This window comes from Chenopodium quinoa, unplaced genomic scaffold (genome assembly GCF_001683475.1).
Source record: "Chenopodium quinoa cultivar QQ74 unplaced genomic scaffold, ASM168347v1, whole genome shotgun sequence".
Taxonomy (NCBI): Eukaryota; Viridiplantae; Streptophyta; class Magnoliopsida; order Caryophyllales; family Amaranthaceae; genus Chenopodium; species Chenopodium quinoa.
Genome location: NW_018743510.1, coordinates 2,455,790 through 2,527,878, shown reverse-complemented (window position 1 = coordinate 2,527,878; position 72,089 = coordinate 2,455,790). Strand labels below are relative to the sequence as shown.

At 35.2% G+C, this 72,089-nt stretch overlaps 2 protein-coding genes and 2 long non-coding RNA genes across 4 annotated transcripts; 2 read left to right on the top strand and 2 right to left on the bottom strand.

The window, feature by feature from the left end:
• Positions 1-17,101: 17,101 nt before the first annotated feature.
• On the bottom strand, positions 17,102-17,560 carry LOC110739802. Its single transcript, XM_021920284.1, has one exon. The coding sequence runs from the start codon at positions 17,558-17,560 to the stop codon at positions 17,102-17,104; it is 459 nt and encodes a 152-aa protein (XP_021775976.1).
• A 24,308-nt stretch (positions 17,561-41,868) lies between these two features.
• On the top strand, positions 41,869-45,441 carry LOC110739600. The gene is made up of 3 exons (XR_002514855.1): positions 41,869-42,181; positions 43,760-43,975; positions 45,107-45,441. It is a non-coding gene; the product is annotated as an uncharacterized LOC110739600 (long non-coding RNA).
• A 7,847-nt stretch (positions 45,442-53,288) lies between these two features.
• On the top strand, positions 53,289-54,570 carry LOC110739599. Its single transcript, XR_002514854.1, has 3 exons — positions 53,289-53,305; positions 54,379-54,464; positions 54,540-54,570. It is a non-coding gene; the product is annotated as an uncharacterized LOC110739599 (long non-coding RNA).
• Positions 54,571-59,673: 5,103 nt separating this feature from the next.
• LOC110739717 (stress-associated endoplasmic reticulum protein 2-like) lies at positions 59,674-65,614 on the bottom strand. Its single transcript, XM_021920185.1, has 3 exons — positions 65,458-65,614; positions 62,401-62,557; positions 59,674-59,992 (listed from the first exon to the last, which is right to left on the bottom strand). Exons 1-3 carry the CDS (start codon positions 65,458-65,460, stop codon positions 59,946-59,948), a joined length of 207 nt encoding a protein of 68 aa, XP_021775877.1. The 5' UTR covers positions 65,461-65,614; the 3' UTR covers positions 59,674-59,945.
• Positions 65,615-72,089: the final 6,475 nt, after the last annotated feature.

Sequence of the window (72,089 nt, the reverse complement as noted above, 5' to 3'; positions counted from 1 at the left end):
AATTTGACCATTACAACTAAACATTTGCGTACAACGCGCGCATAGGTTCCCCTACTATAATGTAAGATTAGGGAATGTAATTTTTTTTTTTTTTTTTTTTTTTTTAAGGAATAGTGAATGTAATTTATATTGTGAGAAAAGGGCTGAGAACATGATAGTGCAAAAAAGTAGGTACACCATGACAGGTGAAGATCGTAAAGTAAAAACATTTTAATAATAGTGGCATTTGGCATTCAAGTTCATTTGTTTGAGCACATAAGGGCAGCCTTAAGGGTGAACAAAAAAAATAGTTCACAATGAGTGAACAAGTGAATGGGTGGCTTAATGGTGATCTCTATAATTGTTCATAGTGAATGGTTGTGGGATCGATTGCTGCTGCAAGCATTTGGACGAATTTATGGATTGTGGGCCCCACCCATTTTTATTTTTTTTTCAGGAAAAAAATAGAAAGCAGCGGCTGGGAGCGCGTCACTTGGCCCAGCCGCTGCTTGACACGTGTCACTGTTTTAAATAAATCTGTTGTAATTTTGCAACGGATATATTTTACAAAACACAAATAAAAAAAATAAAAAAAAATTTACCAACGGCTCTATTTTTTTTCCCCTCTATAAATAGACACCCATATTGCTATACTTTCTTCAACTTTGAAAATCCATTTCTTTCTACTATATTTTTCTCTTCAAAAATCCCCTCTATAATTACCAATATTATTATTAATATTATTATTATTATTATTATTATTATTATTATTATTATTATTATTATTATTATCATCGTTATTATTATCATTTTTATTATTATTATCGTTATTATTATTATTTCCTTTATTATTATTATCGTTATTATTATTATTTTTATTATTATTGTCGTTATTATTATTATTATTAAATTTTTATTTTTTCCAAATATAAATTATAATTATGGATGCTAATACCAACCCCAAAACAAATAGAAAGAAGAAAAAAAATTTGGGTCAAAATATGATCCTTCAAGCTCGTTTTGCCATTATTAAAAAGCCGTCTTTGGCGTGGGATACCGACATACTCCACAATATCATGCTCGCCTGCATCATAATACATAATATGATCGTTGAAGATGAACGAGAGACGTATCAAAATAACGTTAATACCAATGAGTTTATGAATGCTGGAGGCAACGCTAATGAGGACACTACCGAGTACCGTACTGATCGTATTGTGGATATCGGCTTATACTTGTCTCATAGAACAGAGATTGAGGATCAACAGACTCATTTGCAGCTAAAAAACGACTTGGTCAAACATATATGGAATAAATTTGGTAACAACGAAAACTTAGGCAACTAGGTTTACAACAAATAGTTATCCCTAAGGACATCTTACAAAACGATGTGTAGTTGTTTTTTTTTAAAATAAAATGTACTAGATTATAGTTGTAGAACTGTAATCACGATTTGTACCTCTTTTTTTTTTTGTTAATTAAAATTAGCTGCGTTGTTGTTTAAAAAATATTAATCACAAGAATTAGTTTTTTAAAAAGCTGATAAAAAAATGCGATAATTTCTTAATTAGTAATCACGATTAAAATATTAAATACGTCAATTAATTACATTGACATCGGGTTAATAAATTATAATTATGAAACAAAAAAGATTATATTTACAAAAATAAAATAAGGTGGGGTAGGGAGTATTAATGATGAACCATTGTTTAGTGTTCATTGTTAAGAGTGAATATTGTAAATGGTTTGTTGGGTTGATGTGGATGAGAGAGAAATGGTGATAGTGACCCATGAACCATTTATTTGGGTTCACCAATAAAGATGCTCTAATATGGAACAAAGCTTCTCTTTGTTCACTTTTGGGGTTGCGTGTCTTTTGCCGTGAAAGTAAATGGGAAACAAAAGTATTTGGTTGGCTCACATGTGAATAATAGGGTAATAAGGCTCCGTTTATTTTGAAGGAAAACAATTGTCATAAAAAATCACTTTGAAGAAAAACAATTTTCAATGGAAAACATGATTTTAAAGAAAGTTTTTTCTTTGTTTGTTTGATTAGAGGAAAACTTAAGGAGAAGGAAAAATGAAGTAAAAGAAAAGGAAAGATGGGCGGAGAGTATAAGGAGAAGTAATGAGTGAAGAGGAAAATGTGATATACCTTCTTTTTCCAAGGAACAATTTTCCTTGTCTAAAGGGCAATTTTCCACCTTTAGAAAAATTGTTTTTCATCTCTTATCAAAACGAATAGAGAAAAATGGAAAGATGAAGGAAAATCATTTTCTAGGAAAATGTTTTCCGCCAAAACAAACAAAAGAGGAAACAAATTTAATGAGCGGAAGAGAGAAACACAAAGGGTTTTCAAAGAGCAGTCATTTCACATTTTACAAGGAGCAGCTTCAGAAATCACCTCTGTTCAAGGCTCGTCTGTGGTCTGATTTAGCTCAATTTTTTAAGAGCTTGTCTGGGACATATTCAACCGTGTGATTTTCCTTTATTGCTACATATTGTGAGTTATTATTGCTGGAAAGAACTCTATTTTGGTGATATTTTCTCAATTTAGGCCTTCATAGTTTACCTCTTATGATTTTTGTTGTTGGTAAATTGAGTACTCACTTTTGAGACTTGGATTGTATTTGTGTAAAATTGTTTACACTTCTCTTTAAAGGGGTTTCCACGTAAACATCATGTGTTCTTTGCTTGGTTGTTTGTGTTCATTCATTGCTATATGTTGGTGCGTTTTATGTGTTTATTTTGCTGGTGTATTGTTGATCTTGGAGAATTATATTGATTGTGTTGGTGGTGACATTGAACAAACTAGTAGCGGAAACTTGCTTGTGCTATATTTTTTCACTTGATTATTCCGTAAGAGGTGGGTTTATCTCAACAATAAATCACAAGAATGACAATGTATTTGTATGTAATTTTGCAAGGAAATAAATCATATGGTAATTGCCATGTCAAACACGTGCTATTTTCATAAATTTTAACTATCATACAATTAAACCACCATTAAAATGGTAATGGATGGCACTCCGTAATAGAAATTTATCAACAAAATAAGGTATTTGGAAAGGAATTCGTATTACCATGAGCATTGGCATGAAACCTTGCATAATGTTCCTTTGTCATGTTTTTGCCATGTTAAATCAATCTACTATCTCCGATTCATGTAGTATTTGAAATGATTAACTAAAAGGATTTATTGCCGAAGATGAGGTGGTTTATGGGTTCACTGTGGATCTAAATGACTGGAGAAGAAGAAATGAGGGGAAAAGAGATTTTGAAAATTAAAATATAGAGTATTTGAAATTAATTTTTCTAGTTTCTACTTCTTTTTTCTTAATTTTTGTATTCCCTTTATGTTCCTCTCTCTGTTTTTTTCTTTTAAGTTTCTGTTTTGTTTTTAATCCCTTGTTATACAATAATTATGTTCTAGTGTGTTAAACAATACTGTATTTTTGTTTTAGGACAACTTCGTTATCATAATTGGAATCTAATAATAAAACTCGTAATAATCTGCTTGTAGGATCACACAAACGCAGTAAGTTAACTCTCAAACCATCAAAGTGGCAACTTCATTTCAATTTCATTGTGTCCACTTTTGCACCAACTCTTTCATTTAAAATCGAATTTTTGCTCACTAAAGAAAGGATTCCGTTTGCGGGGATTTTTTTATCACTAATGATCATGAAGATATGATAGTGTGATTACATAGTTGTTAACTTGTTATCATAGCCTGAAAACACAGGCATTTATATGATTATATTTGTTGATTTATCTGCAATTTGTCTAAGTCACTGACTGAATGAAAAAGTATCGAAAACAACCCTGTTCTTTCTAATTTGTCTAACTCAATCAATTAGCATTAGAACATGCATAATCAAATCTGCCCCTTTTCAAAGAGAGGAGGCGGGCCCCTCCGGGAGAGGGGAGGAGTCGTCCTCTTCAGACTCGTCGGAGGACGATTCCGAGTCAAGCTCTTCTGGCCAGGCTTCTTTGGGTACAGAAGAGAAAAGTAGCCGCCTGGAAGAGGCGAGACTTTCTCACGCAGTTGAGAAGGGGGACAATTGGGCGGAACCATCCGCCTCTTACCGAGAGCTAAACACCCCCTACTACTGCACGGTACCTCGGGGCCGAATCACAGCCATGCAAGAGAAAGTGGAGAGCTTTATTGCAAACCACACCATGGGCCCCGACTTTCTAGTGTTTGTGCCGGATCCAGAAGACACAGTCGTCTGGCCGGCTGGTTCCAGTTATGAAAGCTCCTGCTTTGGCTGCTACGAGGCAGCCATCAAGGCAGGGCTTCGCTTCCCATTACATCCGGCTGTTCAGCGGATTTTGGATGGGTATGAGTTGGGGTTATGGAAGTTAGCCCCAAACTCTTGGGTCAACGTACTCGGCTATGTGGCCGGGTGCGAACTGCACGGGGTGGAGCCGAGCTTCGAGGCTTTCGCCCATATGAACTATCTCAGCCGGACCCCTAAGACAGGCGGTACCGGCTGGTATCAATTGACAAGCCACAGGGGCTACCTCATGACGAGAGGTAAAGCAAACAAGTGGAAGGACTGGCGGAGCACCTTCCTCATCATTGAGAGTTCTGACATTGAGCAGAACAAGCGCTTCAATAGGTGGAACAGGAATCCGCCCCTTCTTGCAGGCGGTCGTAGCATGCCGCCTGTTCCCCCCAAGGCTAAGAAAGAGATCCTTGATAAAGGACTCTTTAAAGTAGAGTCGAGGGTCGACTCTACTTCAGGGGTACGAGAGCAAGTACCCCTGCACTGCGTCCCGAGCTTCAAGTGGCTCTATGACGAGTACTTTTTGGCCGCCTGCGGCCTCAGCAGTCGGTGCTCAAGAGGTAGTCGGCCTGTCGAATACTCTGTTGTTTCATACATTTGTTGTTTATCTTTTATTAACTTTGCTGTTTGTTTTTGCAGCTGACGCCATGAGCAAAATCACCGACTCCAAGACTGCGGCGGCCATGTTGCGGGCCTCTATTATGCAACAAGCTTCAACCGACTCCCCCAAGAAGGGGGCACCCTTGGTGAGCTCCGAACCTTTCACCCTCTTTTTGGAGTGTTTATGCATATACTGACTTTTTTCTTCTTTTTTTTTTTTTTTTTTTTTTTTTTTTTTTAGACGGGTGCTCCAAGAGCTTCATCTTCCCAACAGCCGGACCCCAAGGCCAGGAAGACGACTGTTGGGAGCTCTCCTGGTTCTGCCAGGAAACAGGTGGCGGCTGAGAAACAGCCGGCCACTTCTTCTAAAGCTCCAACTGGGCCGCCTAGAGGTATGAAGTTGTCCTTGTAAATTTTAGACTTGCTCCCTTTGTTACTAAGTCTAATCCGTTTGTTTATGCTTGATGCAGCCGGCCCCCAGGAGCCTGACTTGGTAGAGATGGCCAAGTCTATGATCAGGGCAGTTCCTCCAGCTGAAAGGGAGGCGGTCAGGGGTGTCGGCACCCTTGACCTTGACGGGATTGCAGGGGTCCTTGCTGAGGTATACTTAGCATATTTTTGAGTATTTGAATTTCTGGACGCCTGTTTTCTTTTTTGTTGGGAAACTGACGCCTTTTTTTTTTATGTACTTAGGCCCTGCTCCAAGTTAACGGCCTTCGCAAGCCGCTTGATCGGAAAAACAAAGAGGTAAAGGCTGCAAAAGCTATGGCCGCCTCTGACTGTGATAAGGCAATGTTTCAAATTGCCCAAAATGAAGTACTGACCATTGATATTCTTTATTATCAGGCGCAGGCTACCGCCGCTGTTCGGGCTCAGTTAGAGGCGGCCCAGAAGAAGAATGAAGAGCTGGAGGCGACCATCACAAATCTTAAGGCCGAGCTGAAACCTCTTTGCCTAAAAATGTACTCTTACGAAGCCATGGAGAAATCCTTGGCCAGCGTAAAAGAACGCCTGGTGAGCCAAGAGAAGAGTCTTACCCAAGAGCTCTCGGAAAAGGCCGAGCAAGAGAAGAAAGAGCTGGTCCGGGAGATGATGGAAGACTCCGCTCAAATCCAGCGCATGACTTGGGGCCGCCTCTTCCCCAGTGCCGACTTTGCCTCTTGGGAAAGAACGTACCGCCAGTGTTCGGATGCATATAATCAAGAGATCCTGGCGGCTGCTGAAGAAGAGGCGTTGGAGGAGGCGTCGGAGGAGGAGGAGCCGGTAGTGGCGCTTGTGCCGCTTGGAGGTAAGGCATCAAAAAAGGATGCAGCTGAAGTAGAGTCCAGCAAGAAGAGTGCTGACCAGGCGGCAGCTGCTAATAATGAACTGCCCCCTTCTTAAGCTTTATGTATTCTTTCCACGGCCTGCGTGCCGTTTGCTTTGTATTTACCCGGCCAGGGGGCCGGGGCTTTGAATATTTTGCTGGTCTTTAATGACCGGCTTATTTTTAATGAATTTTTGTTTTGCTTCAAATTTGTCTAAGTATTCCATATCTAATATCCAATCGTTCACTAGACCGACTGTTTTACATGGCCGAACGTTGCAGACAGGTACTCATAGTTAGTACGCCGCCTATGCCCCTGGACGACTGGTAGTCTGTTTCCAGGATAGACGATCAGTCGGCCATTTATCCAATCAGCATTCGAACTATTTTGTCTGGATCCTTTTTAGGCAGGCGGGCCTGTCTTTTGTAAATTTAACCAAGTAGGAAAGTGGTCTGACCAAGTAAATAGAGTATTACCTAGTCGCCAAGGGATTGAGTAGTAGAGAAAACAAGCGGCGGGTACCGGTTGTTTCCCTTTATTGCCAATGTTGTTGGCTTTTAACTCATAATTTTTTAACCTAGCAAGAGTAGTGATTGAGGGCCCCTGTTTGTTAAAAACAGGCGGACGACTCATACCTTTTAGGCTCCAAATTTGAGGGAGTGACTTATGAGTTAACGTTGGAGTTACTCAGTCGCCGTCACTTTTGTTTGAGAAGTAGAGGTACCAGGCGACGAAGGCCGGCTAGACCCCTTGATTCGCCAATGTTTGTTGGGTATTAACTCAATAGGTACCCCCTGTATTTATCCCAAGTAATACAGGCGGTCATCTGACTCAGATGTCAACTGCTACCACTGGTTTGGTTAGTGATAGAGTTATCCTTGTCTCAAAAACGGCTACGTGGTTGCCCTTGGGGACAGTCGTATAGGTGCTGTGTAATTAGTTTATAGAACAATGTTCCACCCAAAAGGGAGCTGCTCTCTGCGACGAATTTCATCCGGATGGATGCCGTCGGACGCCTGCTATAATGTTGGGACAGGTCGTATTAGTTTTGTAGATTTGATCAGTTGGCTTGGCGCCTGGTCTGATCATTCGGCCTGTGGCCTTGGTAAGTTCTTGGTGAACGTAGGTGCTAAGTAAAAGGAGGGTAGCCGCCTGTTAGGCACAGGGTCGGCCAGGCCCTAATCTTTTTAGCTAAGTATTAGGGGGGTGGCTATGTGTTTGGAACCAGTCGGCCATCTTCTTATGGAGAGTAGCCGACTATATGCCCAGACGACATGCCCCTATTGTGAGTAAAATACTCAATGGAGAGTAGCCGACTGTAAAGGTACAGACGGCATGCCCCTCTGAAGATAGAGTGAAAAACTCAATGGAGAGTAGACGACTGTAAAGGTACAGACGGCATGCCCCTCGTAGTACAAAATTGAATAGTAAGTGCAAACTTTTATTAAGTAGCCCTTTACTTTACATCATTCAAAAGAAATATTTCTTAAGATTATCTACATTCCAAGTTCGAGGCAATGGTTGTCCGTCTGGTGTTTCCAGACGGTAGGTACCATCCCTGACTTCCTCATAGATTCGGTAGGGTCCTTCCCAGTTGGGAGTTAGTTTGCCAGACTCATTAGCCCTACCAACTGCTTCCATTTTTCTAAGTACAAAGTCCCCTACTTTGAGTGGACGCCTGTGTACTTTTTTGTTGTATGATCTAGTCATTCTCAGGCGATAGATCTCATGGCGTAAGACAACATTGCCCCTCTTTTTAGGAAGTGAGTCTAATGCCAAGCGCATGGCTTCCCAGTTTGCCTCTTCGTCATATAGCATTACTCGAAGAGTCGGCTCGTAGTGTTCTATTGGAAGAACAGCTTCCGCACCGTAAGTTAGGAGGAATGGAGTTTCTCCAGTCGCCCCTTTTTCAGTCGTCCTAATGGCCCAGAGAACATGTGGTAGTTCATCCGCCCATAGGCCGCCTGCTCGTTCAATCTTTTTCTTGAGACCGTCTGAGATGATTTTATTAAAGGCTTCTACCTGGCCGTTTGCTTGTGGACGACCGACAGATGCAAAGTAGTTTGCAATTCCTTGATCACCCAACCAGCTTTTGAGAACAGGCGTCTCAAATTGGGGACCATTATCAAAAACCATAGACATGGGAACCCCGAACCGAGTGATGACGTTTTTCCAAATGAATGAAATTACATCTTTCGTCTTGATTCCCTTTACAGCCTCCGCCTCTACCCATTTAGTGAAGTAGTCGACGGCAACAAGTATGTACCTCCTTCCGCCTGTAGCAGGCGTATATGGACCCAGAATGTCCATGCCCCACTTAGCAAACGGTAGTGGGTTGTGAATGGTAGTGAGGTCAGTAGCCGGACGGTGAATTAGTTTGCCAAACCTTTGGCACTTGTCACATTTTTTCACCATCTCCATTGCATCTGCTTCCAAAGTAGGTCAAAAGTAGCCCTGCCGCCTTGCCCTTTGAGCAAGCATCCTACCACCTATATGAGAAGCACAGTAACCAGAGTGAAGATCATCTAGTATCTCTCGTCCCTTTTCTGGAGTAACACACTTTAAGAAGGGTTGAAGGTACCCCCTCTTGTGAAGTTCTCCCTTTATCATTTCAAAACAGGTGGCTCGTTTTTTCAGTGTTGCCGCCTGTTGAGGATCATCCGGCAGTGTACCGTTTGTCAGATATGCCCTGATTGAATCCATCCAGGTTGAGCTTCTGTCTAGGATTCCAATAGGGTTTTCCTCGATGCTTCTCTTCTCCATTACTTCCCAAAAAACAGTTCGAGGAGTATCAGAGGAGGCGGATGATGCTAATTTTGACAGTGCATCCGCCTGGTTGTTTTCTGATCTCGGCACTTGGATTAGATGGAAATCCTCAAGGGAGCCGACTGCTTGTCGGACCGCCTGTAAATACTTGATCATGGCCGGATGGGTTGCTTCGTATTCGCCATGGTACTGACTCACTATCAATTGTGAATCGGAACAGGCGTCTATTTTTCTTGCCCCTGCCGCCTTGCACATGCGGATCCCGGCTAGTAAAGCTTCATATTCTGCCTCATTGTTTGAAGCCTGAAAACTGAAGCGTAGAGCATACTCGTACCTGTCGCCCTCTGGCGACTGACATATAACGCCTGCTCCACAACCATTTGAAGTAGATCTTCCGTCCACATATACCTTCCATACTTGGTCTGGAACTTGAGAGTCAGGAGGACGAGTCATCTCTACAATAAAGTCAGCAAAGGCTTGCCCCTTCACTGCTTTTCTAGGCTCGAATGTAACTTCGAGGCTCTGTATTTCTATGGCCCATTTGATCATTCGGCCTGACGACTCCACGATGGTCAGTGGCCGCTTGATAGGTTGGTCTGTATACACGACGACTGCATGTGCCAAAAAGTAGGGCTTCAATTTTTTAACAGCCATGAAGAGTGCAAGACCAAATTTCTCCACTAGGGGATACCTCAACTCGGCATTTTTCAGTACGTGACTGACAAAGTAGACCGGGAGCTGACAGCCGTCCCTTTCAGCAAGGAGAACAGCGCTTATTGCATGATCAGAGACGGCCAGGTACATGTAGAGAACCTCTTTGGGCAAAGGGCTGACCAGCCTCGGCAAGGAATGCAAGTGAACTTTTAATTTCTGGAAGGCGGCCTCAGCATCCGGCCCCCATTCAAACCTTGCCTTTTTCTTAATTGCCTGGAAAAAGTATAGGCATTTGTCGCCTGATCGGCTTAGAAATCTTCCCAAGGCCGCCAGACAACCTATTAACTTCTGAACCTCTCGGATGGTACGAGGCGACTGCATGTCAATGACCGCCTGCACCTTCTCAGGGTTCGCCTCTATTCCTCTCTGATTGATAAGGAATCCGAGAAATTTCCCAGACTCAACTCCAAATACACATTTCTTGGGATTGAGCATGACATGGTGCCGCCTGAGTGTGGCGAAAGTTTCTCGGAGGTCCGACAGATGATCTTTCTGTAGTTTAGTCTTGACAATCATATCATCAATGTATGCCTCGACGTTTCTCCCAATCTGATCAAAGAACACAGTGTTTATCATTCGTTGGAAGGTAGCCGGGGCATTCTTAAGACCAAACGGCATGACCGTGTAACAGTATAATCCCTGATCAGTGACGAAGGTCGTCTTCTCCTGATCTTTCTTCCATAAAAGAATTTGATGGAAACCAGAATAGGCGTCCATAAAACTCATCAAGGCATGGCCGGCTGTTGAGTCGACCAGGTTATCGATTTTAGGCAGAGGGTAACTGTCTTTGGGGCACGCCTTGTTTAAGTCTGTGTAGTCTACACACATTCGCCAGGTGCCATTCGGCTTTTTAACAAGCACCACATTTGCAACCCAGTCTGGGAAGTAACATTGCCGAATGAACCCTGAATCAAGTAATTTTTTAACTTCGGCGGCTGCCGCCTGACTTCTTTCTTCGCCATGGTTCCGCTTCTTCTGCCGTACCGGCTTCTTTTTCGGATCCACGGCGAGTTTATGTACCGCCAGATCAGGACTAATGCCTGGCATTTCATGGACTTCGAATGCAAAGATGTCCTTGTATTCTTTCAATAGGTTGTGAAAGTCGTCACCAAGGTTTCTCAGAGCAGTCGTCCCAACTTTGACTGTTCGGTCAGGACGTGAGTCGTCTAAGATCAGGTCCGCATGCTCACCAGCCGGCTGAGGGCGGAACTCATCCGGCCGCTCCTCTGCCAATGATTGTTATTTTCTTTCTTTTCTTGCGGCCCCTGTCTGGGATGCCTTTCTCTTTTTGCCGCCTGCTTCTTGAACAGGCGCACTCTCCTTGACATTGTCAAGGTCTGTTTTTTCACCGCTTGACCCAGTGGCCATAACAGTGGGCTTGACATCCGAGAGATAGCACTGTCGGGCCATCCTCTGATCTCCCCTTAGGGAGCCGACTGTTGCATTATCCCTCTCAAACTTGAGCAACATAAGAGACGGGATTATAACAGCCTTGGAATTATTCAGGGTAGGTCGACCCAGAATCATGTTGTAGGCCGAGAGTTCCTCTACTACCAGGAACCGGACTACCATGTGTCGTCCTTCCCCTTTTTCGCCCAGGAGAATGGGTAAATCTACTCGTCCCAGTGGGTGGACGACTCCTCCTCCAAACCCTATTAAAGGGTGGGAGGCCGGATGTATGCAATCAGTCTGATATTTCAGTTTCGACAGACATTTGCTACTGATGAGATCTGAGGAGCTTCCGATATCTATGAGGATTCGGCCAACTCTCTGGTTGGCCACTTTACATTCAATAACGAGAGGGTCGTCATGCGGCCCCCTTACCCCTCCTAGATCTTCTTCAGTGATGACAATCTCAGGAAATGTATATTTGGACGGCCGTTCTTGGTGAACGGAATTTACATCTAACCGCCTTATATTATCTTTGTTGCCCCTAATAGTGGGGCCGCCTCCTGAGAAGCCGCCTGCAATGGTGTAGACGACTGCATCATCTGTATCAGAGCTGTCGGCCTGCTGATTCTTTTTGGCCGACTGCTTTTTTGAGGAAGTGTTCCCCGTAGATTTCTTGACATAAATGGCAAGATCACCTTGCTTAGCCAGGCGGTCCAGATACCGCATGAGACTGATGCAGTCATTGGTGTGATGACCAACATCATCATGATAAGCACAGAATTTATCTTGGTTCCGGTTGTTTGCAGAACCCTTCATGGGGACCGGCTTCTCAATTGAGATCCGTCCCTTGATTTCTTTTAGGATAAACTGGTTATCCTTGTTAAACGCATACTTTGGGGAGTATGGTTTGAATTCTTTTTTCTTTTTCTGGGCTGGCTGTTTAGAGGAATCAGCCGCCCAGACCTCTTTTCTTTTCTCATCTTTGTTTGACGACTGTTTCTGTCGTCATTCTCTTTTGTCGAACCTTTTCCCGTCCGGCTGTTTTATCGTACAAAGATCAGTCGCCTGTATATAGGCTTCTGCTTCAATCAAGGCCTCTTGAAGAGTCGCCACCCTTTTTCGAACCAAATCAAATTTGAAGGTAGACCCGTCTTTGAGACCTCTGAAAAAGTCAGTATAAGCTACCTCATCCGGTAACCCTTGAATCTGTATTCTCATCAGGTTAAACCGCCTGATGTAAGAACAAAGACCCTCCTTCTCGCCCTGCTGAATTGTTCCCAAATCAAGGGTCGTTTTCTTCGCAGGGATGTTCATGGCGAAGTTGGAGGCAAATAAGTAAGCAAGCGTCCTGAAGCTATTTACACAACCAGTCGGCAGGTTGCCGAACCATTGCTGTGCGATTCCTTTGAGAGTCGCTGGGAAACACTTGCACCAAGTGGGATCATCCAACCCTTGAAGGTACATCAGGTTGGTGAATGCCATCAGATGGTCTTCTGGGTTAGTAGTGCCGTCATAGGCGCCTACTAGTACATTTTTCAGTTTGGCCGGCTGAGCGGCTTCAGTAATTTCCTTGGAGAAGGCCGACGGCTGTTCACCAAGTCTAAGCAACCGTAGCTTCCAGTCCATAGGTTGGACGTTTTTTGCTGCAGGTCCACCAAATGGAGGTGGCTGCAAAAAATACTGTTGTTGCGGCACAAATGGTAAGTTTGGTACCGCCTGGGCACTATGAAAGCCGGACTGACGGGAGGTGCCGCCTGACTGACTCTCATGGTACGACTGAGTATGCCTCATCGAGGCATTTCGCAAACTGTCTTGAAAGTTTTAAGTAGAGGCCGACTCTGACAATCGGTCACTCTTCTTCTGCTCTAGCAGTAGCCGAGCATCTGTGAATGTTTGCTTCGACCCGTCTGCCTGAATATGACGAACCGGTTTCCTATTTCCTGTAGGATAACGGAATTTTGTGAAATCAAGGGCAGGTGGCTCCCGCTTCCTAGATTTAGGATGAGGAGTCGCCTCTCGCCCTTGAACTGGCTTCCTCTTCAGTGAAGTGGAGGGTTTCTTGGCCGACTGCTCCTTGACTGGAGCAGTCGACTTCTTGTTGATCAACTCTTGAATCTCTCCCTTGAAGTCCCTCATGAAGGTCATGAGTTCGTTTCTTGTGATGGGAGCAGACCCATCAGTCGGCGGTTGCCGAACAGGAGGTGCGCCTGCTGGCTCGCTTCCTGTTTGAAGATGCTCCCGTTCCCTCCTTTCGGTATGACGGGTACGTCGGGCCCTTAGAGTCCCGTCTGAAGCTGTATGAGCTTCAACTTCAAATTCACTTTCAGTATCATGGTCCGACTGAACTTGAGGGTCGTCTAGGGGACGCCTCTCTTCAGGAGTCGGTACAGACTTGGATGCCATCTCTGAATTACTCTCCCCACAGACGGCGCCAAATGTTTCGGGGTTTTCTGATGTCCTGCGGGAGAGTTACAATTCCGAGACTAGAACCGGACGCCTGTACCTACAAAATAACGGAGACTTCTGTGAGCTCCGCCTCCAACGGTCAAGTTAGTAACTGATTAAGGAGTAATTAATACGGAAATTAAAGTGATTAGGTCTCTCTAGGTGAGAGTGATTAACGTAGGTAATCTGCTTTGTTAGCGAGATCAGCCGGTTATTACTGTGTGTAATTAATGTGTTTTTCCCGTAATGTTTCTGTAATCTTCTTGTCCTCCTCCTTAATGAGGATTAAGGGAGGTATTTATAACCTTGGGAAACGTGCCCATCCTAGGTTTAGGTAAACCTAGGGCCGATTGGGCTTCCCTCGGAAATTGGGCCTGGGTGGCCGGTTTCTCCATTAGGCATGAAGTATGCCACATGTCGTGACATAACAGGTCCAAGGTGGACGAATAAGCGCGTGCCACGTGGCAAGCCCTGACAGTTCCAACTAGGGGACACTTGGCAGGACCTGATTGATCCACGTGGCGCATTCCGATTGGTGGGAGCAAAATCCCCTAATCACTAGGTAAGTGAATTTTGGATAGATTTTTAAAGATAAAAATGTTGTATAAAGTTTTATCATCGATATACTTTTAATATTTCATTTATACAAAATTAGTCATATATACTATTTTCATCATAAAATTCGTTTTAAAAAGTTGTTTAAAATAATATCCATTTATAATATATTTAATTTATTTACAAAATAATAGAGAATTAGTGAAATAAGTTTTAATCATGAAAAATAATTTTTATTTTGGTAAAAATACTTTTAGTTCAATAAAAATAATTTACATTCAATAAAATATATTTTCAGTTCAGTATGTCTAAATATCATGCTTTATCATATATAATCGTATTTAACATTCAATCCAAAAAGTTTATCCTAAACTTTTATCAACCATCTGGACATCGTCCGGGCACAAAACTAGTATATCATATCACTAATAAATAAAGTCGGTCTCGCAGCCAGGTCACGAGACAACGACACTTGGCATTCCAGTTTTTCGCCAAGTGTCACGCCACTTAGGCGACAAATAGGTATTATTGTGACACATATGATGCTATATAATCGAATTTTAGATAGATTTTTGAAGATAAAAATCTTGTATAGAGTTTTATTATTGATACACTACTAATATTTTATATATACAAATATAATCATAACTTTTAATAAAAATCTAATAACTGGTTCTATTTCCATCATAAAATTCATTTTAAAAAAGTTCATTAAAATAAGATCCATTTATAGTATATTTAAAATAATAGAGAATTAGTAAAAATAAGTTTTAATCGGTAAAAATAATTTTAGTTTAGTAAAAATAATAAGTATGATATCGCATGTCTAAATATCCTGCATTATCAAAAGTGATTATATGATTGTATTTAAAATTCAAGCCAAAAGGTTTATCCTAAAATTCAATAAATAACCTGGACATCGTCTGGGGCACAAAACTAGTATATATTTAAAGGGGAGTTTTTTCTCGAGTTTTTAGAGCACCCACGTAGGATTTTAATTTTTAGAAAATTATTAGAGCACCACTTAGGATTAATATTTTCAAAACTCTACAATAGGATTTTTCCACGTAAGATTAGTTTTTTTTAAAGTGCTATGTAGAATTATAATAAAAAATCGCCACGTAAGATTAACAATTTAAAACGCTACAATAGGATTATGCCCCGTAAGGTTAATTTTATAAGCGTCACATAGGAAAATGTTATATTTTAGCCAATAAAAAAAGAATTGTAATTTATTTTAGATCAAAAATTTTATATTAAATATAAAAAATAAAATTAGCGCGTTTTTTTGGGTGGTTGGCCATATCGTGTGGACGGCTAAGACACACCCAAACATTGACCGAGTAACCCCTGACTGTCCGAGCAGTCCCTAATCGATTGAGTAACCCTTGACCAACCAAGTAACTCCTGACCAAGTAATCCCGACCACACGGTGTGACCAGCCACATATGAAAATTTGTGAAATATAATATTATCTTTTTATATTACGAATTTTATTTAAATATCATAAACAAAGTTAATAATTCATTTTATAATAAAAAATTCAAGTAGTAAGCAAGTGAATATCACAAAATTTATTAGATAAATATATATTAGTAAAATATTTTATTTGAAAAAATACAAACAAACCGTGCATTGCACGGGCTTCATCTAGTTTATTTTAATTTATATAATTTAGTCTAATTTAAATTTTTTTAGAACTTATTTAATTTATTTGTATTTATTTATCTAAACTAATCATTTATCTGAAATAAGATGAATTACCCATAAAAAATAAAAATAAAAAAAAAAACTTGTAAAAAATAATCCCTACTTTGCTGTATTTTCTCCTAATAATCTCAATTTTGGATTATTCTAAAATAATCCGAACTTTGGGGGCTGTTTACTTTCTTCAGTCTCAATTACCGTTGAATGGGTTAATTTTTTTTTAAAGTGACACATGTCACAAGTTAACTGGTTAAAATAATTTTAAAAAAAAACACCAGACAAACCCAAATTATGGCCATCCAACGTCAGCGGCTGTTGCTATTCTCCTTCTCCCGGCGCCGCTAATTCCCCTCCCCTGCGCCGATATTCCCCCTTCCCCCATGCCGGTGTTGCGATCCTTCATTGAGCTTCATTCTTCTACCCACCTTCAAACCTTAAGTCCTCAACAATAATCTCCACCATGAAAAACAAAGTCACAAGCCAACCACACCAAAATTGGGACTTGGGAGGAGAGAGAAATCTGGGTTGAGAAAGGAGAAAGAATTAAGGGAGGAGATGAGAAATTATGGTAAGAGCATAAATATCAAGGAGGATGGCTTTGTCCTCTCACACATTCTCTCTCCTTACCCTATTTTGACACCTCATACTCTCTTTCATCCACCTCATTTCCCACTATCTCTTTCCTCTCTTCCATCCTCTTCCATTTATTTTTCGCACATCAAAGGGTATCCTCTTGATATATTTTATACTATAAATATGGCCCCACCTTCAAATTTTATCTTTGTGAAAGATTATTTTTTATTGATTTCTTTAATGATAAGGTCTAAATAATAATTAGGATTCGATAATTAGCATACATAACAAAAATTACCATAGTTTACCAATATTTTGATACAATAACACATGAAATTAGGAATAAAAACACTAATTGATACACTAAAGTACAACAAATAAAAGAAATTAAAGACAAATAACTAATTATCCTCTTTTGTCCTTACCGATTACTAGTATGCCCAAATCTTGCTCACAAATGTTCTACCAAATCTTGTTTAAGTGACATATGAGTTTGTTTATCGTGGAGATTTTCTGGTGTTGCCATTAATGTGGTTAGATTAGAATTTTGGTAGCGCGGGGTTACGATGAAAGTCGTTGCTCTTCGGTTTGAAGTTCCCGCTAAATACTCGGGTTGTTCAGTAGCAAACTCATTAGGATCCCAATAGTTAAGATAACTGTCGCGCTCATCTTCCACGACATATTGTGCATGATAATACACGCCATAACAATTTTCCATAACATTTCGACACTCCATGCCAAAGCAGGACGCCTTATTATGGCAAATCGAGCTTACAACACTCCAAATGCACGTTCTACATCTTTTCTAATACTCTCTTGTTTGGTAGTAAACAATCGTTGTTTAAGGGTTTGAGGTGCAGTTATTGCATCTATATATGTAGCCCATTTTGGGTAGATCCCATCTGTGAGATAATACCCTTGATTGTAAGTATTTCCATTCACGGTGAACTGAAGTTGTGGAGCACGACCATTTAAAATGTCGTCAAAGACGGGTGAACGTTGAAGGACATTTATATCGTTGCACGATCCAGGTGTTCCAAAAAAGGCATGCCATATCCACAAATCCCAAGATGCAACAACTTCTAAGATAACGGTTGCCGTTTTTGATCGCCCTTGATACATCCCTTTCCACCCCGCTAGACAATTTTTCCACTCCCAATGCATGCAGTCGATACTTCCCAACATACCAGGAAAACCTCTTTCATCTCCTTCTCTTAGAAGGCGATTCATATCTTCAGGGGTTGGTTTCCTTAAGTACTCTGCTGAGAATTCACAAATCACTCCGTCAATTCAGTGCGTGATACAATGCCTAACCGTAGTTGCCCCAAGCTTGAGGTACTCGTCAACTTGATCAGCTGCGCAGCGATATGCTAACATCCTTATAGCCGCTGTGCACTTTTGTATTGCAGAGAAGCACCCAAACGCATACTAGCATCTGGATGTTGCTGGAAAAATCTATCCGTTTCACTTAGTTGATTCACTATCTTCATAAATAGAGGTTTCTGCATGCGAAACCTGCGTCGAAACTTATCATCACCATACTATGGTTGGTCGCTGAAATAGTCAGCAACCAACTGATCATGTGCTGCTTCACGATTACATGGTGTAACTTCCCTTCGTTTTCTCTGACGTGGAATATCTTCTTGTTGTTGTTGCATGGTGGTGTTAACCACATATCTCAATGCATCTTCTATGATTTGTTGTTGCCGATTTCCCTCAATAAAATCGAGCAACATGTAGTCATAGATTTCATCACTAGAAGTGGAAGAATTTGAATTACTACTCATTTTAAAATTACTAATATGTAGTAGTTGTAGCTGTGATAGTGAAAGTGTTGTAAGTGAAATAGGTTAATTTATAGACAATTGAGATAAAAGTTACAAAAAATTATTTGCAATCTGGTAAGATAAGATTTTTTACCAGAAGATAAGATTTTCTTACAGAAGATAAGATTTTTTAACAACGGGTAAGATTTTTTGTAGATAAGATAAGATTTTTGGTAGATAAGGTAAGTTTTTTTATCAGAAGGTAAGATTTTTTTTATTTGAAGATAAGATTTTTGGTAAATAAGGTAAGATTTTTTATTAGAGGGATAAGATTTTTGGTAGATAAGGTAAGATTTTGTTAGAGTATTTAACATAAAAGATTTTTCATGTGACTAAAAAGGTTTAAGGATTCAAAAATTACATTTTTTTTTTGGTAGAAAACATAATATTATTACTCCAACACATAAGATTACAACATCTAATATCAACTAAAAATACAAACAATTAAAATTACTACTACATACGATTATATCTTAAGTACTACAACAACTCTTAAACATAACGTTATTAGCTGAAAGACAAACTCTTGATACAGAAACTAAAAGATAAAATAGTTAATACATAAAAATAACTAATACTTAACTTATATCTTTAAAAAAAAACCTGTTACTAAACTCCTCTCTAAGCTTCTTGTACATGTCGGCTTCAAATTCATCGAGGACGGGTTTTGCCATCAATGAACGTAACATGCCGGATTTCATCTCCTCCTCCTTTTGCTTTTTCCTATCTTCGCTCCTTTTTCTTATCAAGTCGATCATTCATTCTCCTTGATCAAGCCTCTTATCACTACATTCGTCAAGAGTTGTATTGAAAGCTTCAAGGTTTATCGATGTAGAAGAATTACTACCTTCTGCAGCTAAACTCTTTGATTTTTTTTTTATACCCGAAGGCCGCTTTCTTCCAGCACCCACACTTGGTGATTCTAGTTCGGATTGTTTCCCACTTCCCTCACTCTCCAAAGGAAGTTTGTTGGACCATATGTGGGTCCCATTTAGGAAAATTTTGCATTGTTTCAAAACAATGCATCAAAGTAAAGTGTTTTCCATGATTGAGTTTTGCATGATACTCATGGGCATGTTGGACAGTGTCCCTGCCTGAGTTTCAACTTTTCGGGTGTTGTAGGATATAACCATACGCCATAACCCATTTTGAAACCCATTTGTTGATAAAATTCCAACGTTGTTGCATGGACTTAATGGTCCGTTCTTTTATCTCTTCAAGGTTCTCTGCCCATGCCTCTTCGTATAACTTCCCAATTGCAGCCCATAAACTGGCTTTAGTTCGTTTTGTATTTATGGTAACGTTCCCACCGGCATTGATGTAGCCTGAAACAAGCACCTTATCTTCAGCTATACTCCATGCACTAGCTTTTTTTTTTTTTATGATTGGGGTCTTCTCCAGTAATGTCAACAACATCATCATCGAGATCTTCTAGATGTTGAGCTTCCCGCACATCTTCTGGAGAAGCAGCGCTACTAACATTTACTCCTGGAGATTGATCCATGGATTGGGTAAAATGTTGTGACATAGGAAATAATGGGACATTTTTTTGAAGATGAGCTCCCATGAAATTGGTGAGGAATTTGAGATGTATAATTCGGGTTTATAGGTCTTTGGTGGCTACCAAACCATTGCAAAGCAGCTTGAAATTGTGGATTATTGAATATAATTGGATCAAAAGGGGGAGTGTTTGAATTGTATTGAGGATTTGGATTATTTAGAAAATTCATATTTCTTCCATAATTATGATTATTTTCATCCATTACAAAAGAAAATTATAAAAAGAGAGGAAAGAGAGAAAGGAGTGAAAAAAGATGAAAAATTGAAGTGCATAAAAAATGACCAAAATTAGGTTCATTTTATAGAGAAAAAAAAACAATACAACCGTTGGTAAAATCAGTTTTTTAAAATATGTTACCGTTTGTGATTAATTACCGTTATAATTTTTTTGAGCTAGTAAAATTATGTAACAAAAAACAAATAAAAGGTTGACACTTGTCAACCAATAGCAGGTCAATTTAAAAATCTAGTCGTTACAATTTGCTTTGCTATTTTGATGTTTCTGACCGTGTGTAAGGAGCTTTTCATTTTTTTTTATTTAGCAAAACGTTGCCGTTTGTTGTACAAAATTGTTTCAAACGATGGGTTTTGGCTGTTTGGCTTCATCCTCTTGGCACAAAGGACGAGGTGCTCAATTATTCACCAAATGAGGATTGTTGAGAATCCTCTTCCCCTTGAAGATCCTCTACATTACCCAACATCAAAGAGGACTACTCCAAATCAGCAAAAACCCCATACAAGAGGACATATATCCTCTTTGATATTTATGCTCTAAAGGGTGAGAGAGGAGAGAGAATAATTGTGGCGGTGGTGGGAGCTAAGGGGCGGTGGTCGTGAGGGTAGAAAGAGAACGGTGGCGTCGTTGTTTTCTCCCCACCCCTAAAACCTCCGTTTTCCTTGGTGGTTTTTGGGGTTTTGGCTGCGATTTTGGGGTTTTGGCTACGATTTTGAGGTTTTTGGCTACGATTTTGGTGCTTGCGTGGGGAATGGGAGGGGATTTCGGGGAGGGGGGAAAACAACGACGCCTGAGGTGGGTGAGAAGCGGCGTTTCAGCAAGGGAAGGCAGCGGGCTGGGCAGTGGTGGTGGAGGTTAGGGTGGACCGGTGGGGGAAGGGGAAGCTGGCTTGATTTTCTGATTTTTTGTTTTTTTGTTTTTTTGTTTTTTTTGTTTTTTTATTTTCATTTTTTAAATTTGTTTGAACCAATCAGGACTTGACATGTGTCAAGTAACCTGATATAATAGGTCATTGACTTTTGTTGAATGGTTTGGGATTGAAGAAAGTAGACAACCCTCAAAGTTCGGATTATTCCAAAATAATCCAAAGTTGGGATTATTAAAAGATTATATAGCAAAGTTGGGATTATAAATTTCAATTTTTCCTAAAAAATATTAATTAATTGAAAACAAACTGACCTTTAATGGTTACAAGAAAAATAAATGGGTTCACAAATCATATCATATAACTAATATATAACGCTAAATTTTTTAGCCATAGTACGAGACAACGACACTTGGTGTTAACTTTTCGTCAAGTGTCACACTACATAGGCAAGTATATTAACTTGAATATATTTTTGTAGAATAAAAAAGTTGGATTTTTTTATTAGGATAAGAAAAATTGAATAAATTTAGATATATTTTGTAGGATAAAAAAAAAATTAATTTAGAGTTTTATTTTCAATAAAATTTTGATAGGTTTTTAGGATAAAATTGTTGGTTTAGAGTTTAATTTTTGATTAAATAATAATATTTCATATGTACTAATTAAATTATAACTTTATTTAAAAAAAAATATTAAATTACACTTAAAAGACATTAAAATCACAACTTATCTTAGATCATCCAATAACATGAAAATAGGTGTAATTCCAAATTGATTTTTTCATGTTACTTTTCCAAAACCAGCCTGGCTTTATAAGCAGAAAAGTTATTTTTTTTTTTTGTCAGTATGATTGTCAAGTAATTATTAATTTAAGAGTAGAAAATTCGAATAACATAAATATTAATCTCACATATAATATATATTTCTATAATATATATTGCATTATTACAAAAATCAATGGTATCCTATGTCAAAATATCCTAAATCAAAAGGGATATGTACCTCTTACATAACACTAATTATATGAATGATATATTTTAAAATTTGATATTTATAAATAGCTTATCTTAAAATTCAATAAATAACCTGGACATTGTCTGGGGCACAAAACTAGTTTTAAATAAATCTGATGTACAATAATAATCATATATCAAGTTAAAGTTACCCTAAAATATCAATATTTACTTCCATATAAAACAAAGTTATCCACTTTAAAATGAGAAAGTTACCTACGGATTATCTATTTCAGAATAAAAATATCCTAACAAATTATAATTAGGATAAATAAGTTTAAAAGTTACCATTAATTGAGTGTGTTGATGTGATAGTTTAGGCACCAAAAATGTATTTAAGTGTTACGTTTGATATTATTTGGGTCAAAGTCAAATTATTGACTCATATATTATTTGATTGTTAATTGAGATTAATTCATTTGTGTAAACAAATTGATTTAACCAATTGTAATTTTTTTTTAATCAAGCAAGTTTATTTTAATAGTTAAATTCTAGAAAAATAGGTTAAACTATTATAAAGTGATCACGAATACCAAACACAGTAAAAAAAAAAAAAAAAATCTTTCCTCCTTTTTCTCTCCCCTCTCTCCCTCCTTAAAAACCCTATATTTTTTAATTATTATTTTTTGCTTTTTAGAGGCTACCACCGACTTTTTGGTCGATGGTAATAAGATCTCTTGTTTTCCTAGTAGTTTTATTTAGAGTTTTTTTTTTTACCCAATTTATTGGTATAATTAATCATATATCGGGTTTAATTTCTCTCTTTGTGAGAGTTTGGGGCTATGTTTTTAATTATGTGGGAAGAATTGATTTTTTTTAATTAGGATTGTGCAATGTCGCAATAGACGGAGCTTAATTCGATTTTACATCTACAATCAATTGCATCAAAAATTATTGTTTGATTTCAAAACTATAATAGATCGAAAGACCCCATCGTGGAAAGTTGTATCAAACTACGATGTAAAGGAAAGTTTCATCAATGTCAGATCTTATTTGGTTGTGGTTTTTGCCCCATTCGAATAATGTTATTTGATCCAATTTCTTTAGTATTTAATTTGATAGTTTTGATTTAATTATATCGTAGATGCATGTCGTGTGATTCCTTTATCAATGAATTAGTTTTACTTCGAAAAAATGGTCTTGGATACCAAGTCCAATAATATAGGCCAGTGGACAACTAAACCCTAACCACAACTTACACTTTATATGTAAAACTCTCTTAATTTCATTTTTTAGTGGAGGAAATCAAAAAAGGTCTAGGCACCAAGACCAAGAAAAACTATCTAATTAATAAAACTAATAAGGAAATTTTGATTTTAATAATCCCATTTGGATTATTCCTATAAAAAATTCAAATTTTAAGGGGTATTGATTTTTTTCAGGCCTAAGTGACCGTTAACCTGTTAAAAAGTAATTTATTTTGTCCTTCTTCCCTTTGAGTTTGGTCTACCCTAGCCACCACCTCCCCTTCCCCTAAATTGCCAACCCACACACTCTCCTCCCCCATTTTGCCTTCCCTGACTGCTAAAACACCAACCACCATCTTCACTGTCGCAAGACTTGCAACAACAACCCTATCAATTCTCTTGCCTCCTTAAACCTTCCTCTATCTCCGTCTCGCAAAACCTGCAAATACATTAGGTGGGCAAGGGTTAAGGGCGGTTTTCGGGGTGGGAAGGGAGGGGGTGGTTTTCAGGGTGAGGTAAAGGGATGGCAGTTTTGAGGTGGGGAAAAGGGAGGGGTTGTTTTCGAGGCAGGGGAAAAGGGAGTGGTGCGTGGTTTTCAGGGTACGGAGAAAGGGAGGGGATAGTTTTCAAGGTGATGGTCGGGTGAAAGAAAGGGGGGTTGGTTTTAGGGTTAGGAAAACGGAGGGGAATAACATTTATACATATTGAGATATCTTTTATTTATTTTAGATGTAACTTTTGATTAGTTTAGAGCAATTTTTAACAAGCGTACAATGATTATTGTACACCCGATTTGTTAAAAGTTTGTGATGTACAATAATAGTTTTAAGAAAGTCTTATTTTATGGACTCAACAGTTGTTTGTAATGTCTAAAGAAATAAGATATTATCATTAACAAAAATTATGGACAAAATTTATTTACAATCTCCATTTAATATATGCTACACATAAGCGCGGAGCTAAGGGGGGTTGGTGATGGGGGCCATGACCTCCCCCTTGGATAAAAATTAAATTTTGTTGATAGTTGTTATAAGTTTTAGTATAGAGAGGTTGGTTTTTTCCATGTGACAGTGGACAAGGTGTCAGGAGTTCAAATTTTGCAACTAATATTTTTTTAATATATAGTAAATGTAACAATAGTTGCGAAATTATTAATAAATAGTTATGATCTTGGCACCCCTCACTTAAAAACTCTTGCTCTGCCACTAGCCAGGGCCGCCTTGAACATTTTTGGGGCCCTGTTCTAAAATAAAATTTGGGCCCTTCAAATTTCAAAACCTATATAGTATAAACTTAAATAAAAAATAGGCTAAATTTTAAGTACAAAAAATTTCAGAAATTTTATTAGTAATTTATAATAGTAAATTAATAATTGAATACAACTTAAACCTATTAACGGATCTTAGGAGACATAATAATAATAATAATAATAATAATAATAATAATAATAATAATAATAATAATAATAATAATAATAATAATAATAATAATAATAATAATAATAGACTTACCTTTGTAGAGGCGAAGTGAAATTGGTAGTAGCTCGACAACATTAACACAAATAATAATGACGATATATCACAAATAGCTTGAAATTTAGATAATCTTGTATATAATCTGATCTTTTTTTCTTATTTTTTTGACAAACCAAAATTAAAATTGGGATTATAGATGAGAAATTTGAACTATTAACATAATATTTTGGAGAGTCAAAGCAAGTTTCATTGTTGATATCCGATCCATTGCTATATTTTAAATTTATTTCAAATTAATCCATTGCTATATAAATCAATCTAAATGTGGAAAAAATATGAATTACCATAAGTAATTGATTGATTAACGTTAATAGAGAAAGACAATTAAATGAAGGGAAGATGAAAAATTGGAGATTTAAAAAGGAAGGTTGAATTGGTTTTGATGAATTAACATGGGAATTGGGTCAAATGCATTGGAATTGGAGAATCCAAGAAAGAAGATTGATTTACTACGTTAAAAATATGGGCTATTAATATTTTTGGGCCTCTATTTTTGAGGCCTTGTGCCACTGCACCTCTTGCACACCCTTATCTACGGGCCTGCCACTAGCTAGACATTATTTGAAACAAATGTTTTCTTCCCTTTTAAGTTGTTATTTCTCCCTATCTCTCTCCTTATTACATGCATTTTTATCTTTTTCTTTCCATTTAACACTATCAAATAGATAATTTTTCATAAGAGTCCGTGTTAAGGCCTTTTGTTACACATAATATGAAATAGAGGTGGTATAAAAATGCAAAGCTAAAGAGTTTGATTAATTTTTTAAAAGAGGGAAAAGTACTACTTTCATCTTTTTTTAAGAAAAAAATCCTCTTGGTACTTATTCCCTTTGTTTTTTTAAGTTGCATCACTTGATGATGCGTGGAGTTTTAGAAGAGTGTAATTGCTCTAATATTATACGTAGTATTATATTGGGGAAGTGGGACAAATAGATGATTAATTTATTTTGATAAAAATACAATGGAGACCATAAATGAAATAATAACAAGTGAGCGAAAGTAATTTTTTTATGGTTTTTTCACCATATACCAGTGGCGTATCCAGAAATTCAAAGTGTGGGTTAGGAATCGTAAAAAAAAAAAAAAAAGAATTAAACTATGTTAATTAAATATTCAATTTGACATCCATAGCTATGCTCATGTCATCATCTATCCATCAATGCCAAAATGCAACGAGAGATAAGATACACTTATACGTTAAGTAATTGTAGAAAACAATTTAAAACATGTATGGCATGCTATTGCAGGTTGTAATTGTTACAACGTCATACGGACTCTTTATTTCACTTTGATTTCAACACAACATTTTAGTCTCTTGGACCAAATTGTCCAAATATGTGTAAAATTTTATTTAATATCCGAGTTTATTGACACATATCGTAGTCACATAACTAATTTCATCACAAGTGCATTCCATAGTTCATGTAATTGCATCTATTGAATAATTATACACAATATTGTTGAAATTAAAGAGGCAAACCTACAGTGTCGATGGCTGGAAGGAACAAGTACATGTGAGAATGAGGCTTTGAGGGATCAAACCCTTGATCTCCAATCGCCCAATAGTTAAGACGCAAGGTAAAAATAACCATTGAGCTGTGCACCAATATAATGTAACATGTTACACAAGTATTTTATTTAAACATTTTTTTCTTAAAATTCCGCGGGTTCAATGAACCCGTTTGAACCCTCCCTGTATCCGCCCTTGCCATATATCCCTGAGGTTTTCAGTTTATTCACCATATACCCCCTAAACTTGTTTAAATACATCATATATCCATGAGTTTTACAAAAACAATGCACCATAAACCATTAATGACTACAAGTTGAGTGGAGTTTGGTTGATTATGCCACGAAACCACCCCAGATCCCTTCTCTTACCATCGAAACCACCATGGCCCCTTCTTTCCACAACCTCCGAAACTACTCTAGATCTCCATAATCATGTTCGTATGATTGGTTTTGGGGATGGGGAAAAGGAGATCCAGGGTGGTTTCGTGGGAAGGGGAAGGGAAGGTAATTGGTTTTGGGGTGGGGGAAGGAATCTAGGGTGATTTCGGACATAATTAACCCTAAACACTGACAGAGCTAAACATCTGTTAATCATCACTAAGGGTATATGGTGTATTATTGAAAAAAAAAAGCTAGGGGGTATAAGGTGCATTTGAAAGGGGTATATGGTGAATAAACAAATACTTCGAGGATATTTGATGAAAAAACCATATTTTTTTTAATCATAATAACAAAGGACTATGAAACTAGAAAAATAAAAATAAACATAAGGGCTATGATGTAGAGAGGAAGATAAAATATCTTGATTATTAAATATATAATTAAATATATTATAGAGTGATGCATATAAAAAAAATCACCCTAATATAAGAAGTGATACAAATTAAAAAAAAATAGAGGAAAATAATAGGAAAAAAAAAATCTTTTAACATATCTAGTACAAGTATGAACCACTTCATTAACTTTTCGTCCTATCACATGTTCACCCTATTTTATGAACCTTCTTATAAATGTGTCCAAACCTAACCATAACAGTTTAACAAGATAACAACCACTTAGAATATGTCTACTTTACCTCACAAAAACAAAATTCAGTAAAAATAATTTCTGTTCAACAACAAATAATTTTTTTTCTAGTTAAAATCAGTAACTTTAAAGAACAAATATAATAGGGAATCAATTAAAATAATTTTTAATCAGTAAAAGTTCAATAAAATTAATTTAGTTCATAATTTCATTTTTGCAAAAAATAAGGTGAAGAGAATAATAATAGCCTTAAAACATACTTCTTCTGTTTTTTATACTTACAACACACACTTTTTCACGATATTTAAGAAAAGTGGGTCTTACATGCTTTTAGACACTTAAAATAGGGTTGAGAGAATTATAAGAGTATAAATATATGAGTCATGAGCTTTAAATAGGGAAAAAAAACCTTTCCAGTAATTATAGAGTGTTGCAAGTATTGTGACATTTCTATTTTAGTAAAGTGATGCAAGTATTAGAAAAAAGGGTAATGCTATATGTAGCCCTAATGACTATATATAAGCATTATAGCTATATATAAGCATTAAATACCATCTTGAAAATTGTATAAAATTAAAATTTCATGACAAAGACACGCGTAAATTTGTGTAATTAATTAGTGTTTATATTTTATGATTTCCTAACTTTTATACGATTTTCTAGTGTGTATTTAATGCTTAAATGTAGCATTAAAGACTATGTATAGCATTTTTCCTTAAAAAATAGAGGAAACAACATCAGTACACAATAGAAACAGATAAGGAGAAATAGGATCACCCTGTTAGAGCCCACGGGACGGAGTAACCGAACCCGAAATATCACCGTTCACCTTAAAAGAAAAAGTAACACTGGAAATACAGTCCATCATCCTGCGAATCCAGTTACTACAAAAACCCAATTTCATCATCACCCTTTTTAGAAAACTTCATCCCACTCTGTCATATGCCTTACTCATATCTAGCTTCAGAGCAACAATGCCATTTCTCCCTTCACCCCGCCTCTTCATATTATGGAAAATCTCAAAAGCAACAAGAGCATTGTCGGTAATCAACTGACCAGGGATAAAAGTGCTTTGATTTATAGAAATAATATCATTAAGAAAAGGCTTTAATTTGTTTGCCATAGTCTTAGATATTATTTTATAAACCACATTACAACAACTTAAAGGCCTAAATTCTGTCATATACTTTGGTTCATTACATTTTGGAATAAGCACTATACAAGTCTTATTGATATCTGAAATATTGATCAAACCCTTCCACCAATTTTTAACTAGTATAACAATATCAGAACCAAGAATATGGCAGAATTTTTGAAAAAACAGAGCATGCATACCATCTGTTCCCGGAGCTTTATTCAGGTGCATTTGAAACAAAGCTTCTCTAATATCCTCTACACTCGGTTCTAAATCAAGGGCCATGTTCATATCATCCAAAACCATTCTATCCAACCCAGCTATCGCCTCATCAAAATTTGTTGGATTTTCTATAGTAAGAAATGAAGAAAAATAATCGGCTACCACCATTCAAATATGTTTGTCCATATTTCCACACGCTTGCCGAATCAAATAAGCCATCAATACGATTTTTCTTCATTCTTTGGCTTGCTTTTCTATGAAAGTAAGCCGTATTTTTATCCCCATCCCTTATGTCATTTGCCCAAGATCTAGCATACTAATATGATTATTCCCTCCTCCGAAGCTCATTGAACTCATCAGCAATTCTCTCGCAAGTAGCGAGCATAGCAGCAGCAATATGGCCCCAGCTCCTTGCGCAATCTGAAGGTCTTTTTCAAGCTCTTTGATTTTTTTCTCGTGACGCCAAAATAATTAGCTGCCCACTTCTTCAATTCACCAGCACATAAGTCAATCCTCTCATGCGTAGCCCTTCCCTCACCATCTGCCCATGCTTTACTAACCACAGACACACACTCTTCGTTCAACATCCACATGACTTCGAACCTGAACAATTTTCCATTTTTTCCCTTATCAAAATAATTTAGAGTATCAAGAATAATAGGAGAGTGGTCAGACTCTTAACAGGGCAAATGTTGTACAACACAGTTAGGATGCAAGTCACACCCTGCATTGTCACCCATGAACCTATCAAGATGCTCACAAATAACATTATCCTCCGATCTACCCCATTGCCATGTGAATTTATTCCCCTTATAGCCCAAATCACCAAGCCACAATAGTCAATAGCATCCCGAAAAGTGTCCATCAAAGACTCTCTTCGAATCACCCCTCCCTCCTTCTCCGCCATACTAGAGATTTTATTAAAGTCACCAAACATCAAACATGGGATGTGATAAACATTTTTCAAATTTTTCATCAACTCCCAAGTCTTATGTTTATTAGTACCCTTCGGCCATCCATATATGCCGATTGCTCGTCAACATGGAACCCCAATATTATCACAAACATCCACCGCGAAATGATGAGCCAAATATGAAATCACAGTAACATTCACATCACGCCACCAAAAACAAATCCCACCCGGTCTCTCACTACTACTCAAGCACACACCACTATCAAATCCACATCGAAGTTTAATTCTCTTTAAGACACCCCCATCAATTTTAGTTTCCATTAAAAACACCACATTTGGTCATTCCCTCCAATAAAAATCCCAGAGGGTGCCCTCTGTCCAAGGGTTGCGAACCCCTCGTACATGGTCTCCGCCATGACCCTCTACTTGAATTAAACTATCTCTAGTAATAGCAAAAGCACTAACCTTCCTTCTCTTATCCGAGTCATTCTCATCATCTATATCTAACACACTCCTCTTGTTTTTTAAGCCATAATAATATTCCCCTCAAACACTATTGCCAATTCCCAAATCACACCCCAAATACGCTTCTTCTATTCTTTCTACTCTTCTCCACTTTCTAGAATTTCTTCCCTTATCCCCACCCAATTTCACTTGACCCATTGTACTAGTAATAGTAGCAAAAATCTCTTCACCCCTATTTTCCATCACCCGATCATCATTACATTCGACCACACCCAACACAACATTCTCATTACTCACACTATCCTGCCATCCCCCAACCGCCATACCACTCATCTTATCCCCATTCACCTCATTAGTTACAATATTTTTTGCCTGCATAGTATTCACCTCACCTCTCTTCATGTGACTCTCATCCATTCCCAACTCCTTTACACTCCTTGCCCGTAAGACTGTCTTTTATGTTTGCATCATAAACAATGGCAAGAGCAGCTTCTCCTACTTTTGGAGACTTATCAATGATAGTCTCTTTTGTAGCAGCAAAGTGTAACTTTCTCACTACCCCCCACAGGACCCAACTTGATTGCATTTGGAGAATTATAATTAGAGCAACTCCTCTCACGAATAAAACCCAACTTCTCACCCCATACTCTCTCCCTCTCCCTTATAGCAAAAGGTTTTGACACTTTCTTCAATGGTGAGGCTCTTAGCCAAGACCCATATTGATACACAATCTCTCTCGTTGGTTCACATTCCTCCTCCTTCTCCCGACATTCTTTATCGGTATGATTGAGCCGACCGTAGAAAAAGTAGAAATCAGTGAGCCGTTCATATTTCAAGTCCACCCATTTAGACTTCGACCCTGCACCAGCAACAAAAACCCCCCTCGTCAGCGGCTTTCGGACATCCACCATTATCTTCATTCGCATGAATTCACTGTAAGTTATAGGTACTCCAAGCAAAATTTCATGAATCATATTCATATGCACCTAAAACAAGATCGCATGCATAACACACAAGAATTACATAATTATACCTTTGAAGCGTGATCTCCACGTAGCAAATTGATTGACAAATCAAGGAGAGAATAGAGCCCCAAGCGTGACTCCTCTACTTAGTCCACAAGATTTGATCAAGTCATCCACCAATACTAGATTGGTCGAGTGAAGGGGAAAACCACGACCACCACCTGTAATGGACAACCGGCCACCACCAAGATCACCACCACCGTTACACACCACTAGCGACGAGGAGGAGGAGAGAGTCGTGAGAGAGGGAGTTTAAAAAGGTTGGTTTCATGTGTTGCTAATTAGGGTTTGATCTAACTAATCACTGAAATGTTATGTTCAACCCTAGGCACCTAGTCTATTTATAATCATATTATAATTAGACTAGGAGCAAAGCCTAAACCCTCCTAATTCCTTCTCATGGCCGACCACCTAGGGGAGAAGGCCCATCATGGGACTTTTCCTCTTATGCTTGATCTAAGCCCTTTGTGTGACCTTGTAGGATCCGTTAAATTGGGCTTTGGCCTATTTTACTAGCCCAAAGATCGTTAGTACCTCTAGCTATGATATAACGACGACCCAAAAGAACGAACTTAATTATCTCCATTGTTTGATCCATTATATATCTAGCAATTGCACTTGATGAAGACATAAATCCTTCAATCTCCCAGTTGTCTAAGACAAATGTGAAATATTCAAATTCCTTGAGTCAATATGTGTCAATTTGATAATATGATTGCATCTCATGTCGAGATCATATTAATCTACAAATCATTTCTTGAAATCTGGGTTAGAATTACAAAACCAAATGATTACTAAGTAATACATTTGAATGCGGCCACGTATTTTCTGAATTCTCCCTCTTTAAGTGGCCATGACACATTTCCTAATTAAACAGGTAGACTCAATCCAATCTTTTGAAGTAACCAGGAAACATCTTTTATAGTCCCCTTTTACAGAATGATGTTTGGATGTACCACAGTTAAATTAATCATTGAATGAAATCAGTGTTCCACTCATGTCAGAGGAATCCACTAATATATCCGGAAACTCTATACTTGAACTTCAAAGTAGGTCAATAGTTCAATCACGCATCATTCATGCATATCCATGTGATTGACTGAGCATCTCTATGCCCCTATAACCCATGAAACTGCGCTATCCAATCAATCTTACATGCCAGTCCATTTATTGAAATCATTTATGTCCAATTTAATGATTTCGAACTAGGAACTTAAATAATTTATGAATTTAGTTCACCTGTGGGGTTTCATTCACCAAATCACGTATTTGATGATCCCATCAACTCATGATTATTTTGGACATTTTATTTAATATCAAAACCATAATTAAATAAGAGAAATAAATTTATGATTAAACATAATTCTACAAGTTGATGCATTACTTATGTGATAAGTTTTCTCAAAATATATACAACTTAAATTACATAACTTGCTTCAATCCAAGAGCTTTAGTATGACTCTCATACTTTGGTTGTGGAAGGGGTGGTTTAGTAAGTAGGTAAGTGATATTCTCACTCATATGAAACTTTGCAGATCTTGACATCCTGCCAGCCAATGATCTCTTGAATGAGGTGATATTTCATCTTAACATGTTTGGATTTGTAATGTGACCTTGGCTCCTTTGATTGGACAAAGGCATAATTTTGTCACAAAAAATCTTGATCCAAACTTCCTCCTTAGCTACTTCTATTATAGCCAAATACTCAGATTATATCATGGAATATGCGATAGTGCTCTACTTTGAACTCTTCAAGCTCACTGTTCCTCTATTCAGACAGAAAACATACATGGATAAAAATCTAAAGTCATCTTTGTCTGTAAAGAAAATCGCATCCGTATAACCCTTGAAAACCAATTCACTTTTGCCTCCATAAACTAGAAACATTCCTTTAGCCCTTCTCAAGTCCTTAAGGATTTGTTCTTAGCAGCTTTCTAGGTACACTTCTTCTGAATTTGATTGAAACCTGCTACACATGCTCAAGGCATATGCAACATCCAATTTTTTTTATATATTATGGCATACCTAATGGACCCTATTGCAGAAGCACAAGGTACATTAGCCATACTACTCAATTCTTCTGGCTTTTGAGAGCCCTTGAGTTTTACTGAGTGTAATACCATGAGACATGGGAAAAATCCTCTCTTAGAGTTTTGCATCTCGAACTTATCAAGAATCTTATCAACATAAATCTCTTGACTTAGTCCAATCATCCTTCAAGACTTGTCTCTATGAATCTTAATTCCCAATATGTACTCGGCATCTCCCAAGTCTTTCATATAGAAACAACTCTTCAACCATTACTTGATTGACTCAAGCATTGGTATGTCGTTCCCTATGAGCAGTATGTCATCTACATACAAGACTAAGAAAACTAGATTTCTCCTACTAAACTTCTTGTATACATAAGATTCTTTTCGTTCTTAAGGGAACCAAACTGTTTGATTGCCTCATCGAAACGAATGTTCCAACTCCTTGATGCTTGGTTCAATCGATAAATGGGTTTCTGAAGTTTGCAAACCTTTCTAGGATTTTCTAGATCTTCAAAACTCTCAGATTGTGCAATATACACATCCTCCATCAAGAACCCATTCAAGAAGGCGGTTTTGATATCCAACTGCCAAATTTTGTAATCGAAAATTTCAGCAATCGCTAGAAGAATCCGAATAGATTTAAGCAACCAATGGGTTTGACCCCATTTGCAAGTCTATCAGGACTAACACATCATTTTCAGACATGGAGTCCATTCTAATTTTATGGCCTCAAGCCATTTCCTGAGTTGGTACTCGCCAAAGCTTGCTTGTAGGCTGTGGGTTCCACACATTCCAATAAGAAAGTTTGGAATCCTCAATTATCATAATTTAACAAACTGTTTCTTTTTTATTCTGAGCTACCTACTACGGGGTAAGAGCAACGATAGAAGTAGAAATATTTTCTTCAACTCTATGAAGTTATTCACTCAAGTGGGACGATAGGAGTCTCACTAGTTGAATTAGCTTGCTCCGACACATGATTTGACAAATTAGCTGACTCATGCGCCCTCGCCTCTGATGTGGTGTTATCCATATCCTTTTGTTGCTCGTCTTGATTTTCTTTGAGAACCACTTTACTCCCACTTGGCTTTGTAGAAAGAGATTCCCTTCCTAAAAAGACAATATCGCGAGCAACAAACACTTTGTTATCTGCGCGATTGTAGAAGTAATACCTTTTAGGTTCTATGGGATAACCCATGAAGAAACATTTATCTGATTTAGGGCCCAGTTTGTTGCCTTGTAAACGTTTTACATAGGTTTCACAACCCCAAATCCTTAGAAAAGACAACTTTGGAACATTTCCACTCCATAACTCATATGACGTCTTCTCAACTGCTTTGGATAGGTTTCTGTTTAGTATATTCGCAACTGTTTTCTAATGCATATCCTCAAAACGATATGTGAAGATCAGTAAAGCTAATTTTGGATCGAACCATGTCAAGAAAAGTTTAATACCTTTTAATAGTAGTGTTTCTTGTTTGTGAAATAATTCCACAATTCCTCAAATGATCATCAAAATTTTAAGTCAAATATCCATCACAACGATCAGATCGCAGTGCTTTAATTGTTATCTCAAGCTAATTTTGTACTTCATTCTGGAATTCCTTGAACTTTTCAATGATTCCAACTATTACTTCATTAAGTAGATATAGCCATATTTACTTAAACCGTTAGTACTAGTAATGGAGTAGTTAAATCCCCTTTCTTGCTTTTGAACTCATTGGTCCACATATATCCATATGTATGAGTTCCAAAAGGTCATTAGCTTTTTGATCCTTTCAACTAAAAGGTGACTTGGTCATCTTACCTAACAAGCATGACTCGCAACTCTCAAGTGATTCATAATCAAATGAGGATAAGAGTTCATCCATTTGTTAATCTTTGGATGCACAATTGGTTTATGTGACCAAACCTTACTATGTTATAAGTAGGTTGGTTTTAAATCATTTGTTTTTGCTTTTGTGATCTACTTATATCAATGTTATAAAACAAAATTAACTCATAGCTAGCAAAATGAAAACGGTTTATTACCTTGTCATGGATCAACGCTTGCCCATGACAAGTAAACCAATCAGTATTTCAAACAAAAACTGAAATATTGTCTTATCTAAAACCTGGAAATAAGTCTAAAATCATCATAAAATAATCAAAAATTAAAACTATGAGGCTTTCTCTGGCCACTTGAACACTTCTCGTGCACCTTTAAGCTCCATTTCCCATGCTAGCTTCACTTCTTTGCAGTTTTTGCAGAACATGAATAATGTTAGCACGACAACTTGGTATCTCATACCTAAGTGAAAGTTAAAATGTTTATAATAAGTTACCTGATGCTCCATTCTTCTTGAGGTAGTCAAGGTACTTTTGGCAATTGCGCTTCCAATGCCCCTTTTTCTTGTAGTAAAAGCATTCACTTTCACCTGCAGGCTTGGGTTTTGGAGTCGCCTTGGGCTTTATAGGAGTCTTGGCAACCTTCTTGCCCTTACCGTTGACATTTTCCCCTTGCCCCTTCTTCTTGAACCCCTTCCCTTTCTAGACCATAAGAACCTCTTTCTTAACATCCTTAGGGATTTGCTTCTCTGCACTAACCAGCATAGCATGCAACTCATTCATTGTCTTCTCAGCATCAGACATGTTAAAGTTCATGATAAACTAATCAAAGGAATCTGGAAGTGAGTGGAGAATGATATATGTAGCCATCTCTTGGCTGTATGGGTGCCCCAGTTTCTCCATATTTTGAATAAGGCCGATCATTTTGAAAACGTGATCATGAACTGTTGCACCCTTCTCCATCTTACAATCCAAATTCTCTCGATGGAGCTCATACCTCTCAACTCGTGCCTGTTTCTTAAACAAGGCTTTAAGTTCTTGCATGATGGTGTATGCATCCTGGTCATCAAAACGCTTTTGAAGGCCAGGCTCCATAGTAGCTAACATCAAGAAGGTGATTGGCACAGCTCTGTCAAGATTATCCTTATGCCTACGCTTTTGAGCCTCAGTAGCGTTTTCTAGCAAAGGTGCAAGCAATAAGGTGTCAATGAGATCCTCTCTACCTGCAGATTTCAGAACAAGTCTCAGCATCCTAATCGAAGGGTTGTTGGGTTTTTAATTGGAAAAGCAATCTCAATATTACCGGGACTAAGATTTATTATGTTGTGATTAATATAGTGAACTCTAGCGCATCATCAACAACATAAATAAAACTAGAATGCATAATCTACTAATGCATATAATAAAACATGACATAGTATGACCCCTTAATCCTAAGAAATTAGACTTGAAATGCTCCCACTTGAACCTTCATGGATCTCCATCCACCTTGCTCCTTTGGGCCTTCACTTCATGGGCTTCTTTGGACTAAATTATTTAAATAACTAATTTATTTACTTTAAATAAAAGGTTACAAAAATACTTAACGGTACGCAGACCGTATTTAGATTATAAAAATACGTCACGATGCGCAGATCGTATTTAGAATCTATGGGTCATACTAGTCTATATATAGCAACATAATATCATATATTATATAAAAGTGCCATATTATAAATCACTCAACATGCTTGCCTAAACTACAACATCGAATGTTCACAATTAAGGCAACACAATTCCTAAAATTTCTCATATTTTTTTAATTTATAATTAGATAATATCGTATATTATTCATTGTCATCTATAAAATATCATATATTTTAAATTTGGCATGAGATAGAATCAAATCTTATTGTCATATTTATTTTCCATGATTATTCAAACTAATTTAGGAGATTCTATCCTAATTACTAGCCAACCAAATAATTTTAAAATCAATTATGTCCAAATCTAATTATGGAATAATCATATTATTTAAATCAATTATTATCCGATTGGAATATGCTCAAAATATCTTAACTAATCATATCCAAATTAACCGCTTAAATTATGGATAATCACCAAATCAACAACTTTTGAAAATTTGATTTTATCTTTCAAAATAAAATCTAATTTTATTTTGAAAATATTTTTAAAACATAATTTTTTTTTTTTAAAAACCGTGTACGACTCGCTGGCCACCGTGGTTGGCTAGCCAAAGCTAGCCATAGTGGTTGGCCGCTTTACAGCAGCCATTGCCGCAAGGGCACCAGCGTGCAACACTTGCATGGTTGTTGCCCAGCCAACCCCGGACCACCTGCCCTCCCTTCCCCTCCCACTTGGACTGACGCCGGTCGGCAGCCACCCAGCCGTGGCTGCAGGCCATTAAAACCTTTTTTTATTTTTAATTTTATTAAAACAACTTTTGTTAAAATTAAATTAAATCAGTCCAAAATTAAAAATAAATCCTTATTCAATTTTAAAATTAGGGTTCTTCATAAAATTAAATCCCTATTCAATTTTAAAATTAGGGTTCTTCATAAAATTAATTTCAATTTAATTTTAACTCTTAAAATTAAGTTGTTGATCATACACAAAACACTTTTATGCATAAATCAAAATAATTAAAATTGTGAAACATAAAACTAATCAAATTCAACCAAAAACAAGCACAAAATCAAAATTTAGGAAAATCGAAATTAGGTTTAGGGGTGTTTGAAATTTTCGAACAAATTAGGGCAAAAATTTGGTCCTCTCTATGGATATTTTGAGCATAATTAAATCACATTTAATCAATTTCAACAGTTAAATCACATTTAATATAATAATTGAACCATAATTAAATTAATTCTCCCTCTTAATTGATTATAAAATTATGAACATGGACAATAATCGTATTATTATAATCAAGCATGTTCATGCAAGAGGCTAACTGATACCACTATAAGTTATAGGTACTCTAAGAGGAATTTCATGAATCATATTCATATGCACCTAAAATAATTTTGCATGCATAACAATACCTTTGAAGAGTGCTCCACGTAGCAAATTGATTGACAAATCAGGGAGAGAATAGAGCCCTAAGCGTGACTCCTCTACTTAGTCCACGGGATTTGATCAAGCTGTCCACCAATACTAGATTGGTCGAGTGAAGGGGAAAACCACGATCACCACCTTTAATGGACAACCGTCCACCACCACGATCACCACCACCACTGCACACCACCAGCGCCGAAGAGGAGGAGAGATCCGTGAGAGAGAGAGGGGAGTTTAAAGAGGTTGGTTTTGTGTTTGCTAATTAGGGTTTGATCTTACTGATCACTGAATTGTTATGTTCAACCCTAGGCACCTAGTCTATTTATAATCCTATTATAATTAGACTAGGAGCAAAGCCCAAACCCTCCTAATTCCTTCTCATGGCCGGCCACCTAGGGGAGAAGGCCAATCATGGGACTTTTCCTCTTATGCTTGATCTAGGCCCTTTGTGTTACCTTACAGGATCCGTTAAATTGGGCGTTGGCCTATTTTACTAGCCCAAAGATCGTTAGTACCTCTAGCTATAATATAACGACGACCCAAAAGAACGAACTTAATTATCTCCATAATTTGATCCATTATATATCTAGTAATTGCACTTGACGAAGACATAAATCCTTCATTCACACCGCCCAAGGGGGTTCGACTCGTAAAGCTCAAGAACCCACCAAGTGATTCCCCAACATCAAACATAAAAGAAGGATTTTGTTTGTTAAACGACACATCCAACATACATACCTACATTGGAGATGAATGAAATTCGACCTCCAAAGGCTGCTCACCTCCTTATATCTCCTTGAGTAAGAGTAGTTTGCCATCAAAAAACCACGGCCTCTAATGAGTGACATTTATGTCACTCTTAGGGGTAGTGTTTAGGTCCCTTTCCTCCTATTTTTCTTAGGTTTTTCTACCTCATTTCTCCTCTTATGGCTTCTTTATGTGTTGATGTCTTATTTGTGCTTGTTTTGATAATCTTTATGCATTATTTTATCATCCCCACGCTCTCGTGATCTTTGCTATCTTTTGCAGGTTCCACGCAGTCCTAAGCACGGTGGGAGGCCCCTTGGCCAAGTATGGAGGCATGGACAAAGGCAAGAGGAGCAAAAGGGAAGGAGAGGAAGCAAGAAGAGGAAGTGCAAGAGGAGGTGTGGCCGAACCTCTGAAAGGTTCGGTCGAACCAAGGTGCAAAGGAGGCAGTTTCAAACCAGTTTTCAGCAATTTTGCAGGAGGGGTCGAACCTCGAAAGTTCGACCAAACAAGGATCAGGGAGGTTCGACCGAACCTACCCAGAGTTCAACCGAACCTACCCTGAGTCCGACCGAACCTACCCAGAGTTCGGTCGGACCTTTTCCCGATCTCAGCCGACTTTATACGGACTATTTAAGTTCCTTTTTAGATCGTTTTTGGGGGAGATTAGAAAACAGTAGAATAGTTTTCAGCAAAAACTTTCTCTTAGTTAGCACCTTATTTCATTAAATTAGTTGATGATCTAGTTTGGAAACTCTAAAATTTAATCATTGTAGAAGCAAACTTCAAGGTTCATTCTCATATTTTCAGCATTTATTCAACATTTGAAGCTTCAATAGTAACTTCTTTCACTTGTCTCTACTTATTTTCTAATTTTATTTTGTTATTGCAAGTCACTTGAATCTCTCTTAATCTTGATAAATCAGTGTTGCATGTTAGTTTTATCCATAGTGAATCACTTTTCCCCAATTTTAGAATTACTTAGAATCCCAACTTGGAACTTTGCATGTTACTCAAAATGAATTATGAGTAGTCCTCTTGGCTAGGGGTTGGGTGAAACTCACCCTAATGGTTAATTAAGTAAACTTGGGAGAAGTATTGATGTTTTATTTGTGATTAAATTGATTGTATGAGATTGCTTGTTAGTTCTTCATGATAGGAGTAGCTACCCTAGAATTTGGAGCTTGATAGCATGTTATGCTTTGTTTGACATGGAAATGTAGATTAAGTATGTCATTACTTATTGCAATTTGATTATGTATCTCCTTTTGCTAAACTAATGAGGGATCTAAGTTTAGGAATGTGAGTTGTTTTCCTAATTGCATGAGGTTGGTCTTACATATAGTCCTTGCTATCTTTTGTCTCCATTTGCTCCCAATATGCTTGATTACCATGGTTGATCAGTGGATCCCATTCCCTGGTACTTTTAATTACTTGATTTAGAAAAATAGTTTGTTTGTCTACTTGACAAACCCCCAATCAACAAAAGTCTTCGAACTAGCTTGTGTATTAAGATCTTTAGCGATTATATCCCGTTCCTTGTGGACCGAACTCTTACTTATCATTGTGCTTGGTTTGTGAGATGTTTACTTATAAATGTGTTTGAATGAGTGTGGAATGTACGACCGTTCTAACGCCCATCAGCCTCCCATCCAATATCCTTTCTTTATCAGCCTCCATGAAGAATTGAAAGACAAAAAGATTTGTATCCACCGTATTAATCGCAATGTTATCATTCAAATGCCAAATTGTAGTCACCGTCCTCTTCATTGCTTCTACACTAAAGGTTTTCACGGTCCAGAGTTTACCCACCAAAGCTAAAATAATTTGCTCCTTCTGAACAACCCCGTCATCGTTCTCATCCCCACCCCCTATAACTGTATTCTCTTCATCCGTAAGCTTAAACTTCTCCCAATCTTTGATTAAATCTAATTCCATCTTGCAACAGAGCACGAAAAATTCATTGAAACGAGACAAAAATTCACTCAAAATCACAACACAACAGCACCGTACAAGGACTCAACAAAACCCTAACCTAAGTACATTCTTTGTTTAACCAAAAAAAAAATAATCAAAATATTTTTCAATCAGTAAAAGTTCAATAAAAATAATTTTAGTTCATAATTTCATTTTTGCAAAAATAAGGTGAAGAGAATAATAGCCTTAAAACATACTTCTTATGTTTCTTTTTTTATGCTTGCAACACACACTTTTTTACGATATTGAAGAAAAGTGGGTCTTACATGCTTTTAGACACTTAAAATGGGGTTGAGAGAATTCTAGAAGTATAAATATGTGAGTCATGAGCTTTAAATAGGGATAATAATTTAATTTTAACCAAAAATACCTTTTCAATTATAGAGTGTTACAAAAGAAATTAAATCATCCTAATTTTTCGTTCCCTCAAGGTTTTCTCCTTGAGAGGGTTTTTTTGTTCTCTCTAGGGTTTCTTCCTTAGGAGGGTTTTCCTAGCCTTCATTGCTAGGTTTTTTCAATTTTTTTTTTAAGGTTTTCCTTCTCTCTTCTCCCTTTTCTCTCCATCTCTACCATCTCTTTCCTCTTGGTCTCAGTTGTGAATCTTTGTAGGGGCTTCCACTGGTGTTCTTACCGGTGGTAAGCCCCCAAAAACCTTTTAATTGCTTTCAATAAATAAATCTCATCCTTGAGATGATGATTTTTCTCTTGAGTTTATTTTCTTTTTATGTTTGTATGGCAAAAATTGAAGATCTAGGGTTTCATAATCTCTACAAGAATCCGGAGGACCACATGAATATTTTCACTCAAACGACTACGCATCAGTGGATTTTAAGCGGAATCAGTGCGAACTCACAGATTTTATTGCTTCAGATGAAGTTTTTTATTAAGGCGATTGTTAATCAAATCTATGATGTATCTAGTTTTAAGGTGTGTACTTGTATTGAAAATTTTGATTTCTTAGGAATTATATGTAAGTGTCGTTTGACTATATTTTATTAATGATACCCCTTTTTCTTCTTGTCAAATAAAAAGAAATATATATATAGTGTTACAAGTATTGTGACATTTTCATTTTTGTAAAGTGTTGCAAGTATTAAAAAAATGGAGGAAAATAATTCATACAAAGTAAATCATATACCCTCTGTTTTTTTTAAATGCATCAGTTTGACCAACACATTTGTCAAGACGTAATTTTGACCATTAATACCTTTAATTGTTTATTAGTAAAATTGTAATAAAATTATATTACGTAAGTAAACATTGTGACGTATGTAATGATATATTATATAATAACATTAATTTATTTTATAATAGTAAAAAATTAAGTCAACTATAACATGTGAATAATGCAAAAGTCAAAGTGATGCATTTAAAAAAAACGGAGGAAGTAAGACCAATCAATAGTTAAGGATCAATTCCTAGTACGGAAAGATCATTACCAATCTTCAGTTTGGTTTCAATCTCCAACTAGTCGTACCACTACCCCACCTAGTATCTATCAATCAAAAACCAACTGCTCACTAAAAATTATTCCCATCTCCATTATTTTGCTTCTCTTTCTCTTTCTTTGTCTTCATCCTGTCACCTTCATTAATCAGTAAGCAAATCTCTATCCCATTAGAAAATTGATAATTATTCACCAGTTTTTGAAGAGATCAACAAAAATGGATGACCCACGCAATCAAATTACGGTAAAACAAATTACTTTGAATCCCCTTTTATATATTTTACTCATTTTATCATGTCTTAGTCTTTATCTATTTTATTTATTTGGATTTTGGTAGAGTTCTTATTAATATTTGTATCATTGTATGTGAAGTTCATAATTTATTAATGCTTTTATAGAAAATGTATTTGAAATTGATAGAAATCTCATTAATAAAATCAGGAATGAATATTTGTATCATTGTATGTGAAGTTCGTAATTTTGCTTTTATGATACATTCTCAGAAATTAAAAATGCCCTTAACTCTAAGCTCACCTGTGACTTAAGATCATAAATTGGAGACCTACCATCTATTTGTGCTTGCAAGTGGAAGATTTCCATACCTTTCCTAACTACAAGTAGTGTTGACCTTGTAGTAGGTTGATTTTGATTAATTTTGAGTCCTAAACTCCCATATCAAATTAATTCAAGTTAAATTATGTATTACTCTGATCCATCCACTTTTTTGTTATTGTCCAAATTAGAATCTTTATAAGCTTCGATACAATTGGAATATAACACTCTTTGGATAATACGTGAAGAAAGTAATCATATGGAATTTTGCTTGATTCCACCTAATGATAAATTTTACAATATCCTTTTTTTTTTCTATGACATATATTTGAATATACATGTGTTCATATGTGTGCTTGGATAACATTATAAATAAAAGTGAAATATCTATATTACTATATAAAGAGAAAATGCTTTTTGAATGATAAATTTAGCTTTTTCCAAAATGTCCTTCTCAATTTCCAAAGTTACTATTTCACATTTTTTTTTAAATTACACTTTATTTTGTTCATTTTTTTACCCTCCCTAAAAAAAATTTATTTTAAAAAAAAAATCTTAACTGCTCATAACTGAGCGTTTGCTTTTTACGTTTCACAAAATACTGTTTTTGCCAAAAATTGAAGCTTTTTTTTTTTTATTTTTTATTTATTGTTTTACAGTAAAACAAAAAATGTTGGGTAAATTTTATCTTTTATTGTTTATGGTAAATCAAAAATTTATAAGAAATTCTGTTAGATTTTACAATAATAATCATCGATCAAATACGATATATATATATATAGGGTGAAAACTGAAAACGATTCATCCTAGCCGTAGATTATAATCTAGCGGATGACATCTAACGTTTATATACTAATTTTCTCTCTCCTCCCACGAAAACAATTTCTCTCTCCTCCGTTATTTTCTTCTTCCTCTTCCTCCTCTCTCCTACTTTCTCTCTCCTAATTTCTCGACATTTTTTTCCCCAATTTTCACGCTATTTTTTTCAAATTCAGCTTCAATTACTTTGATTTTCAGCAATTTTCAGCTCTACAATCTATTATTAGGTGAGTTCTTTGTGTTAATTTCGCTATTTTTTGCATGATTTGAGGTTTTAAGGTTTCTGAAATTTTCATCAATTTTGTTCGATTTTGTTTGATTTTGCAATTTTCTATTCGATTTTGTTCAATTTAGTTCGATTTCCCGTTTTACTAATCGATTAACTTTAGTTTCTTCCTTAATTTCATTGATCTAAGTAGAAGAAGATCTACAACTTTCATGATTTTTTCAGTGTTGCTGAAGCTGTTTTCTGACGCCCATGGCGAATCAACGGTGGCGCCACCACCACCTCTACCACAGCAACACCAGCATCAGTCGCCTTTCTCGCCGATTTCTTCCCGTTGTTACCTCCATCGTCGGCGTCTTCATCCTCCGCTTCTTCGCTCTCTCGCTCCTCGTCCTTCTCGCCTCCTTCACCATGGCCACTCTCGCAGCTCATTTCTCTTTGGTATTCTCTCTCTTTCGCTTTCTCTCTCCTCTGACACTGTAATTACAACAATTTGTTTTACTATAATTTGTTTAATTACTATAATTTCTTCATATATGAGGTTCTGTTTGTTTAATTAAGTGATGAATTATTGTCCAATTGTTTTGTTTTTGGATTTTACTTTTGTTCATTTGAAATTAATGATTTTTTTTTTGGTCTGAATCATTGATTTGTTTTTCGATTTTTAGATCTTTGATTTTGTAATCTAGAGTTTTGATTGTTTTAATGTTGATTTGTCTCTGTATATGAGAGATTTGAGTTTCAGTGTAGATGACTATTTTTTTAGAAATTCTAAATGTTTGATTTAGGTAAGAAAATGTATGATTTGTTAATGTTGATTTTGTAAATTTGGTTGATAATTACAAACTCGCGCTTAATTGGAGTGTTGTTTTTTTAACCTTTTGGTGATGTTGTGGCAATTAATTGAAGTGAGTTGATTTACTGTACATAGTTTGGTATTACAGTAGATTGATTTAAGATTGGATCCAAAATTCTCTTGTTCAGTTTGTTTATAGGATCGCCATGTTTATAGGATCACCATATTAAGTGATTTAATCAACATTAATTTATTGTGATTCCAACAGTTCCTCTTAGGAGGTGTGAGAGGGGTACATGATAGAGGCGAGTAAAAATCTTACTATCAAGTAACAACACCCTATGTTATGCAGTAAATGGCTAATGTTGTTATATGTCATTATCAACTCATGGTGTGTTTTAAGATCTAAATAATATGCTTTGTTTTGCTTAGGTTTTTGTTGTTCTCTTTTACTAATTATCAAGGGTTTATGCATATTAATGAATTAGTTGTTTTTATAGGACTTAATAGATGTGGTAAGAGTTGCAGGCTTAGGTGGACTAACTACCTGAGGCCTGACCTTAAGCATGAAGAATTCACAGAACAAGAAGAGAAGCTCATCTGCAGCAAGTGGATCTAAAGTTTAATCTAAAGTTCGTCGCATTGGATCAATTTTAGTTAATTGATTACTCACATTGATTGCTCTAGTTGTTAATTGATTTTTGGTAGTTCATAGTGTGATTTAGTCAAAATTAATAATAGCTAATTATTTTCTTAGTGTAAATTTTAATGAGCAGGAGAAAGCATCAGCTGAAGTTATCTTATGATAAGGAGCAGCAGGATGACGAGGAGGAGCAGGAGAAGTTATCTGATGACAAGGAGGAGAAAAAGAAGTTATCTGATGATAGTTACCTTATTTTTGTAAATAGTGACTTCTATATCAATGTGGTCAATGTTGTCAAAATTGATATAATTACCTTATTTTATGTATAGTGACCTTCGTTATTTTTATATATAGTGGCCTCTGTATAAATGTGGCCTCTGTAAATTGACGTAGTTACCTTATTTTTGTATATAGTGACCTTTATGTAAATGTGGTCAAAATTGATATAATTACCCTATTTTTGTATAAAGTGACCTCTAAGTAAATATTGTAAAAATTGATATAGTTACCATATTCCTATATATAGTGACCTCGATGTAAGTATCATCAAAATTAATATAACTTGATATAATGACCTTATTTTTGTATATAGTGACCTCTAGGTTGTTTTACACTATCAGATGATCTAGTGAACATTCAATGGCTAAGATTGCTTGTTTTTAGTTTTCATCATAAACTCTGTTTTTAGCGGAACCTCCCCGTATATATATATATATATATATATATGTGTGTCATTTTCCTTCATCAACAATATAGTATTAGACTAATGGCATCTATTGCTTAACTGAAGGGATTTACGTTACATTGTTATCTATTTTTTTTTGTTGCATAGAAACTATAAATATACTTTTAGAATTATTTTACAAAAAATCTATCCTAATGAAAATATTTCATGTATATATAAATAATACAAGGAAAAATGGTAAAAATTCAATAATAATAAGGAAAAAAAAAAAAAAAAAAACCCTACGTAGAGTTAATATACCATCACATTTTTATTTTTTTTTTTTAAAAAAAGCTAGCCTGTAGTCATTTACCAGAAATTGAATACACCCTCCCTCTAAATATTTAAAAAAAAAAAAAAGGTAAACTAAAATAATAACCGTCTAAGCTTCTAAATTCCCTTAAGCTAATTTTTCTTTAAAACTACCTTTGAAATTTTCTTTGTGGAGGCGGATGTACTAAGCATGGTACATCCGGATTTTTTATAAAAGGCGTAATGAACATATACTCCCTTCGTCCCATAATACTTGACACAGTTATCATTTTCGTCCGTCCCAAAATATTTGACACGTTACTAAATATGGAATGAGACCACTAATAAAAAAAAAAATTCTTATACTCTCTTTGGGACCACAAACCCCAAAACCCAATTAAATCCTACATTTTCTTTCTCCTCACTACCCCACCCCCCTTACTTTTTGTTTTCTTACAATGTATAAGTACAAAAGAGAATCCTTTATATAATAAACAAATGTTTTAAATACATGGACCCACTTATAGTTTTTTTTAAACTACGTGTCCATCCCAACGTCCTAAGTATTATGGGACGGAGGGGGTAGCTATTTTGTAAAGAACATATAGTTGTTTTACAAAGAACATCTAGGTTTATGTTCATTTTGTATATCTAAAGAACATCCATAATATTAATAAAGAACATGATAATATTATGTAATGAACATTATTTATATTCGCCCACCATAATTCTTTTTTTTTTTTTAAATCTCTTATGTTTTTTTTTTATCACTTTCATTACATTTTACCAATATGTTCTTTACAATTCTATACCATGTTCTTTTCACTTTAACTAAATATTCTTTTCACTTTAACTAAATGTTCTTTACATTTCTATATAATGTTCTTTCCCCTTTTTTTTTTAACGGATGTACCATGCGCATGGTATATCTGCCTCCATGAACCACTAATTACTTATTTTCCATTCTTCACAACTACCCACGTTTTTTGTGAGCAAATTTAGTAGTGGATAGTGGATACATATTAGAATAAGAAAACTAATTTCGTCAAAATATAAAGGAAAAAGAAAAATAATACCCATGTATGTACAGATATAATTATATAACCACATTACTCTTTGTTCATACGGAGTAAAAACCCTATAATGAGATGTCTTCCATATATCTTGTATACATATTTTCATCTTTATCAATTGTTTTTAAATTTGCACACAATACTATTAATATAACCTAATAGGTTTCTTATAGCGCTCACACGCATTGCGTGTGTTTCCTACCCTGTAACAATAAAGTAAGAAACATAGGAGTATTTTATAAGACATAAAAACAAGATGAACACTCCATTTTTTTTTCCAAGTGACGCATTAGCTTTCTCGTGGAGTTTCAAAAGAATTTTGTAGGGTGTTTAAAAAAATAATGAAAGTAGAATTTAGGTAGAGTTCACTTTACCTAATTTTTACTGAATTGAAATTATTTTTAATGAATTAAAATTATTTTTGCAAGATTTAAATTAATTTTACTACACTAAAATTATATTTATGTACTGAAATTATATATTTTTGTTGAACTAAAATGATTCTCAATTATATTTCTTCTTTAAAATTACCGATTTTTACTGAACTCAAATTATTTTTATTGAACCGAACTTGTTTTTACTGAATATGATTTTAAGGTGAAGTGAACAAGTCCTTACTCAAAAAGTAAATGTGATGATAAAATGATCTTCAATTAATGTTTATTCAAAAAATAATATTTGAAGATAGAAATGTAAAAAAGAATATTGAGTACAGACTATGTAGAGCGAGAACTAATTAAAAATTAGCAATGGGGACCAAAAAGGAATACATATAATCGATAATAGTAGGAAATTTCCAAAAAGAGGAGGCATATAACTCAAAAAAATGGCTAACGGTGAAAAAATAACCTTTAGCTTTCACTTAACTATTTAATAATTAAATTAATTTATATAAAAACAAAATCAAAACCACCATCACCACCACCAGTTAGCCCCCTTTCCTTGGCAGCAACCCCCCTTCCCAAACTGAGTCATCACCCAGAACCCCCCACCCTCGGCGACCCACCTCCACCGCCGATATTCATCGATTTAGGAGGGTTGGTGGTCGCGGCGAGGGTAAAGGAGAAAGGGATAGGGGTTTTCTTTTACGATAAAGTTTTTAAAAGAATTTTTTCGCATAATGGTACTTTTAAAAAGATTTTTCTTGGCAAATTAACTTAAAAAATGGTGATTAAAGCTTAAAAGTGAAAAGGGAAAGAAAAACATGAGTCTTTATGTATTAAAACTGTGAAATAATTTTATTTTATTTTATTTTATTTTTTTTATAGAGAGAGGAAAAGAAGTATTTCGTGTCGTATTATGAACTTAGATATAAGAAGAAAAAAAAAATGAGTTTTGTTATAATTTGTTCAAAAAATATTTTATTAGTATCTAATAATCTATAACTTATTCTGTAAAACTTGCAAAGAAAAAATTGCTTATATATTATATCTTGGCGGCCTAAAAAAAATTGATTATTTCATGTAAATGAGCAAAAAAAATATTTTGATTAAACTAGGACGGTTAACGTGTGCGATGCGCGCTATATCTAGTTATGTTCGGGTAGCTATTTCGGTTTGATCTTATGTCACAAATTTAGTTATTGATAACATTGATGAAGGCAAATATATAAACAAACTAGTATAGCACCCGTGCGATGCAATATTTACTAATAATCTTCATTTTTATTTCACGTAAAACCTTAAATTAATTGAATTTAAGAATAACAATTAATTTTTGTAAATTAGTACATTAATCATAAATTCTTTTCAATGTTAATCATAAAAAAAATCAAGATACGAACCTCTTAAAAGGATAAAATTTAATAATTATGGCAGAAATACTTATTGAAATAATTTTTTACCCTTATATTTAAAGGATCCAAATTAAATACAACTAAAACTTAAACTTACACGGTGCTTTTTTGGTGTGGTCAGCCACACCGTGCGGTAACCTAACACACACCAAAACACACCGGGTAACCCTTGATTGAATGAATAACATCTGACCTACCGAGTAACCCTTGACCGATCGAGTAGCCCTCGACCAAGTTACGCCTAACTGACCGAGTAACCCTTGACCGACAGAGTAACCTGTGACGAAGTTACGCCTAACTGACTGAATAACCCCTGACCGACTGAGTAACCCATGACTAAGTAATAAAATTTATGTTTAACTTAATATCTAGTACAATAGTTTTTGTCCTCATTCACCAAGGTGTCCATACCCAATTCGATCACCCGCCTGTCATCTGTCATACCTGCACAATCCTTGTCCCTTCACTTTATTTTCAAGGTATTTAGTATTTACATCCACTTATAATATAATACATGTCTCATCACCTCCTTAGTCCTTATTTGATTAATAACTTTTAAATTGAACTTAATATATTTTTCAAAACCTTTTAATTTATTATACCCAAAAAAAAAAAAAAAAAATTAAATGATAGTTATTAGTACCCATTTAAAAAACAGCTCAATTAGTTAAAGTTTCCTTCCTATTTTCAGGGGATCCTAAGATCAATTCTTATCACATGTCCTTGTGGCCTAGCTATCTAAACAACAAAAAAATTATTTAATACTTGTACTAAAAATGTTTTTAAAAAAAATACTACAATATAACTATGTACTTTTAATTTTAATATTAACATATCTATTGATTTTGTGATCGATTATTGTTTAATCCAATTTCATATATTTGACAATTAACATTTACATCAATTACATACTTAAACAATCAATGTAAAAGCATGTGTGGCATTACCACTACACGAATACAAAAATAGAAAATTTCTGACAATATAATTTCATTAAATGTAATTTTTTTTTTCTTTTCAAAAAGGGAATGTGTCATTTACTCATATGTATCTAATAAAATTCTGTATTGTACTATGAATTAAATTGTATAAAAACTTTTTTCGCAAATATACTTAAAGTATCTTAGTCAACTTTACAAACTATCAATTATGGATAGTCAAATACTAAGCGTATACCCTATATAAAAATATGGTTTTTTTTAATTTGTGCGCATGGGCACATATTAAAAAAAACAGATTCCTAATAAATAATTATTAATGAAGAATATTTACAAGCTTAAAAAAAGAAAGGTCTAATATATTATTTGGAAAATAATAATTTCATTATTTTCTCTATTATAAGATTTACCACTTTTTTTTTTCCAAATATTTCTCTATTAATTTTATCAAACTACCTAATATTTTATTAAACTTCCTAATATAAAATTCCTTAAAACAATATACTTTCATATCCAATATACTTTATATAAATTCCTTAAAACTAAACTAAACTAAACTAAACTTTACATACTATCAGTTATAAATAGTCAAATACTAAGCGTATACCTTATATAAAAAGATGGTTTTTCTAATGTGTGTCCATTGACACATATTAAAAAACAGATTCCAAATAAATATTTGATAATGAAGAATATTTGCAAGCTTAAAAAAAGAAAGGTCTTATATTATTTGGAAAATAATAAAGTCTTCGTTATTTTCTCTATTACAAGATTTATCACTTTTTTTTTCAAACATTTCTCTATTTATTTATGAAATTTGCCCACTCTTACATAAAAATAATTTGATAACTAAATTATTTCATACAACCTCCTAAAATATGCAACACATGATATAAAGTGGAGAGCTCATTTGCTTTTAAAAAAATCATGTAGTATGCATATTGTGGTTTATTACATTTATTTTTTTTTTTCTTTTTAAAAGATTGATAGGGAAAAAAAACATATAAAGTCTAATTTTTTTTTTTTTTTTTTTATAAGCCACAATGACGATACAAATTACAACCGAAGATGATGGGATTTAAATCTATGATAATATCGTACAACCACCAAGCCAAGACATCCATTAATAATGTTAAACAGCATATGAAATACTCAAGTACTACGCACATTAAAGCATATCACCTTGTATAGTCACCATTATTAGACTAAAGTACGTACAAGTTAGATTATTGCTTAAATATGAACATGCAAAGGAATTAGAAAATAAATTACCACCAAAATAACATCTAAAACAAAGTAAAATTAGCTAGTGATTGTAGAGTGAATGATTAATATCTTGAGATTGCTATTGCTTAGTTCAATTAATAAAATTGCATTATTTTTTTTGTGCAAGAAGAAAGGATGGGATAATGCATATGCTTTAGGAAGATGACATAAGCTAGTAAATTATTTTCATATCATAATCTGTAAAAAAAATAGGAGATATAGTATTCAACTAGTTTTTGGTCCGGACGATGCTCCGAGTCATTACTTATATTTTATTATATTGTAGTTATTTTTTAAAAAATTCAATATTAATTGTTTAACTAGTCACTTTGATTAGACATTATAGGGAGTAAACTAAAAAATATATGGTGGAAATATTTGATTCCATCAATGGTTACAAAATTTCAATATTGAATTGAAGTTGAAATTAAAAAAGGAATTTAGGTATGCTTATTAATTGAATAATAAATAATAAAAGAATAATATAGTATTACAAAGCTGCGAAATAAGGAGCATCACAGTCAAATTAGAAAGTTACATCGCGTAGTTTAAATCATTCTATTAAGAACAATATGTATAAAGAGGCATTGATAGTTTGATGGTAAATGTCGTTCTTATGTATAGTGGTTCAAATTATATTTCAATCATAATTATGCATTGAATTTTGATATTTAGTGTAGAAGAATAGGTCTTGACATGTGATTGCTCATGTGGTGCCAAATTTATTAAATGAAGGATGACACATGGCAATACCATGTTATCCCATTGAGTTTTAATGATATTATAGTCCGTATTACATTAATCCGTGAAAGTTAGGCGGCAAGTGGTGTATTTTTTTATTTTTTTTTTTCATTAAAAAAATCTTCAAAGGTATTGTTTTAATAAATTGAGATATATTTGAAAAAAAAATGTGGTAAATCTTGTAATAGAGGAAATAATGAAGACTTTATTAGTTTCCAAATAATATGTTAGACCTACCTTTTTCAAGCTTGTAAATATTATTCAGTATCAAATATTTATTAGGAGTATGTTTTTTTTAATGCGTGCCCATGGACACACGTTAGAAAAACCGACAAAAAGAAACCAATACTATATACAAGCTAAATCGATCATTTATATAGATCAGATCATATAAACTAATCATATAAATTCTTTAAAAGAAAAAGTAATACAATCAATTTTTGTAAAGTTAGTCAAAAGACTCCTATAATCATATAATTTTATTAAAATATGATTTATTTGACAAAGATTATATAATACTCCGTAAAATTAGGTACTTTACTAAAATATGATTTTTTTATTTTTATTTATTTATTTATTCTTAACTTTAGAAATTTTTGTTAAAAATATTACTATATTTATTTGACAAAGATTTTATACATGTTTATAGTTAACAAAGATTATATAGAACTCCGTAAAATTAAGTACTTTAGTAAAATATTCATGTGTAACATATATATAAGATTTTATAGTTATGAGAAGTAATCTATAATATGCGATAATATATATGAATAAGATTTTTGGCAAATATACACCGAAATAATAAAAAAAAAAAAAAAAAAAAAAAAAAAAAAAACTAAACTAAACTAAACTAAAATAAGAACATGTGTCAGCTATGGAGCTAGTGTACCCTGTTTTAATATAGTATATAGATAGATAGATACTTTTAGAGGTATAAATGTTTGTACACTATTCTTAAGAGTTTAAAAAAAAAGACAATTAATACAAATGAGGGCAAATAAGTAAATAAACATTTTAAAAAATACAATTGTCCAAACACTATTCATAAGAATTCTCTCATACTTTCTAAAAGATAGGAATATTGCTCAAATGAGCAAAAATCCGTGTAAGTGAGAAAATATGATTATACTAGATGGGATACCGGAGTGTGTGATGAAATGGTTTGTACTAGACCTTTCCCTCACAGCATCACTGCTTTGGCGGAAATCAATTTACCTTAATAATATGCTTTACCTTTTGACTAAAAAAAAAAACCGATTGAATGGTAAAACTGGTTTTATAATACCCCAACATACTTTTTCGGTCTTCAAAATTTTTAGAGCATAGACTCTGTAAGTATGGTGAAACGACAAAGTATTAGAAGGATTTTTTATTTTTTTTTTGGGGTAGAATATCTATGATCACTCAATTACCATCAGTTACTTATTGATGTTTAGTGTGCTTAATTTCATGTGCAGGATAAAGCATGTGAAATATGTGGGGATATTGGCTGGGTAGATTACAGCATCATTTGCTCCAAATGCAGAGTAACTCGCGAACATGTGTACATTACTCTATCTTATCCCCTCTAAAGTTCTCATTATTGCAGATTTAAAAAAAATAAAAAAAAAATAATAATTAAAATTAATAAAGAAAGTGCTCAGAGAGCATAGTGTATTTTAATAATAGAGAAACCAAATTAAGTAACAACAATCTCCGCCAAGGTTATCACACCTTGGGGAATAGAGTTAACATACACATGTTCAATGTCGTGTAGAGGACTTAGTCTAGCAACCAAATGAGCTACACAAGAGGTTGATGCTCCATTTAAGTGGGATGAACCATTGGTTCTAAATGGTGAATTAACAACAAAATTAGTCCTTGGAAAACAATTTATTATTTGTACTTTTCAGAAACTCTATATGATAAAGTAGGTTTCAGATAATTCTGGATGCAAAGGAGGTTTCAGATAGTAATTATAGAGTTAGTTGTGTAACAAATTATTTTGAGGCTTGTTCTTGATTGAGAAATCATTAATTTTGTAACAAACTTTTATTATAGCTCACCTTTGACTGCAGCACTACACTTCATCGAATTTAACTGCATGCATGTCTCTGCTGGTAGCATATAGGATTCTACTGCTAAAAGAGGATTAAATTTTTATTGCTGAAGTTACTTTTCTTAGGGATTTAGGATTGTATAGTATGTTGTCTTCAGAGCTGGAGAATTTCACATTCTTAAGATTGTTATGTGCTGCTTCGTATTTAATAATTTTCATTGCATCCGCTCGACCACATCAATTATACATACATGTAGCATTGAGAATCGCACTAAAAATTTCTCATCATGTTAGTTGCATGAGCTAGAAAGACTAGGTTTCTGTATCACAATCCTTTCATCTTCCTGGGCATGTATGGTCAGCAATTTGTTGATGAAATGATGACCTTCATACTATGCTTCTTGCATTTTCATGAACATGAAAAATGATTTTGTGGTTGATGAAAAAATTGTGCCTTGTATCCTTTGAATAATAATTTAAGCTTCTTATAAGGCCAGTTGATATTCTGTCGAATTTACAGCTCTTCACTTTTAAGAAATAATTTGTATTTTGACAGCGTCGTTTGTTCTATATCCCAGGTACTGCATGAGAGTATTGTATGATGATGACAGAGATAAATGGGTTTGTGAAGAATGCAACTCCTCCAATCATTCGTCAATAAAAGGTGTCTTTTCAAACTTCTGAAAACATTCATATACACATTTGAAGATTTTCTAGCAATGACTAATTTATTCTGCAGCTCCAACCAAACAACCTAGTGGCACAAGAAGGATAACAATTAAGAAACCTCCTCAAAATTCAAAGGTGCACTATTTACCACCTGAGAAAGCAAAGGTGCTAAATTATGGAGCAACTACAAGAAACTTGTCTTCACCAAGAAAAGTACATATTGTACATAGGCCCTCAGGGAACAATCCATCTGTATCGAAGATGGAGGCTATTCCATCATCCTCTCCTACTCCAAAATTCAGGATTAAATTAGGGCCATCCGGAAGCAAGGAGCCACGACTGAATGACTGGAGCATGCCTAGCTATTTGAAGGATACCAATTTGTCAAGTACTGGTATCAGACCCTTTTTACTTCCATTCTGCAATATTGCTTGGAAAATATTTGTGCCTGTATTTTTCTATTATTGGGAGAGTAAGGAGTGGTTTGAATGTTAGATTTTGACCAATATGTGGATGGAAAATTTTCCAAATCCTTGATCCTTTAGGCATCAAAGTGATTTTCAATATGGAGTATTAGAAATGTTTGCGCAATCTACTTTTGATCTTCATGATGCTACTCAGAGTCACTTGGCGAGAAGGAAATGATCACGTGAATTGCTCATAGCCTTAAATGACTCCAATAAACCCCTCTCATGGTAGGGGAAGGAGGGGAGTGTTTAAAGTAATATGACTATATTGGAGAAAATGGTTGTTTTAGAAGCCAGGTGGTACATTTCATGAGAGCTATATGCCAAGTTAGCTTAAATAGGATCAATTACTTTGATGAAGTTTCAATGACTAAAGTTTTGGCCCTTAAGTTTCTTTCTGTTAACATTTTTGTTAATAGCTTTCCTATCGCCTTTTTTTTTTTTTTTTTTTTTTTTTTGCTTTTTCCTGAAGCATTTTCTATCCTTTTTGTATGTTTAACATACTGGTAAATTGTGTTCTTCTGAAAATTCCATTATTTTGAAATAATCTGGCTGTTTCGTAGGTATTTTCTGTTATTGCAATTTCAAAATACAATGTTCAGCATCTTTGAGTCTTTGTATAAGCTAGTGGAAGAACAAGTTCACTGGAGATGTCCTAGTTGCTGCTTGCTCACCAACTTAATCTGTACATAGATTTTATTTGATAGTACATTAAGCTAACCTGGCAATATCAGTTGTCTGTCAAACCTGTCCAACTTCAAAAAGTTGTAACTGTGATATATTAGGTCAGTTGTATATGGAATGGCTTTATTCTTATGGGACAGATTGATTGTGTTAAAGGATCGGATGAGTTTGTTTATGGCCCGTCCTGGAGATTCTGAAGGTTAACTCTGCTGCTTACAGAAGTAATAAGGTGGGGGGAAGTAATCACAATGGCATTCAGCTGGTGGTTATATCTTAGATTATGTGGTTTAAAAAGGCTTATGAAAACATTTCATTTGACTCATAGATGTTCCAGCCGGAAATCTTTGTGGGATAGACATGTTTGTTGCTTCTTCATGGAATAAATCTTATAATTGCATAGATGTTTCCAGGTGTAGCTTTGATTGAACTTACTTAGATTGATCTATGTCTACCCTTCTCTTTCTAGCTCTCTTAGACGAATTCAGTTCCTCTTTTAATGTGCCTTTTTATCTTTTTTAACTGTTGTACTTTTCTAATATCTAGAAGAACGAGTCTTAGGAATTCGATTTTAGGCAGTACTATAGTTTCTAAGCCTAACCGTTTCTGAACTTCAGCTAAGGAGATGTAAAGCAGTAGAAGATTTGTAAATTAGCACGTACTGTTTACTTATTTAAGCTGTATGAATCAATTAGAGCTTAAAATCAATGCATTTTTTCTTATTGTCATCATTGACAATTATTTCCCCTGCATGTCGTTTTTCTTTAAAATTTACTGTGTTTTTATTGAACATGACGTATTTGCGATCTTTCTTGCAGACAAATATAATTCTGAGTCAACTATATCTAGATGGTCTTCAGCTACAAATATGCAAATATCAGATGCCATGTTGCAGAAGGAAACAGGTAAGCATTGCCTATACATTTTACTGCAAGTACACGATGCAGAAAATGCTCAAACCTCAAAGTCCATGCTATTGTAAGTTCGTGTTTAGGATCCCATATACGTGGTTGTAACATAATGATTTATTGCAATATTACATTGCTAAGCTCAAATACTATCTTTGATCTCTTGATCTCCAGAATTAAAATGTTTGAAGATCAAATATAACAGAAATAATTGGCATGCTTTAATGGAAAAATGAAAATGTCGAAAACAACCTACTAACTCTACATTAGGCTAGAATTAGAAAGAGAATGGGTTACGCTACAGATGATGTCTTATTGGAGTTATGCAGACTAGTGTGTGTGCAATTTTAAGTGCTGGTTATATAGATTCTGCTATCTAAGGTGGTGCACCTTCTAAATTGCAAATAATACAATGAGTTATATTAGAGCTTTATAGGGTGTCATAATATAGAATCTTATCTTCTTTCAAGCTGGACTAGTAAAGCATATACTGCTCAAGCCCAAGTGCTCACCCAGTTTTTGTGTGAGATTTTTTCAGATGAACCTGCACATAGACATAAGGGGGAAAGTCCGCCTGCTAAGCGTGTGCCTTTTGCTGAGTTTCCCAAGCCTAGTGTGGAGAGAGACAATATAAAATCGGGCCACACTCCTGCTCATTTAGGCCTGCGTTTGCCAGATGTCAGTTCAGGTACATAATTGGTCAGATGAACTTAATTTTGATGAAATAAGATGAGTTATGGGCGAGATGTTTACCATGAAGCTATATCAACCAGTTCCTATGGATTCTGCTTAGTCAGAAATGATTTTCCTAATAATTGCGAGCTTTTGTTGCTTGACTGATATTTTTCTTCTTGCTCAAGATAAAGAGATAGAATTAACATTCAAGACCAAATACTTTTGAATTTTTGTTTATAAGAAAACAAGAGAATATGATATTTCATCAACATTTATGTACACCACACTAAATTTAAAGACATGATTTTTCATGTGGAGGTGCCATATCACCAAAAGACATGATTCTTAATAATTTTAAATTCATGTCTAATTAATCATTTTGGGTTAAAGGCTTTATTGCTGTTGTTGTAATGTTGTATCTAATTAATCAACGTGATAACAGTTGATATTGATTTTAGAACCAGATAAAGAAAAGTTGACCTATGCTCCAACTTAGTCTTCTGATAGTTTAGATTATGATTGAACAGGGGTCAATGTGTATACAAAACCTCAGCCAAAGAAATTTGATTCTAAGGCGAGAGACTCTCTGAGTGTTACAATGGTTCTTGATAGTTATCTACCAAACCATCCTGCATTGTCTCCAACGTGGAAGTAAGTTGCACTTAGCTTTTGGCATTTTGAATATAATTGTGTTTGTCATTTGGGAGCACGGTGTGTCTGAATTCACTTTGCACTTAGGCTCTAGGACCCTTATTATCTTGGTATGCCTTAAACCCTTTCAAACATTGTTGTGAGCTCAAATTTGTTTACTTTGACAGGGGACCTTTTAAGATCACGAGTGATCTTTTTCCATGTAGTATCTTTGACGAAATTCAAGCACATCCTCCGTGTAAAGTTCATAGCAAAGTGTACAAGCTATCAAAACAATTTCCCAAGACACTTCCCTTTGAAATGCTGCCTCGAAAAAACTCTTGGGTGGGCATCTTTGAGGAAGATGTTGCAAGAGAGCTTGACATCGGACTATAACCCCTACAATGTCCAATACAAATGGAGGTTCTAAATTGGATGTCACATCAACAGTTGGACATGAAAAATGTTACTCTCACCTTTTGGAGTACCTAGACATACATGAGCAGCTCTTGAGAACTCAAATTGATGGAGTGGAATTGTTTGTTTTTTCCTCGAAACATTTGCCAGAGGATTCCCGCAGTAAGCTTTGTCCTCTTACTCCTTGCAGTTATGTTTACCACAATTACAGCATCCAAATTTAATGATGTTTTCTCCTATATCTCATACCCTTTTATTTAGCAGAAATAAATCGAAATATTTTCTTATGGGGATTACTTCGTCCTACTTCTTTCAGAAAGCCTTAGCCTAGAAGACAACTTTCTCCTTCTCTGCATGCCAAGTTCAACTAGCATGCGGTATTAACCTCAGGTACAAATCAATTCATACCCCTCTTGACATTGCTACTTAATGTTACCCAATGTTTCCTGCACGAAGGTGAGGTTACGAACAACAATGACCTTATTTGGACTTTTAGACTGGAAGATAGAGTCTTCCTATGGTCAGGGTAGTTTTGTCATTTGTGCTGGAAGTCGAACTTGTGGGCATGTTTTCTTCTCACTTAGGATGTTTGCTGGGTATTATTTTATTGCTATCAGCAAAAAATAAATGGTGGTTAATCTTTGGAGGTGTTATTATCAAGGGGTACTGAACTTATTATTGTCGAGTTTAGATAAATAACAATCATTAAAGTGTGACTATGGGTCCAGTTTATTTGACATGTAAACTTTCTTAATGAAACTTTGTAGTTCTTAAACATGCTAACTAAACCAAATTGGTGATTGGAAAAGCGAATGTTTATAAGATGATCACCATAAGCTTCATGATGTAGCAGCCTCGTAGCCACATTCCCCCATTTTATCTCCTATTTTCACAAAAATCTGTTTACTGAATTTCCATACATTTTTTAAATTTAAATGACAAATATTATGGTACAGTATATGTTAATTATAATTCTCAAAATCTCTTAAATTGTACAAGGTATTAGTTCTTATCAAAAAAAAAAATACAAGGTATTAGTTGAACACCACCACCACAGCCAACAACAAAAGCAGTGTAGTAGTCTGATGGTCCAATAACATTACGTCCCCATTTATCACGTTGGTTATTTCCAAAACCTACTAAAGAAGTTTAACATAGATAATAGACGTGTAGTTGTTGGTAGTTGTCAAATGTTAACTCATGGAACCGAATTTAGATATTGTCCATTAAATTAGTTGATAATCCAGCCTGGTTTTAATAATGATGTATTTGGCACGGCTAATGTAGAATTAACTCCATGAATTTACAAGAGTGCCAACAGAGTGCACTTCTACCTAAAGAAAACCACAAAAAAGTTGACATCAGGAATCAAGTACTCTTAAGATTTCATGTCGCTTATAGCTGTATACTGCAGTCACCGATCATAGTTAAACCCAAAATGAAAGAATCAAGTTAAAACAAACTCTACACAAGATATTATAAAGAAGTCATTCGACTACGAGTACATATTTAACATTTTAAAGAAGTGCCGAGAGTAACTTCATCATAATATAAGATAGCATTACATTTCCACTGTAATATAGCATAATTGAACTTCACAACCTCTCAGTGGCACCAGCAATGATAATTTACTGGAATCCCAACTAACACAAGAACAGATTAACCTACATCGCTGGCTGCAAGATGTTGAAAATACCTCTACGCCATCCCTCCACTAGTGGCTGTTCTGATGATCTGGAATAGAGCTGAGATAGACAGAGAGGCAAAAGCAAAAATCAATATACACAGTAATCAATGAAGGTCTGGATCTTTGATTACAAGGACACTGTTTCTAGCCTATTACCACAAAGGCACAAACTATGTTACTCACATATGCAGGGTGCAAGTTCATCAAAAGTGTCAAATATATCAACGCTGTAAAATTTAGACACGAGGACAAACACATACAGGTGCAGGGACACAGCTAAAATGGAGAGAATTCCTGATTTTAGGAGACTTCTTGGATTAGTTCTGACAAATACACACACATACTCATGCTTGATTGTTAATAATGTTGAAATGCTTATTTCTAGTCCATTTGTAAGCACATATCATGTGAATTCTTCTTTTCCTTCTATGATTATGCAATTCTAAATAACTGGAGTGCCTAGGTGAGAATTGAGGTGTCAGATAAGGATCCAATAGCATTGTCGGAGTGTTGAGTGTCCAACACATGTATGGAAGACATGATGAAGATTTGAGGCTACATAGACCGCATATTAATAAGGAAAATTTGTGTAAAAGGACCTTTTCAGTGGTCGATTTTGTTTAAAAGGACCTTTTAAGTGAATTTGTGAAAAAGGACCTTTTAAGTTGTATTATGTTGTGAGGGGGTACTAGGCTGAGTTTTTCGGGTGGTCAACGCCGGAGCTCCGGCGTTGACTCTCACGTGGGAGTCACATGACTTTTTAAAAAAAGCCCACACGTTTTTTTTAGGAAGTATGAAAGGGGGAAAAACGAAAGGGATAGTTCGAAAAAGGAGGGAAATTTGGGGGAAAGGGGTAGTTCGAAAAGGAGGGAAAGAGGGAAAAAAAACGTGTGAACTTTTTTTTAGAAGTCACGTGACCCCCACGTGAAAGTCAACGTCGGAGCTCCGCTGTTAACCACCCGGAAAACCCAGCCTAGTACCCTCTCACAACATAATACAACTTAAAAGGTCCTTTTTCACAACTTTTCACTTAAAAGGTCCTTTTAAACAAAATCGACCACTTAAAAGGTCCTTTTACACAAATCTTCCTATTAATAACTTGAGCATCAAAGGAATAAATCAGCCAATCAGGTGCCAAAGACATCCCAAAGTCTAGTAAAGGGGCATAACAAACTTGAAACTTCAATAAGAAAAAAAAACAAACCACACATATCTTTCACTATGCTTATATAATGTGTCAATGTTAAGAAGTAAGCTGGTGACTTATTTTTGTGAAAGACACAGGTACTGACCTATGCGCCTCAAGGCCCTTGACAAAATAGAAAATAACTATGTGACCTAGAGGCTCTGGCTCAAAGGAATGCAGACATCTAAAAGTTTTAGTCAACCCACACTAATATACCCTCTCCAATAATCTGGTTTAGGAGCAAGTGACACGGAGAATATTAGCTGTTGGGCATGGGATCTCTACAGCTAATGACATTCTGTGGTCAACTTCAAGATGAGAAGATATTAAGTTGACCCCACTCACCCCAGAAATCCAAGAAACCATGGAACCATGAGGTTAAATAGAAAACTCAAAAGGTAAAATAAATCATGCAGCTTCCTTCATCTACTTTCGCATAGCAAAGAGTTTTATTGGATTGCATAAAAGCACTTCCAGAAACCTGATAAAATACTCTGGTATATACAATCAAGATGCTTTGAAGAAACCATTAACACATTCAGACCTAAATATTAAATTTTTCTTCAACCAAAGAAATGTCACAGCACCAGAAAGGCAGAAATTCCGGTTATACAACTTTGAATAGTCCTCTCCATCCATCCCTCAACTACCCATTCCATCATACACTAGACTAATATCTGCTATCACTGCGACTGACAAAGATGAGACCTAGTGACCTACTGCAGCTGCAGAATCAACATACTACGAGCAAAACATACAACAGGAACCAACTTGTATAAACATGATAAATAACAAATGGTTGTAAAAATGCCATATTATCACTCATATGAGATAATACTCTCAACTCCAATGTAACCTTCATATACACTTAATTAAAACAAAATAGTCATATACTGTAGTATAGAAGAAGCAAATGTAAGCAAGTAATGAGCAAGCAATTTCAGGAAATCAACCACCATCCTATCAAACATCCCCACAAATTAAGGTCAGGATGAAACATGCACACAAAAGCAAATTTTGCAGGTCACAATGCTAGAAAAGAAAAAAGAAGAATAAAGTTTTTCTCCTTTAGTATGTAACCATGTCTTCCCTGCCCTCACTTATTGAGCATAAATGTCCCGTGATTATATTAACTTGTGAGTATATGGTAGGAGTAATAACAATTGTAAGATTCAGCTAGAGACTAAGGGGGTAATAATTTAATAGAGCTGAGATACATGAAAAATGAGGTAATGTACCGCAGGGTAGCATAAGGCGGTTTAAGAAAAAAAAGTGCTTACATGATCCGATAACAACAAACACAAAGAATCCAAGTAATACAGGCCCAACAGGATATGTGTTTCCCTTCTTTGTTGTGCTTTCGGCCACTAAACCTCTTTTCTTGATGTTCTTTTCAAATTTCTCCACCTTCCTCTCTGAAAGACGCCTTGAAGTTGTCTGTGCACAATACAAGAATGATTAGAACACTATGGACAACTCATCACAACAGGAAGCAGTTTTAGTTTGTTTTTTTTTTTTTTTTCCCTCCAAATTAGTTTTTCTAAAGTAAGCTTTGCAATTAAAAAAAAAAATAAAAAAATGTTGTAACAATAAGCACAAGATTCAACAAGAAAAAGTCAAGCATTATGTAAGCCCGAAATAAAATTTTATGCACTACCACAAGGTTCTGTAGTACATTACTTAATCACAATTGGAAAATATAATGTTGTGTTTATCAAAAATTAAATGTTAACCAACCGTATCCTACTTTTTAACTATTACTAGTACTTCATCCATCTCTAATGCTGTCCCTACTTTGACCTAATTTGTGAGACAAAAACTGTCGTTAGAGACGGAGGGTGAATGTTCGTTTAACTTCATATATTTTTTTTCTAACCATCTTTTATGATACATCCTTGACTCTCTTTACTACCTCAACACCATCTTCTACACCACTAATGATTAAGCCATACTGTCAAAAAAATTTATTCTAGGTTAATAGCTGGTTTTACAGTCAGATCCTAATAGTTGTTTTATACTTGGATCCACTAAATCCACAACACATTCAACGCATTGCATCCCTCGACTCCATTGCTTGGAAAGCAAAATCCTTGTTGAAATTTTATATATGGCTTAACTATTAGAACTGTCACTCGGCTTGCCCACCAATAGGATGATACATCAACTCCCAGATGAAGGTATTGCTGAGTCTTGCATCTAGATATCTTTTCTGAGCTCAAGTTCTTTTGGGGCAATAGCATCTAGACACCTTACCAACTAGAAAACAATTCAATCAAACATACACTCAAACAAAACTTTTATTTCTATGTAAGGATTGTTAAAGATCAGAATCATTCACTCCCAAGGTTTCCTTCATTAAACAATTAGCATTAAAATTAGGAATTGACAGCTCATTGAAACCTAACAAAAATACTCATCCAATGAGGATTCTATTGCTAAAAAAAAAAAAAAAAAAAAAGACATCAAGAGTTTGTCATGTACTCTAATGCCTTTGAAATCCCATAAGGTGACAATTTTAATAAACCAGAATTCTTGGTTCAAAAATCCACATTAATATTTTTAAATAATATAAAGCAACAAAGCGTGACTTAGGCCTCTCTCATTCTTATTTTGCATTTTGTTTTCACCAATATCCAAAACGAAGATCCCCTGGAAAGCCACGCCACAAAACTCAACTTTGATGGATTGTCTATATTATTATTATCCAAGATGATTTAAGTAGTTAGTGAAGAATTAGGGAAACAGAACAACACCTGCGTCATAAATATTGGCTCTAATTTTTCCAATGTTGACAGGGGTTGTAAGCTTGTCCTATGAAATGTTAACTTTTAAATTCATACACAGCTATGCATTGAAGACAATAAGTTAGTTATCAGTTGCATCCTAGAGAGAAATTTCAAAGACCCACAAAAGCTTCACCTCTCCATTGATATCCACAACGCAGTAACTGCACGTTATCCTATGTTACTCCAAAAGCTTCCCCTCTCCATTGATATTCCACAACGCAGTAACTGCACGTTATCCTATGTTACTCCAATTCTTCAATTCACCACAAGTACCCTTATCAAATACTTAACACTAGACAACAGCGTGACGCCTAGACATTTCAATTTGAACTAAATTTACATAAATTTCTCATAAAACGGCCATGAGAGAGTAACATAGTGTGTATCAAATAGAGAATTACTTCACAGACTACTCAACCTACCAATTTGGTTCAGTAACTACTACAGCTGCATAACTCTACATGATCAAGATAGGAAATTATAACCATTGTTCTGTTTTGTACTAATCACTTAAGGATTTACCCTTTAGAAAAGATGCTCCTAACTTTGTTTTATCCTTACACTAGCTTAGGCCCCGTTAAAAAAAAATTATTATGTCTAACAAATAAAAGTGATGCTTTAAAGTAATTTCTTTAATATCAATAATATAAATCAATTTATTACGAAGTATTATATTTTTAGCAAAATTTAATGTTACTCCGTCTATCAGATAATTAAAAAGGAGTTAGATTAATATTTTAGGGAAGAATTATAATAAAAAGGAATATTTTTGTCATAAAAGATTTGAAATGATATTATTATAATTGAATCAAATATTCACCAAAAAAAAAATTGGTTAAAAAAGGAAGGGGAATTTTGGAGGGAAAAAACAGTGACACGTGTCACTTTTGATGACTGTTTTAGTATTAAGTTATTATTGATTTACCTAACAAAACCCTCACTTCGCCAATAATTTTTTTTTTTTTTTTTTAAATAAAGATTGATTCAACAGGTCTTGACATCATGCTGTAAGCATCCTATTTAAATAAGCGAAAGTAAAAAAAATAAATAAATTAAATAATAGGAAAATTAGCATTAGGTATGATCCAAGCTTCGTTTTATCAAACGTGGAATATATTATTATTATTAACAAAAAAAAAAAAAAACCGAAATTCTTCAAAAGATAATCATAAGAGTTCATCCTATATTCCAATAAATCGATAATTGATCAAGTCACTAAACTGAAAATCAAACAAAAGAAACAGCATTCGTGATTAATTACAATTTACAAGATCAACACCAAGGCACAAATTAAAAGCCTTATTCAATAATCAAATCAAATTTGCAAACAAAACTAAATTCAAGCATCCTATTTTTAAGTTTCTTCAACTCAAAAATTTAGCAATCGAAACCCTTAAATAAGCTAGATCTAGGCTAATTGGGGTAAATAAAACTAAAAGTATAAATCTTAATAGGAAATAAAACTAGCAACGAAAAGGGAGAAATAATAAAAGTAGAAAAGATGAAATCTTGCAGATTATAAATAAGTAAGAGAGAGAGTGGTTGGAATACCATGATTGAAGACTAGATCTGGAAACGAGGAAGAGCGAGAGAGGTAAACGTATACTTGTTTTTCTTGCGTGTGTTGAATTGAAGAACAATAACGACAATTGATATAAATAGTTAGAATAGGCCAATTGGGTCGCGGTCTCCTGTATTCTACAGGACAACGCGCATATTTTTGGTAACACTTGACTCGGGTTTAGCCGGCTCTCAACCTCTCGCCCTCTAGGCACTAACAGGGCATAAGGATATGAATAAGATGGATAAGAATTTGAGATAAGTATAGGAATTAACAGGAGGGAAAAGGAGAAATTTGTTATTTTCCCTTTGATTGTAAGAAATAGAGGGGTTACTAGGTCGGTCAGGGGGTACTAGATCGGTCGGGGTTAATTGGTCGATCAGGGTTTATTTAGTGAGGGGTTATTAGGTCGGTTAGGAGTTACTAGGTCGGTGGGGTTACTTTTGTCATGTGTTAGCTGGCCACACCGTGTGACCAGCCACACACAAAACCTCCTGATATGGAATAAGATTGGGATATTGAATAAACTTACTAAAATATTCTCTTTATTTTCATCCTCTCTTTTTATTCATTCATTTCATTAAGGGTGAAAAGGTTTTTTTTATACTCAATTTTAATCCTTCTCCCTAACACCCCCTTAGGCTCTTAGGTACTAAATAAGAGGGATAAGAGCCAATTTTATCCCTATCCCCCTTCCCTTCACAATCCCCAACCCCCTAAATAAACAAAAGATTTCTCATATCCCTACCTTTCTATCCCTATTCCTCCCAAAACAAGCTGTAATTGGACCTATATAAAATCAAATATAGTATTTAGCCTTTGCAATGCACTGATTAAATTTTTTTGCTAAAATGTTTATTATGACTGATTGTTCAATTGTACATTGAGATTGCTTTTAAATTGGAACTAAACAAAAGTATGTCTATGAATACAAAAATTATACTTCCTCCGTTCTTGTAATATTGCAACAAGTCAACAACTGGAACTTTACACTATTCATCACGCTTGTTTGACCACATATTATGATTTATATGTAAAGTAAAATATAGTCATGTAGGGTCTTGTTAGATTCGTCTCGTAAAATACTTTCACAATATCAACTTTTTATAATTTTTACTCTTACATAATTATAGATATTTAGCATATAAAATGTGCTTTGGGATGCGTAATTTCATCCTTGTTGCAATATTTGTGAAGTATATAGTAGTAAAATAATGTAAGATTAGTTGTAAAAATAACGATGCTTTTTCATTTTTTTAATTTTTCATTTTTCTACATAAAAAGATATATGAAGAGATACTTAATAAGACTCAACTATCTCCTACTATAAAAGAACTTGATAGAACCAACCAAGAGATGCAAGTGAACAGTTATTTTTGAAAAAACTTACTTCATGTAGGTGAATGGGAGAATCACAAAATACAAGTGACTTTTCAGTGAAATAACATACAATAAATGAAGGAATAAATAAATAAATAAATAAAGGAAAAAAATAAAAATAAAAGTGTAACAATAAGAGTGGGACACGTGGCAGCGTATATTGTTTGCAAAAGTCCTGTTATTAAATATTAGTATAGAATACAAACATTAATACAATATCTACTGACTGTGATTTTTTTAGTGCTACACTTTGATCGGCATTGTTTTAGACAATTTAATTGACTCAAATAAAATAAGAGGTAAGTGGGGTAGTTGCTGTATTAAATATTGTAAAAGAAAGATAGTGGAGTTAATAATTTATTGAAAAATAATAAATATGAGAAGAAAGAAATATTAATAAAAAAAACGTAGAAGTGGGTTTGGGTGGGGGCCATGAGAGCAGAAAGATATAATATTAAAATATAATTTTTGCAAAAAAAAAGGAGGTGTAACACTTAAAAAAAACACGGTTGTATTTGGTAAGTGTAGCACTTAAAAAAGACTCAGAGGGAGTAATAAGATTCTACTCCTCCTATCTTTTTTTATTTTTTTTTTGGCTCCATTTAACTTTTCACGTTTTTCAAACACATGTCTTAAAACATACTTGCTCCATTTTTTTTATATAGATACAACCAATGACGGATTTAGGAATTTAATATAGACCAAGCCAGATTTTTAAAACTTAATCATAAGTTATCTATAATTTATCAAAAAATTCCTTAAACCAAAAAGGACAAAAGAAAAAAAAAAACTCAAAAAATTAAGTGGGTTGTTGTTGGGCGTCGAACTCCAAGCTTTCATTTTAATGACCGAATTGCAAACTAGCACCAGTTTAGCCAAGTTACCTTTCCTTTACTCTAGTGCAGCCAATTTTCTTATATGATTTTTGGATCATGGGGCGGACCATGGCCTGCACTGGCCACCCCCTAGATACATCCTTGGTTGCAACACAATCTTTAATACGTACTTAAGAAAGTGGGCTAACAACTAGTGCGCATGGCTTGGTCCCCAAGTGATATTAATGACTTTAATTAAAGTTTAATCAAAAGTGGGTGCTTCACACGTCAGGTTTTTAAACCCGATTAAAAACCCCAAAAAGTTGGGGGAATGAAGGTCTGAAAATTTAAATAGCTCGCCAACCCCACCAAATTTTAGAAAGTTGACAACTTTTATCAAAAAGTACAACATATTTATAAAACTTTAACACTATTTTAATGTTTCATTTTCTTTCAATTCTCAATCAATTTACTTTCACTTATATAAAGGAAGCTCTATCATTAATTTCACTTGCACACACATCACTTACTCTCACTTAATTTCTGATGCAGGAGCGTTCATTAAACCTACGGATTATAGGGCTATATGACCTGTTTAGTGGCATTTATGGCTCTAATCTACTTTTTGGATAGATTTCTTATCTTATAACGTGGCTTAGGTGAATAAAAGTGATCCTTGAGTCTTAATTTTACAATTGATGGTTGAAGATGAAGCATGGGAACAAGGATGAGAAAGAAAATATTTTATTTGGTAAAAACATGCAATACACAAATTCAATAAGCTATATATTCTTCGTTACAAGGAATTTTCAGATGATTCAAATAGGAGATGAAAGTAGAGTCCGAGAGCTTTCCAACGATAGCTCATATGCAAAATTTGAGCAAGAAACGAAGAAGTTATGGACGTTTGAAGTTGAGCTGTGCAGGAAGTTGCGAGGAGCGCCCGCTCCCTCTATAAGGAGTGTCCGCTCCCTCAAGTGGAGCGCCCGCTCCAAAGGACGTCAATTGAGTCTTTAGAATTGAGGAGCAGCCGCTCCTACCCTTTAGAGCGGGCGCTCTAGAGGCCCTTTTTCGAGCGGACAACTTCATTTATTTATGCTATCTTTTAATTGGCCTTTCATTTGTAATCCAAGGGGTGTAATTTAAGAACTTCAGGGTTTGTTTGTAAAACCTTTAAATAGGGCTAAGCTTGCTTTTGGGAACAACTTTTGCTTAATTTTGAATCTCATGAGATTTTCTCTCTCTACCCATAATCTTTGTGATTACTGAAATCTATGTGATTTCTCCTCTGATCTTTGCCATACTTTGTGTTAGGATTTGATTAAACCCTTATTACATCAAACTTGGTGATTGGTGTGATAAGAATTTATCTTTGTTATTTGTTCTCACTCAAATTACATCTTGAACATTGAAGTTTGGATTGAAAATTGGTTTTTCTTGGTGATCTCATATCAATTTGGTATTAGAGCCTAGGTTATTTGCCTAGAAAGATCCTACCTTTTTAATCTCTCTTTCCCCTTCTCAAAAGATCTCATCTTTTTCCCACAAAATTTGATTTTTTTCTCTCAATGATACAAATTCTCCATCTTGAAACATGGATGATAGATACTCTAGATTTGATGCTCTAGAAAGGATATTTGATAGTCTTCTTGAAGTCATGGAAATTAAAATAGAAGAAGCCCTAAAAGAAGGAGAAGTCCAAATGGAGAAGATGGTTCTCACTCTCCTCACTGGAGAAGGGAACACCAACCACGGTACCATGAGGACAACCGTGACCGAGACATCATTTTGCAACTTCCGGACTTTGAAGGTAATCTTGATCCTAATGAATTTCTTGATTGGGTTAGCACTATGGAGAAATTGTTTGATTGTAAAGGCTATAATGATGAAAAACGTCGTAAATTGGCCATCATTAAGCTTAAAAAACATGCATCTTTGTGGTATGAGAATTTTAAGAATTGTAGGAGGAATGGAGGAAAAACAAAAATCACATCTTGGGAGGAATTGAAGAAACACATGAGTAAAGCTTTTGTTCCTAGAGATTATTTGCATGAAGCTTCTCTTAAATTGAATGCTCTCAAAAAACAATCTATGTTGGTGGAAAAGTATACAAGGGAGTTTTAAAATCTCTCTATTTCGAGTGGGATTGAAGTAGCTCCGAAACATAAGATTGGTAGAAACATTGGTTGTCTTCAGAGGAATCTTGGGAAAAAGGTTGATGTTCATGCCCATGGAAGTTTTGTTCATGTGGTGCAAAAGGCTTTGAAGTTTGAGAAGTATGACAAGATGAGTAGTGCTAGTGGTTATTCTAAGCCTACTTTCAAAAATGCTTTTGCTTCAAAAGGTGAGACACGCAAGCTTTTGCCAACTATGATGGACGAGGCTATGTGCAAATTTGAAGATCCTATGTTTGATGAAGAAGTATCCACACCACATTCTCTTATTGGTCACAAGAGACACTATGGTGCACCAATCTATGATGAAGAAGTAGTGTTTGATGTCGAGTCAACAAATTGCAAAGAGGCACTACCGATTATGATCTTGAACGAAGTAAACATGGAGTCCACATTTCATGTTGATGATTCTTTGTCTCTAACTCATGAGAATCTCTTAAGTGAGGTATATAATCCTACTTCTTCCTTATCTTCTTCTATTGAGGTTCTTGACACTCGTGTTAACGAGAGTTGTGATGATTACTATATTGAGCATGAATTGAAAGAAGAGTATAAGTTGGATGTTGTGAAAACTTCTTTGAATGAGCATGGTGGTTGTTCAATGACTTCCAATTCTTATGAATATCCTATGTGTGATTCTTGTTTACCATATTTTCATGTTGGAAAAAGTGTAGCTAAGCTTCAATTTGAAAGGAATTCTTTGTTCTATGGTGTTTTGATTGGGACATCTTGCATCCGTATCACATTTGGTGTTGGATTTTCGTTCAATGATGATTTTCAATGTGATTCTACACTATTTGTTGGGTCATCGTGTGTTGGCCAACCTCCATGGTTATCATACTCCGCTTGTTGTGGTTACTTGGGGAAAAAGAATCAATAATGTGAATGGTGATACTGTCCTCTTCTTCTTCTACACAATGGTTCACTTGGTTTTACTCCTCGTTTTGCTCGAGTTCATCATCTTTGTGTTTAATCCGGGTAGGTACATCGGTTGAATGTGTTTTGTGAAGTCAAGTAAGATTTATTGCTTTCAATAATGAAGTCATTATCCAAGGTTTAGTTTGAGTTTGATGTCACCTCTAGGAATTGAGGTCAATTCCTTTTCAAGAGAGAGGGTTTGATGCGGGAGCGTTCATTAAACCTACGGGTTATAGGGCTATATGACCTGTTTAGTGACATTTATGGCTCTAATCTACTTTTTGGATAGATTTCTTATTTTATAACGTGGCTTAGGTGAATAAAAGTGATCCTTGTGTCTTAATTTTACAATTGATGGTTGAAGATGAAGCATGGGAACAAGGATGAGAAAGAAAATCTTTTATTTGGTAAAAACATGCAATACTCAAATTCAATAAGCTATATCTTCTTCGTTACAAGGAATTTTCAGATGATTCAAGTAGGAGATGAAAGTAGAGTTCGAGAGCTTTCCAACGATAGCTCATATGCCAAATTTGAGCAAGAAACGAAGAAGTTATGGACGTGTGAAGTTGAGATGTCCATGCAGTTGCGAGGAGCGCCCGCTCTAAAGGACGTCAATTGAGTCTTTAGAATTGTGGAGCGCCCGCTCCTACCTTTTAAAGCGGCCGCTCTAGAGGCCCTGTTTTGAGCGGACAACTTCATTTAATTTGTGCCTATTATTGCTATCTTTTAATCTTGGTCTTTCATTTGTAATCCAAGGGGTGTAATTGAAGAACTTTAGGGTTTGTTTGTAAAGCCTTTAAATAGAGCTAAGCTTGCTTTTGGGAACAACTTTTGCTTAATTTTGAATCTCATGAGATTTTCTCTCTCTACCCATAATCTTTGTGATTATTGAAATCTATGTGATTTTTCCTCTAATCTTTGCCATACTTTGTGTTAGGCTTTGATTAAACCCTTATTACATCAAACTTGGTGATTGGTGTGATAAGAATTTATCTTTGTTATTTGTTCTCTCTCAAATTATATCTTGAACATTGAAGTTTGGATTGAAAATTGGTTTTTCTTGGTGCTTTCATATCAAATTACATCAAAAGACTTGTTTTGATTATTGAAAATATGAGGATTTTTCTCCTTCTTAAGTTCTTTTTTATCTCTCCTTTGTGGTAAAATCTCAATCTTTATCAAACTTTGTGATTGATTAGATTGTAACCGTTGTTTTATTAGACTTTGTGACTAGTGAATTAAGTCATTTGCTAGATAATCTTACTGGGTGTTTGATTATTTTAGCTTGTTCTCTTAGATCTTGATAATCACAAAAAATTTAAAAACAAAAAA

What these genes read in the sequence shown, in the direction of transcription:
- LOC110739802 (XM_021920284.1), bottom strand. Translation starts at nt 17,560, where the DNA reads ATGAATCGCCTTCTAAGAGAAGGAGATGAAAGAGGTTTTCCTGGTATG.
- LOC110739717 (XM_021920185.1), bottom strand. An exon ending in GTTTGTTGTTATCGGATCAT is followed by an intron (nt 59,993 to 62,400) that starts GTAAGCACTTTT and finishes TGTCTATCTCAG; the next exon opens with CTCTATTCCAGATCATCAGA.